General features: G+C 33.0%; 6 protein-coding genes, 1 long non-coding RNA gene and 2 pseudogenes across 7 annotated transcripts; 5 read left to right on the forward strand and 4 right to left on the reverse strand.

Moving 5' to 3' along the window:
- Window positions 1–9,796: 9,796 nt before the first annotated feature.
- LOC149511133 (uncharacterized) lies at window positions 9,797–11,893 on the forward strand. The gene is made up of 8 exons (XM_089755110.1): window positions 9,797–9,946; window positions 10,184–10,280; window positions 10,365–10,390; window positions 10,500–10,511; window positions 10,659–11,040; window positions 11,152–11,328; window positions 11,371–11,609; window positions 11,657–11,893. Exons 1-8 carry the CDS (start codon window positions 9,797–9,799, stop codon window positions 11,891–11,893), a joined length of 1,320 nt encoding a protein of 439 aa, XP_089611236.1.
- Window positions 11,894–12,518: 625 nt separating this feature from the next.
- LOC149511134 (uncharacterized) lies at window positions 12,519–13,092 on the forward strand. Its single transcript, XR_016334276.1, has 2 exons — window positions 12,519–12,654; window positions 12,783–13,092. It is a non-coding gene; the product is annotated as an uncharacterized LOC149511134 (long non-coding RNA).
- Window positions 13,093–33,424: 20,332 nt separating this feature from the next.
- On the forward strand, window positions 33,425–34,097 carry LOC111274499 (thionin-like protein 2). The gene is made up of 2 exons (XM_089755928.1): window positions 33,425–33,751; window positions 33,850–34,097. The coding sequence occupies exons 1-2, from the start codon at window positions 33,451–33,453 to the stop codon at window positions 33,909–33,911; spliced, it is 363 nt and encodes a 120-aa protein (XP_089612054.1). The 5' UTR covers window positions 33,425–33,450; the 3' UTR covers window positions 33,912–34,097.
- A 13,365-nt stretch (window positions 34,098–47,462) lies between these two features.
- Window positions 47,463–47,928, forward strand: LOC149511135 (uncharacterized). The gene is made up of 2 exons (XM_089755111.1): window positions 47,463–47,779; window positions 47,877–47,928. Exons 1-2 carry the CDS (start codon window positions 47,463–47,465, stop codon window positions 47,926–47,928), a joined length of 369 nt encoding a protein of 122 aa, XP_089611237.1.
- Window positions 47,929–52,633: 4,705 nt separating this feature from the next.
- Window positions 52,634–53,389, reverse strand: LOC111318566 (large ribosomal subunit protein uL2x pseudogene; annotated as a pseudogene).
- Window positions 53,390–55,838: 2,449 nt separating this feature from the next.
- On the forward strand, window positions 55,839–56,830 carry LOC149511136 (uncharacterized). The gene is made up of 2 exons (XM_089755789.1): window positions 55,839–56,378; window positions 56,508–56,830. Exons 1-2 carry the CDS (start codon window positions 56,096–56,098, stop codon window positions 56,570–56,572), a joined length of 348 nt encoding a protein of 115 aa, XP_089611915.1. The 5' UTR covers window positions 55,839–56,095; the 3' UTR covers window positions 56,573–56,830.
- An 11,017-nt stretch (window positions 56,831–67,847) lies between these two features.
- On the reverse strand, window positions 67,848–68,871 carry LOC149511137 (nuclear pore complex protein NUP50A pseudogene; annotated as a pseudogene).
- LOC149511138 (nuclear pore complex protein NUP50B-like) lies at window positions 67,848–69,520 on the reverse strand. Its single transcript, XM_089755703.1, has one exon. It carries the CDS (start codon window positions 69,518–69,520, stop codon window positions 68,924–68,926), a length of 597 nt encoding a protein of 198 aa, XP_089611829.1. The 3' UTR covers window positions 67,848–68,923.
- A 381-nt stretch (window positions 69,521–69,901) lies between these two features.
- Window positions 69,902–71,489, reverse strand: LOC111274503 (putative disease resistance protein At5g63020). Its single transcript, XM_089755112.1, has 5 exons — window positions 70,584–71,489; window positions 70,454–70,528; window positions 70,360–70,372; window positions 70,035–70,086; window positions 69,902–69,938 (listed from the first exon to the last, which is right to left on the reverse strand). The coding sequence occupies exons 1-5, from the start codon at window positions 71,487–71,489 to the stop codon at window positions 69,902–69,904; spliced, it is 1,083 nt and encodes a 360-aa protein (XP_089611238.1).
- Between the last annotated feature and the right edge of the window lie 600 nt (window positions 71,490–72,089).

A 72,089-nucleotide genomic window follows, 5' to 3' on the forward strand; every position in this document is an offset into this window, starting at 1 on the left:
GCAAATTCAAACCAAACAATTTCAATCCTTGGCATTGTGTTATGGATTTCTTTAATATTGCCAACTTAACTTGATTTTCATTTGTAAGCATAAATGAAGTCGAGCACAATGTAGTTACCATTTAAAATCTATATAAACCTCTCTCAAATTTCTTTCTATATATATATCAATCTTGTAAGTCTTGCTGCAAACAAAAGAAAAAGGAAAGGAAAGGAAAATGGAGAAAAGAGGAGTCTCACTGATCTTGATGGTCTGTTTGGTGATGAGCACTCTAGTAGAGCAATCCAGAGCTCAAGGTGGAATTGTGGTCCCCATTGGCGTTGCAGCAATCTGCTTTGGGGCCTGCTTTGTCCCATGCGTTCTTCTACCTGGAACAACAGCTGGCTCTTGCTCTATCGATTGCATTAAGAACTGTCTCTCCAAATCTACTGCGGGCGGTGTCAAAGACACCCAATACTTCTGCAACCTTGGTTGTTCTACCGCCTTGTGCTCAAGTTTCAGCACCAAAGAAAATCCTGGTAATTTCTTTTTCCTCTCTATTTTTGGAAACATACAGACACAAGATCAACAAACTCAAGGTTTTGTTTTGCTTTTTTTGTTTATATTAATTCCATAGCTGCAAAGAAAGTTGGAAGCTGTATGGAATCTTGCTCAGCAACATGCGCCAAGAAGAACTGATCAATTCCCACATAAGAGATCGTTCATGAATGAATAAAGAACATGGCCTGTTCAGTGATTTGGGATTTAATCCCAATTAATGTATTTAAAATAACGACTGTATGTATGTCAAAATCCTTAACTGCTGCTACTCATTCTCTCAATGTGGGAATGAATTAATGACGCTTCTTAAATATTTTGGTTAATATGAATGTAAAATATTTGGTTGGGTTATATATATATATATATATATGTATGTATGTATGTATGTATGTGTGTATGTATATATATATGCAATTGAATAAGTTCAGTAAAATATCTTAAAAAATTTGAGATTGTCATTTACCGTATTTATTTTGTATTTATTTTATATTATATGCCACCTGCATATACCATATTTATCATTTACTTTATTACACAATTACAACAAGTGATTTTAGATAAAATGTCTATTTTTATATATTACCATTCCATGTTACAAATTATTCCGTTCTATTAAGGATAAAACATATTCAATAAAATTATTTTTAAAAATTGATCAAAATTTATTTAATATTTGATTGATTAATCAAATTAAAAGAGATTTGATTTATTAACTCAATTAAAATCAAATTCACCTCTATAGATTATAGTGACTATTTGTGTAACAACAGACAAACTCCCACCCTACCCCCAACCCACGATAAAAGCTCACTTAAACCCACCCCAACCCATGATATGAGCCCACTTAAACCCATTACTTCCTCCTCCTTAAAATGTTTGTCATGTATTATTTTCATGAAATTTAAAAATAAGTTTTTTATTTTAATGTATTTAATATTAAATTTAGTATTACATTAAAAATTTTCTTTGTCTCATTTTCTGTGACAATTTTTTGTTCGACATTTCAAATTTTCAATAATGTTGTTTTGGCAATATATAATTTCACATATGATAATATTTTTTTAATATACTGTAGACATCGGTTTTGTCCGAGTCTACTGTTTTCATTTTAAGTATATTAATAATAATAATAATAATAATAATAATAATAAATATTTTTAAAAATATAATAATTAAAAAATTAAAAAATAATTAAAATAAAAAGAGAAATGAGACAAAAACCAGGGGCTGGTACGGCGCTGCCGTCGCCTCTGTCAGCATCCCGACCAGCCCCCTGTCAGCCTCCTGATCAGCCCCCTAACACCCCATAACCAGCTCTCTTTCAGCCCACCTACACCTACCCTACAGCCACCCAAATCCCACCTAATTGAAGCTCTTTAAAATCAACGGACGAACTTTTTCCCCTTCTTCTCTCTAGGCTTTCTAACCAAAAAAAAGAAAAAAACCCATTCGATCTACCCATGAAAACCCTCGAGCTCAGACGAACTCTTCCCCCTCTCAAAACACCCTCAACAGCCCTAGACAGACCCTCATTCCCACGCATAAAAAACCAAATTTCACACAACCCCCTAAAAAAAAAACACCCAAACCGAAAACGAAATAGATCTACACAAATCACAAAAAAAAAAACACAGTCCTCCCTGTAGGGAGGAACCCAGCGCTAAGCTACCTGCAAAAAAGAAGACAAATCAGTTTTTGTTCACAACAAAAAATAAAAAAGAAAGAAAAGATGAGAGATCCGAAACTTTGAAGACAGATTCACGACGGTCAAGCCACTTTCAGGCCAAGCGAAGGTCGGATCTGGAAAAAGGACGTCCAAAGAAATTTTTGGTGACTTTTCTAACCATTTTCTGGTCACCGACGTCCACCGTCGATGGTGACTCACACGGCGGCCGGCGCAGGCACGACGTCGAATTTTGACGAGACCAGAGACCCTCCCTTAGAGCCTTTTTTTTCTGTGAAACCAAATAGACTGAGGAAAAAAAATCTGACTTTTATAGAAAACATAGGACCAAAACGACGTCATTTTGAGCATAGGACCAAAATGATGCCGTTTTAAGAGTAAAGGATCCGCGCGTGGACCGAACCCGACCCGAGATCCTCGTAACCCGACCCACTTCAACCAGCCTTGAACAGATTCAGACGAACCGCCAGTGAATCGATCTGAACCGTTGGTCGCCCGAACCGTCGATCCAACCGTCCTTTATTTTGATTTTTTAAAAAATATATATATGTTAATGAATAAAACAAATTGTATGATTTTGTGGTTATGATTTATTCATGTTATTTTAATTAGTACATTAATTTGCACACACTTTGCATATTCATGCATGAGCTCTAGACCCGGGCTCTATCCCTTTTAGGAGGAAGTGAAGTAGCTACACTCTTATGAGGTGATAACCTTCGCATTTGTTAGCGAAACACTTTCACTTAGATTGAACCTTTTCCGTTAGTAGCCTGTAATGGGTGAGGATCGGAGAGCCTTACTAGTCTATAATGGATGATGATGTGAGGAATAGTCTGGAAACCTTTAGACATGTAAATCTCAACCCGGCATATAGTGAGCCGTAAGGTCCAATTTTAGGATAGAGCCATATTGTCCCTTTTACGAGAAAATTACCGAAATTAGGATACAATGTATATTTTGTTATGACGTATGTTCATTCATTTACTCATTTTTATTTATTTGTTTTATTTACATTATTGATTTGTTTTATTGTCTTCAATTTTGTTGCATGCATCATATAGGTACCATATTTTTAGAGGGTATTATTTTGGACCAATCTTCAGTAAGAAAAAACTTTCAGAAAACCTAAAGGATATTGTCTGTGTGTAAGAGCTACTTAGAGGTCAAGAGCCATTCAGAAGGTACTCAAAGGAAAGAAAGAGATTGCTTAGTAGATGGTCACATATCGGTGCTACCACAGTCAGTGCATATGGATCTCAGTCAGAATAATATATCAAAATTGAAAGCCATTTATAAACAGTAGAGAACGGAGAGAAAAAAATCTTTTTCTAAGAAATACGGGGATGTGACACTGCTTATGTTAGTGAAGGTTGATGAACAGTTGATGAGAGCCGTAACACAGTTTTGAGATCCATCTTATCGATGCTTTGTATTCAACCAAGAAGACTTAACCCCCACGATCGAAAAATATTCTTCTTTACTCTGGATAGAGTCTACCAATCAAGATAAGATTTATTGGAAAGAGCATAAGACTATCAGATATAGAAAGAAATTAGTCAATATCATGCAAGTGGAGGTTGAAGAGATAGACAAGCACAAGAAAGAAAAGAACGGGATTGGGACCATTCCATCAGCTTTTCTGCTCGAGTAAATAAAAAAGTATATTGATACTGATCGGGGGTTGGATGTGTTTGCTTTGGCCATCTATGGACTAATGATATTCCCTAAGGTTTTAGGACATATAGAAGCATCAGTGGTTGATTTTTTTGAGCAATTAGATAAAGGTATAAACACTTCACCAACTATTTTGGCAGAGACTATTAGATCACTTAATTTTTGTTGAAGAAAGGGTGAAGGACGATTTATGGGGTATGTTCAGTTGCTTTTTGTCTGGCTCAGAAGTCATTTTTTAGGGAAAGAAAAGACATCATTTCGGCCATTCTCGGTGCATTTCAGTCATATCAAGGAGTTTATTGCTAAAGAATGGAGAAAAGATTGGATAAAAAATCAATGGTTGGCATTCTTTCTGAAGCTCACTAGCGAAGATATAACATGAAGGGCACCATAGATGCTTTCGATGGCTATCTTGTATAGTTGTGAAGACGAGTCATGGGTGCCTTTGTTAGGAATATGGGGGGCAGTGAGTTATGCGTCCCTTATGGTTCAAAGACAATATGATTCACGGGAGTTCATCCCTATGACTCATAAGCTCAGTTCACTCGAGTTTGATTATGGAACACCCGGTTATGTGAAAAGGGTCCATGAAATCATTCAAGCATGAAAATAAGTCAACTGAATGAGCCCAGCTAGATTCACAAATAATGTTGCTGAAGGTCATCTTGCGTGAAGAATGAAAAGGTTTAACAAAATTAGGCCTTTACAGCTGATATTTTAGAGAAGTTACCAGCTCCTGTTTCAGTATCGGTATTATCGACTCTTGAGATCGCTCAGCGAGAGTTTGAGATTGAAAAGAAAAGGTTAGAGAAAGAAAAGATGACTATGATGGATCAAGTTAACCAACTAAGATATGATTTGATGATGAAAGATGATGCAGTATAGAAGTTGACTAAAGAATGAAAAGTATTGAAAGAGGATCTGTAAAATCTGCATCAAAAAAATAAAAAATTGAGGTTGGATAGTAGACCTTTGAAGAGATCCAAGAAAGATGTGAAGGAACTACGAGATATGGTGGAATATTGAAAGAATAGAGCTCGAGAGAATAAAAAAAATGATCTCCACACTCACCAAAGAACAGCATGAATGGAAAGAAAAACTTTCAAGAGCTTCTAAAAGGGTAGCAATGCACCAAAGAGAAAGTGAAAAGCTAAAAGCTGAACCAAGGAAGGAACGAAATAAGAACTTCGATTTGCAAAGTGAAAAAAAAACCTTAGAGCTTGAATTAATGAGTTTGGAGCTTCAATTGACAAGCAAGCAGAGTCACATAGACAAGATTTTGACTGAATGGCAAGATAGAGAAGATTATTGGGCTCGCACTTGCAATATGGAGGTAGACGCTCGAGAGATGTTGAGAGCAAAAAATTTAGGGAGGCAGCAATACATCGAACATCTGACTACTCAAATCTACAAGGCTGTTCGAAAAGCAAGCAACATGGTTGAAAAGATGGAAGCACTAGAATGAAAGATTGTACCAACCTAAGGCTATAGTCAAAGATTATTGCACTTTTTGTATGAAGCTAGGGAGCAATATGCTTAAATCAAATGTTTTTATGGCTTTAATGTAAGAATGATCGGATGAAGTGTAAAGACTCCCATGGTTAATGAAAGTTTCTTTTTGTTTCGATCGATCCAAGACAGTACCCTAATTTGTATTTCATTCATTTCATGCATGCATTTTCATACTAACAATAATATCAATAACATTATATCATGCGATCTAATTCATGGTTAATAAACTAAGGTTCAAGGATTGCAAAGCCAAAAAACTAAAATTCATCAATTTTGCATAGATATAATACTCATTCTCAGACTCGAGCCATGGAAGAAGAGAATATAGCTAGATTTGAAAGGGTCAAAAGGGCACAGGAAGAGATGCGAGAAAGGGTGATAGAAATGCAACAAAGCATTGAAGCATAAATGGCTGAATTAAGATAATTGTTGATTGGATCAATGAAAGGAAAATGAGTCACAGCGCATCAAAGATAGAAGATGAGGTTAATATAGAAGAGCCATTATACCCTCAGAGATTCACTCCACCTCAGGTTCAAGTTCAAGTTCCTTGGGGTATACACATCCAACCACCAAGTGCATAGCCATACCGCTATGTCAACCATTCTGCAAGTCAATAACCGACCCACTTGAATACCAATTCGAGACCCATCTCAGTCGATCCCATCATGGTACCAAATTTTGACGACCCTGTTGAATAAAAGAAGTCTCACAAAATGTCAGAACCTGTTATAAATTTAAAAATTCGAAATAAGTATGACCAACTCGAAGAGAGGCTCAAAGCAATTGAAGGTAATGACACTTGTGGGGTTATTGACGCCAATGAGCTCAGTCTAGTGCCTGACTTGGTTATCTTACCAAAATTAAAGGCCTCAGATTTCAAAAAATATGATGGGACAAAGTGTCATTCTGCTCATATCACCATGTTTTGTAGAAAGATGACAGATTATACCCATAATGACAAACTATTAATACATTGTTTCCAAGATAGTTTGACTGGTTCAGCAGTTAAATGGTACGTGCAGTTAGATCAGAGCAAGATTCATTTATGAAAAGATTTGGCCAAAATTTTTCTTGCTTAGTATAAGCATGTCTTGGATACAGCCCCTAATAGGCTGTCATTACAAAATACGAAGAAAAAGTCGATGAAAACCTTTAAAGAATACACACATCGATGGAGAGATGCAACGGCCCAGGTCTAACCGCCACTGACTGAAAAAAAAATAACTGTGCTATTCGTCAATACACTGAAGGCCCTGTATTATGACATATTGGTGGGAAATGCCATGAAAAACTTTTCTGACATGGTAATCTCAGGGGAGATGATAGAGAATGCTATCAAAAGTGATAAAATTAAAGGGTCTGAAAAGAAGACAGCTACTTTAAGGAAGAAAGAGCAGGAGACACATGCTGTCACTCACAGAAATCCCCCACACCATCCTTTTGTCTCGTATAATCCATACCCCCTTACTACCCTACCACAAACCAAATCTCTCAACAACCATACCATTACCGAGCACCCCAACAATCGCTACCCAGACTAAGTTTTAACCCTCAACCATCCAATTACACCCCTACACCTTCAGCTTGATCATTTACCTGACCAACCTACCCAAACAGTAATCAAAGAAACTCATAGAATAATAACAATCGGGAAAAACTACATTTTGACCCAATTTCTATGTCTTACATCGATTTGTACCCCCAGTTAATGAGAGGCCACCTTGTCGCTCCTACTTATGCGAAACCATTAAGACCACCTTACCCAAGTTGGTATGACCTTAACATCAAGTGCGATTATCATTACGGAGTTACAGGACACTCTATTAAAAATTGCATGGCATTTAACCACAAGGTGCAAGGTTTGATAAATGATAAGCTTTTGTCTTTTGATACTAAATTCAAGCCCAATGTCAATGGAAACCCTTTATCGGATCACACTGAAGGGAAAATCAATATGGTGGGTAAGAAAAAATATGTGAAGATCAAAAGATGCACGAATAAAGTAAGGACCCCTTTTGAATGGGTGTATGACTATTTATATGAGACGGACATGATTCAATCATTATTTTTAGATGATAGTGGTAGTCATAAAGACCCTGACCATTTTTGTAAATATCATGGGAGAACAATTGGGCATTTGATCCAAAGTTGTGAGGTTTTTAAGCAAACATTATAGAGCTTGATGGATGAGGCCATCATTGAATTCTATGATGAATATGATGGAAATAGTGTGAATACAGTGGGTGACGAGCGTCCTAGCAAGTTTTTTATCCCCAAACCCCTCACTGTTTACTATGATGAGAAACCAGAGCCCCTAACTGAGAAAACTATCTTCTCTCCCAGGACACCAATGACCATTCATGTCCTAGTCCATTCCCTTATCAGACCAACAAAGCAGTTCCATGGTGATATGATTATGATGTAGTGATACGAGGGCCTAATATTACCTCGAATAATCCAAGCACGGAGAATACCGCCAACATAGAGGGAATAGGAGGAATGACCCGAAGCTATCGAATTTATACCTCTAAAATGTCAGAAAGGGCCAAGAAAGAGAAAGACAAGATAGGAAAAGAAAATGCAAGGAAAAATCAAGATCCTCAACTGATGGTAAGCTCGAAAGTGCAAGTTAACAAATCGGTATAAAAAAAAAAAGCTTGCGAGTTTCTAAAGATCATCAAACATAGTGAGTACAGTGTGGTGGACTAGCTAAATAAACTGTCAGCTCATATTTTTTTACTGTCTCTACTACTGAATTCTGAGCCGTATAGGAATACTTTCCTGAAAGTGCTCAACCAAGCTTATGTCGAGTATAACATATCTGTTGAGAAGATAGACCACATGGTTAGGAATATTATAGCCTCAAATTTTATCACCTTCAATGATGATAAAATACCTCCGAAAGGACGTGATAGTGTTAAGGCTTTACATGTTACTGTCAAGTGTAAGTCCCACACTGTGACCAAAGTGTTGATTGATAATAGATCATCTATCAATGTTATACCTCTAACGACATTATCAAAGCTTCCAGTGGATCTCTCTCACATGCAGAATAGCCATATGATTGTAAGAGCGTTTGACGAGACATGAAGAGAGGTAATTGGCGATATAAAGATCCCATTACAGATTAGTCCTTGTACCTTCAATGTCATATTTCAAGTAATAGACATAACTCTAGCATATAGTTGTCTACTTGAAAGACCTTGGATTCACACGACCAGAGTAGTACCTTCATCATTACATCAAAAGGTAAAATTTATCATAGAAGAAAAATAAGTCTGTGTGGATGGTGAAGAGGACTTATTGGTAACAAAGACCTTAACAACTCCCTACGTTGAGACAGCAGAAGAAGTAATTGAATGTTCTTTCAGAGCTTTTGAAATAGCAAATGCTACTTATGTAAGAGAAGGGTCAAGGATGCCGATTCTTCAATTGTCAAAAGCTACAAATATGGTAATTAAGCAGACTGTTGGAAAGGGTTGACGAGCTGGGCAAGGCTTAGGAAAAGCTCTACAAGGGATAGCAAGAGCACTATACCCAATTGAAAACAAAAAAAGATGGGGGTTAGGCTATAAGCCTACGGCTGCTGATAAGAATAATGTAATGCTGAAAAAAAAAAGAAAAGAGAATGGCACGTCTCAAAGGACAAGATTTGATTGATGAGAAAATGATTTTCCTTTATTTGTATGAAACCTTTCGTTCAGTCGGGTATATCTATCCTGGGTCAACAAGAGTTGAACAAGGAAGACTGGTAATGGGATTAGATGAAGCTTTCTCACGACTTCAAATAGAAACAGATGAAGGAGTCATGCAAAATGAAGAGATCTTTTTTCCCTTTTAAAAGACTTAAAGAATGGTGTATCGTTTTTATTGTCTTTGAACCTTTAAACTCAAAAATTTCAATTGCTTCTACCCAAAAGCATGCGGAGGTTAAGTGTATGGGCTTATTTTCATTATCTTAATAAAATGATGAATGCAATGCATTTCACTTATACCGTGTTCTCTATTTTTCATTTTTCTTTTCTTTCATTACCATTCTCTTTGCCCTTGCCAAGATCAATATATATTACTTTATGATTATACTCATTTTCAGGTTTTCTAATAATGAACATTATGGATGACCAAGGCAATAACATCGGGTTTGATTTTAAAAATTTGACTCACATTAGCGAGTTTGATAATGGCATTGATTTAGAAGACTATGATTTACCTCATGATCTGTTAAAATGGATGAAGTAAGAGAAGAAAATTATAAAACCCCACCAGAAATCAATTGACCCATTAAATTTGAGAGATGGTGACGATAAGAAAGAAGTCAGGATCGATACTTCACTATCACCAATTGAGAAGTAAAAGTTAGTGAATCTGCTACAAGAGTACATGGATATATTTGCATGGTCTTACCAGGATATGTCAGGACTTGACACAGAGATAGTTGAGCATAGGCTACCTTTAAAACTAGAATGCCGACCAGTACAACAGAAGTTGAGACGCATGAAGCCAGAAATATTGCTAAAGATAAAAAAAAAAGTAAAAAAATAATTTGATGATGGTTTCTTAGAAGTAGCCAAGTACCCTGAATAGGTAGCCAATATAGTCTCAGTTCCTAAGAAAGATGAAAAAGTTAGAATGTACGTGGACTATCGAGATTTAAATAGGGCCAGCCCAAAGGATAACTTTCTATTGCCACATATTGATACCCTTATGGATAACATTGCTAAACACTCTACTTTTTCATTCATGGATGGGTTCTCTAGCTATAATCAGATCAAAATTGCTCTTGAAGATATGGAGAAAACTACATTTGTGACAATGTGGGGGAAGTTTTGCTATAAAGTTATACCTTTTGGGCTAAAGAATGCTGGTACCACATATCAAATAGTGATGGTCACTCTCTTTCATGATATGATGCATAAGGAGATAGAGGTATATGTTGATGATATGATAGCTAAGTTTCAGGAAGGGAAAGATCATGTTGTTAATCTAAAAAAGCTCTTCAAAAGATTATGAAGATATCAACTCAAGCTGAATCCAGCCAAATACATCTTTGGTGTTAAATCTAAAAAATTGTTGGGGTTTATAGTTAGTGAAAGAGGTATAGAAGTAGACACTGATAAAATTCGAGCCATTCAAAAATTATCAGCACCACACACGTAAAGGGAGGTGAGAGGCTTTTGGGGTGATTGAATTATATCTTTCGCTTCATATCCTAACTTACCTTGAAATGTGATGCAATCATCAGGTTCTTCACAAAAATAATCCTGGTGAATGGGATGAAAAATGCCAAAATGCATTTGAAAAGATTAAAGAGTATTTGATAAGCCCACCGATGTTGATTCCACTAGTTGCAGGAAGACCATTGATTTTATATCTAATGGTTCAAGAAAAATTGATGGGATGTGTATTAGAGCAAAGAGATGAAACTGGCAAGAAAGAGCATGCTATATACTATTTGAGTAAAAAGTTTACAGAGTACGAGGCCAAGTACCCTCAAATAGAAAAAATATATTATGCCTTGGCTTGGACTACTCGTAAACTCAGACAATACATGCTCTACCATACGACGTGGCTAATATTAAAATTGGATCCCCTCAAGTACATTTTTGAAAAACCATCTTTATCAGGCAGGCTAGCGAGATGATAGATCATACTCTCAGAATATGATATTGTGTATGTGATGCAGAAATCCATAAAAGGGAGTGCAATTACTGATTTTCTTACTGATTGAACTATAGAAGATTATGAACCTATGAAGTTTGACTTTTCAGATGAAGATTTGATGGCAATCTTGCAAGATGAAGATAAAGAGCCTGTAAGAGAAGTATGGAAAATATTTTTTGACGGGACATCCAATATAATGGGGCATGGCATTGGAGTAGTGCTAATATCCCCAGAAGAAAATTATTACCCACGTACCGTGAGGTTAGATTTCAATTGCACAAACAATGTCGCAGAATATGAGGCATGTGTCATAAGGTTACAGATGGCCATTGAAAAGAAAATTGAAACACTAGATGTATATGAGGATTCAGCTTTGGTAATTTATCAACTAAAAGGTAAATGTGAGACCAGGGACTCGAAACTAGTATTGTACCAAAAGCACATAGTTGGCTTGAGGAAACATTTTCAAGAGATTCAATTTCAGCATGTTCATCGAGAAGAAAACCAGATTGCTGATGCCTTGGCCACTCTGGTAACGATGTTTAAGTTAAATAATGGTGTGGGAATCCAGCCCATTAGAGTACAAATAAAAGTTTCATAGCTCACTGTTCAAATATGAAAGAAGAGGTAGATCGACAACCATGGTACTATGACATTGTACAGTATATCAAGTGTCAAAACTACCCAGAGCAGGCTTCAAAAAATGATAAGAGGATCATTCGAAGATTAACAGCAGGCTTTGTGCTTGATGGAAAAATCTTGTATAAAAAGGTTAAGATCAAATTTTACTATGGTGCGTCGATGTTGTGGAAGTGAGAATGATACTTGAAGAAGTACACGAAGGGATTTGTGAAACACATGCTAATAGGCATATAATGGCTAAACAGATCATAAGAGTTGGTTCCTACTGGTCTACAATGGAAAATGATTGCATCAGTTATGCTAGCAATGCCACAAATGCCAAATTTATATAGATAAAATTCATTCTCCTCCAATCCCGCTGCACGTCTTGGCACCATCGTGGCCTTTCTCCATGTAGAGAATGGATGTGATCGGACCCATAATCCCTAAAGCTTCAAATGGGCATCGATTTATCTTTGTGGTAATCGATTATTTTACAAAATTGGTGGAAGCAGCTTCGTATGCTAGTATTACGCGATCAATGGTGTGTAGATTTATAAAAAGAGAGATAATATGCCAGTATGGTCTCTCGAAAAAGATTATCTCAAATAATGCTAGCAATTTAAACAATAAAATGATGAAAAAATCATGTGCACAGTTTAAGATCAAGCATCATCATTCAGCACCATATCGCCCAAAAATGAATGATGCAGTGGAAGCTGCAAATAAGAACATCAAAAGAATATTGGAGAAAATGATCGACACATATAAGGATTGGCATGAAAAGTTACCTTTTGCTTTGCTTACCTATAAAACATCAATTCGCCTCATTCCTGCCCGCATTGCACTTTGTGTTGGTCTCTGCATGGTAGGCTGCGAACTTAATCCCTCAGAAGTTGTCTATAATTGTACAAGCGATTGTGCAACCTCCATGGTCAATGCTCACAATCCTACTGGTAAAAACACTAAAATCTATCTTTATACCCTACATTTTTAAATCTAAGAATTATAGCAATTCTTTTCTCCATTTAATTTCCTTCAAACAATATTTTTATGGGTTTTTTTTCTCTTTCTGATTTTGCAGATGCTGAGAAAGTCGAAAACTTTGTTGGTTCCTGCTATGACACTTGCAAGCAGAAGAACAACTAGGCGCTCTTTTCTTCTTTTTTTTTTTTTTTATTTTTTTATCACCGTTGAACAGTAAATAAGTGGAACTAAAAGTACCCAGAATGAAGTAAAATGTTATTGAGTCACCTAGACAGCTCAAGTGTTTGGGTTGAAAATAAAGTTTTAATTATATTGTTGGATTGGAGTTGTATAATTGTTTTTCCATTGCACCAAAAAAGAGAAACGTACTCTTTTATTTATGCAATCGTAATTTTAACTTTCAAGTATATGATTGTTTGATTTTCCTTTGCTTTTGGTTTCGTTTAATGAATAATAGAGAACATTAATTAATTAATTAATTAATTAATTAATATATATATTTCTTAGTACATTTTTCATCTTTTATGGCTCTCAACATTTCTCAATCAATCAAGGCTAAAGCATTGAACATATTTTTATATCAATTTAAAACAATCGATTTTAGTTCAATATAATGTCTACTATAAATTACTATTTAAACAAATTCATTACCATTTTATTTTATTTTATTTTTCTATTTTGTGGAGCCAATCTCTCTCCTCCTTTCCCGTGCCCTGGTTCTCTACTTTATTTTCGAAGATCATTGCACATATTTTATTTTTCCTTATTTTGTTTAAAACTATTTTCATTTTCTTCATCATCTAGGAAAACAGAAGAAACAAAAATCCGGAAGATTGGCCATAACAGTAATTCATGATTGCTTCCATAAAATTGCCCCAATTCACATTTTAAGAACTTTTTAAAAAGTGCATAAATTACCATGAAAAAAATTGTTAGAAAATAATCTTGGGCTTTGTAGTAATTAATCAATAACTCCAATCCCATGTTAATAAGAGGGAAAAGGCGGGACAAATGGTCTGTTTTAAGTGGATGGATTGCATTCATATCAACATGGAGAATATGAAGAACAAATGAAAATTTTTGATCATAAGCACATGTGAGATAGAGGAATAAAAAGGAATAATTATTTTTTCACGGAATTGGAATTTTAATTTTAGCACTCTATTAAAAAATTACGTGATTGTTGAAAAAAAAAAAAAAGCGAGAATTATGGAAAGAGTAAAAATGGGAAAAGAGTAAGATCATGAGAGAGAGGATTGCCAGGTAGGTATAATTGACTTTCATTAATGTGGGCGATTAGTTGACTATCTCGGGACCATTGATTCCGGACCATTGGATTAAAGAAATATCAATGGTCAAAATTTAGTGTAAAATTGTAATATTTTACTCTGGTTCCTTCCCAGATAGTGGTAATTAGTGTAGTAACTTGCCACATATGGCTTGTGGTTTCGTTAATAATATCAACAAATCTGTTGGTAATGTAGTTTCCAGTATATTTTTAATTTTTAATTTTTTTCAAAAATTTTGTAAAAAGTGATTACAAATTTTTTTTACAAAATTTTCGTGAGAAATCTTTTTTTTTTCAACGAATTTCATGTAGTGAAAACAAATCAACTGTATTATTGAAGGAATTTCATCTTAAAAATATTTTTAGATTATTAAAAATTTCTTTGAAAAATTGGTTGGCGAATTTTCTAATGGAAATTAGATTGGATCAAATTCCGGCGTGAATAACCGATGATTTTGGTGTATTACTGACGATGTTTTGTCGCTAGTATTTTTCTTATGGTTTCTGCTTTCATCAATATTGTCAGATAATTCCGTTGAAAAAATCACGTTAGTCATTATTTTCCTACAAAAGTTTGTTGTTTTCTTGTTCAAAACTGAATTGGAGATAACGATTTATGTAGCTAATAAGTCAATTTGTTAATAAACCGATGGTGATAATAATAAATTTGTTATTCTTTCATGTTGATGCCGATGCTTTGAAAATTGGTTGCAGATGTTGTTGTGCTCTGCTTTTCTCGTGCTTGAGATGGCGTGATAGGGAAATCTAGTCGTTTAGAGTTTGGGCATCATCGGATTTGCTTTGGTTGCAGTTGCTTGTGTATGCTGTGTTTTGTTCCTTAGGGTTTATTTATTTTAAACAAAATTATTTATTTGATATATTATGTTTCTTTGTATTTTTATTTATGAATTGATAAAATTTATAATTTTATAAGTTTTATTAGTACATGTCTTGTATACATATAAATATATATTTATATTACTAATATAATAGGATAAATTAATAAAAAATTAAATTTTAATATAATAGTAATTGTTCCCCTCAAAATTAAATGTAAAAATTTGCTAGTGGCTGTTGATGTCTTTTTGGATTGGGACTCTATGTTTCCATTTTCCTTTACTTTGTTTATATGGTTTGCACTGGGATTTCCCGTTCGTTGGGAACTTGACTCTCCTTTTTTCTTAATAAAACCTTTTTTTTTTGTTAAAAAAAAAAAAGAATTTACAGGGGACTGATAGGGCCAGCGCATGCCGAATATATAACTTTTTATGGCATTCAAAAAATACTCACCCTGACAAGTTCAATTTTCTTGAATGACTCTAGCATGGTACAGTGCTTCAGGCAATTAATCCAATATTTTTTTCTTGCATTAAAAATTTTGGATTAATTAGCATAAAAAAATTAACTATATTATAATTAAAAATCAATAAATCAAAAGTTGGTATATGGTTTGATCAAAAATTAAGATTTATGATTTAACTAATTGTTAAAATTTTTTCACAAGGTATAAAAAAACAAAAGAAATTAATAAAGCAATGAAATGCCATTTGGATCTTTTTTTCTTCTAAATTATTGATCTAATTTATGGTTTTATGGTTGAAAAGTTGGCCGAAAGTTGAATAAGATAACAAACGTGACATGTTTTAAAGGAAAAGGTTAAAGATACCAAAAATGATATATGATATATGTTTCGATACTTAAATCAATACGGTAATTGAAGAAAGATGGAATAAGAGAGGAAAAAGAAGAGAAAAAAAATAGATATATGATTAGAGGAAAAAAAGAGAGTAGAGTTGAAAATATGCCACAGCCCAATTTGACTCTACTTTTATACCTTATAAACATTTATCATTAAATAAATAAAATATTGAAGTTAAAACAATGAAACTTTTGGAAGATACTTAGTCGAACAGAAAAATAATTATTTCTCTAAAAAGTCTTGAAAAATAAGACCACAACATGTCATCACTCATTATATTGACATAGAAACATACTATTTTGTTCGAATTTAATGATACGAATTTCAATCCAGCTAACTCAAATTGTAATTAACATTCACCCCTATCATTTTTACTAGGATGTTAAAGTAAAATTTTATTGTTTAAAATAGTTGAACTATGAAATATTATGATTGTTTTAGTATAATATCATTTGTAAACAATGAAGAATATGAAATATATAATATTATTTTTATTTGTTAGATAAATAAAATAAGTAAAACTAAATTTATATCTTTTTTACTATTCACTTGTTAATATTTTACCTTTTATCTTAATTCTTAAAAATTTTTTATTATTACTTTTGTAAATTTTCATGAAATATCATTATATCTCATGCTCCATTGACATATTGTGAGCTTACCAAATTTCATTTGTAAGCATAACCGTAATGGAGCACATGCAATGCCAACCAGTTAAAATCTATAAAAACGTCTCTCGTACAATAGAAATTAGAGCCACCAAGATTTCCATCTACATACTTTCTTATTGCAAACAAAAGGAAAAGGAAAGCAAAGAAAAATGGAGGAAAGAGGAGCATAGTCGGTCTTTATGGTTTGTTTGGTATTTGGGATTCTAGTTGGGCAGTCCATAGCTCAACTAGGTCCTATAGCCTTGTCCTACGTGAATTGTTTCATTCCGTGCGCCATTCAATACGAAGGTAGATTTTGCGCTGTCAACTGCTTCAAGGACTGTATCCTTCCCTCCGATTCTACTGTGAGCACTATCCAAGACACCAAGCCTTCTGCAGGCTTGGTTGTGCTGCCGCATTGTGCTCAGATATCAGCACCAAAGAAAATCCCGGTAACTATTTATTTTCTCTCCCCCTTTTAAGTAGACACAAGAATAAACTCATTTTTTTAATCATTTGGTTTAAATTCCTTAGCGGAGGAGAAAGTTGGATGGTGTTTGGATGATTGCTCAAAGAAATACGCCGGAAACAACTGATCAATTACCAGATAAGAGATCGTTCGTGAATGAATAAAGCCCTATTGAATATATTTGAGTTAATCCCAAATAATGTATTTAAAATAATGACACTGTCAAAATTATGTTAACAGCTGCTGCTCCTTACCTCCTCTGTGAAGGAACGAATGAATAAGGCCCGTCAAATATTCGGGTTAATCTGAATGTAAAACTATTAGGGCTATAACTTCTGTTTATATAATAAATATGACTCTATGTCACCAAAGACTAATGATTTGTCTGCTTTCCACTGGTGATTTGTTATTTGGAGGGTCAGACTCATGTTCCCAAATTTAAATTTGCTTGTCATTAATCATGCATAAAGTTCTGTAAGAATTTCATAGCGTGCTATAAACAAAAGCTTGGTGACTAAATCATGTGAAAAAGATAGTAGCAAGTTGGAGAAAATGGGGCATTCAAAACGCATGGTTACCAGACACCGCTTCCAGGCTATGTCACGTAATGTGCATGGTTTTATGTTCTCCTATGTGTCGTAACGTTTTTGGAACCGTTAGACGTAAATTGAGTTTTTAAAATTGAGAAAAATAAAATGGAGTTGCCACTAATCTTTGTTAAGGTGTGATTGACCACCCAAAAGTTTATCTTCTTAATAAAACTATAAAAACAAGTTTAAAGTTTATCAAAATGATAAATTTCGATCTGCGAAAAAACATGTTGGGTTCGAGAGTCGATTACGTATGGGGAAGGATTAGCACCCCCACAACGCCCAAAAATTGGTACCATTTAATTACGCGTTATTTTCAGTGTTGGATAAAAATGGTTTCAATTTGAAATTTAACACTAATTCCTTTCATTTGGAAAAATAAAATTTTGCTAAAAATTTTTATTTAGAAATATTGAGAAAATCTTTAAGTTAAAGAATTATCTTAAAATTCTCCAACATCTAGGCAGAATTTAAAATAGTTCTTTTCGCTTAAGATTTTACACAATAATCCTTAAAAAGAAATAACAATCTTTATAGAAAATAATTGTTAGTGACTCTCCAACATCGAGGCAAAGTACCAAGAATTATTTCTTTCGGAATATTATTTTTATTTTATTTTATAATATCATAATTTTTTTAAAAAGTATTATTCTTTTTTATTATAAAATATTTTATCATCAAATAGTAAATGAAAATTAAAGACAGAATAATGCAAATAATTACCAATGGTAACACACTGACGGATGTATGCCAATGAATGTTATGTGGAATGAGATGTAATTTTAAAGTTGGGTTCTTAAGTATAATGAGACCACCCCAACTCTCCAACATCTAGGCAAAGTTTAGGTGCGACTGTTTATATTTAAGATCCTAATTTACTATTATACTTTTTATTTAATAGTCTTATTATTAATGCGAATTAAGAAATCGTGTGAAAAGACTTAACGAAGTAAAATTTCCTAAATACCCCATCATCTAGGATTTTTAGGAGGTTTTGAGTAAGGGCTTGAGTAGAGATTTTGAATATTTGATTTTAAGGTTTAGAGGGTTTTAAGGCTTGAATTTTAGGATATGGAAGGTTTAGGGTTTGATTTTAGAGTTTGGAGATTTTAGGATTTGGGTTTTAGGGTTTGGAGTTTTGATTTAAGGGTTTGGATTTTAGGGATTTTGGATTTTGGGTTTTGGATTTTAGGCGTTTTGAATTTTAGGGGTTCGGATTTAAGAGATTTTAGATTTTTAGGGGTTTGGATTTTAGTAGGTTTTGGATTTTAGGGGTTTTAGAAACCTAGGATTTTGAAAATTAAAAATTAGTGTTTAAGGTTTCGTTTTTAAGAAAATACGAACATCTCTAAAAATCCCCAACATCTAGGCGGATTTTCGAAGCAAGTTCGATTTTAATGATTTTTAAAAATTAATTTAAAATTTTCTTATATTTATTTTTTATAAAAATTTCTCAACATCTAGACGGAATTATTTCTTTTAAAAAATATTTTTTATTCCCTCTAACATCTAGGCAAGAAAAACAATAATAATTTTTTTTAGCATTTTTAATATGTATTTTTAATTATTACTTGTTTTCAATTTTATTATTATTAAAACAATTAAAAATCTATCATAACAAATTTAAGAACTTATCATGTATAAATATGTAAAAATACCTAAAATAACAAAAATAATAATATATATAAAAAATTTAAAAAATAAAAATAATTTTTTTTTTACCTGAACCGGATCGGTCAACGGTTCGGTCAACGATCCGATCAACGCTGGTCTGGATCGGTCTGATCGGTTCGGTTCAATAAGTGACTCGGGCGATCCAGAGGTTTGGACCGGTTCACTGGCGGTTCGTCCGAACCGACTGGAGGGTGGCTCAGGTGGGTTGGAGGGTCGGTTAGTGCGGATCTCGGATCAGGTTCAGTCCACGCGCGGATCCTTTTATGCTTGAAACAGCGTCATTTTGGCCCTATGCTCAAAACGACGTCGTTTTACTTTTATGCTTTCTTTATAAAAGCAACCCTTTTTTTTGTTTCAGTACATTTTTTTGTTTCTGAGAAAAAAAAAAGGAAAAAAGGGCTCTGGGCAGAGGTCTGGCGCCCTCGCCGTCTGGGCACCGGAGCACAGCTCCAGCCGTCGCCTAGTCCGTCGTCGTCGATGGTCGAAAACTTCAAAAGTGACCAGGAGGTTCTTTTCGACGCGATCTTTCCAAATTTGGTCTCTTCTTCGTCGAAAACGATCTCGATCAACGTAGATCGAAGTTCTAAGTTTTCTGTTCTTCTTTTCTTTCTTTTTTTTTTTATAAAAAATACTCAAACTAATAACCTTTTTTTTTTGTTGTAGGTACCTTCCTAGCACTGGGTTCTTCGTCGATTCGGCGAGGATTATGGTTTTTGTTTTTTTTTTTTTTGTGTTTTGGTAGTTTATTTTTACAACGTTACTCCCCTTCTATCTCTTTTCTTTTTTTTTTGGCTAGGAGCTCTATTTATAGAGCTCCAACCATGCATATTTGGGGGGAAAAGCATAGGGCTCAGCATGGGGTGTAAGCATGAGCCCCATGCCTCTCTTATTTCTTCTGTATTTTTTAGTAGTAGGGTAGGATGAACAGGGTATGGGATAAATAGGGTATGGGATGGGTGGTGGGCCTGGTGGTAGTGGTGCCGGGGATGGCACCACTGTCATCCTTGATTTTTTTTTATTTTTTACTGTTCTTCTTCTTTTTATTTTATATTTTTTTTGTATTTTTATTTTTATTTTTATTTTTTTGGGACAAAATTAATGTCAACAGCTGCCCCTCTTTGCATATTACTGAGAATTAGGAATAGAGCAAAGACAGACAACGATTTTTTTCGAAAACAGATCGTGGATTTTTTTTTTAAATAAAACGATTGGGATGACACTGCAAGTTAAAAAATAATGAATCGATCGAGATAATAGTGCGAATCGAATTTATGCCCAAAGGTCTTAGAAATCATGCCCATAGGTCTTAAGAATCGTGCCCGGAGGTCTTACAGAATCGACTGGGATAACATCACAAATCAAAAGATAAGAAATTGATCAGGATAACACCGCGAATCGAAATTATGCCCGGAGGTCTTACAGAATTGCCCAGAGGTCTTAGAAATCATGCTCGGAGGTCTTACAAAATTGACTAGGATAACACTGCAAGTCAAAAATAAAAAATCGATCAGGACAACATCACAAATCGAAATTATACCCAAAGGTCTTAGAAATCATGCTCGAAAGTCTTACAGAATCATGCCCAGAAGTTTTAGAATCGACTGGGATAACACTGCAAGTCAAAAGATAAAGAATCGATCGGGATAACACCGCGAATTGAATTTATGTCCGGAGGTTTTCGAAATCATGCATGGAGGTCTTACAGAATCATGCCCGGAGGTCTTACAGAATCGACTGGGATAACACCAAAAGTCAAAAGATAAAGAATCGATCGGGATAACACCACGAATCGAATTTATGTCCGGAGGTCTTATAGAATTGACTGAGATAACACCGCAAGTCAGAAAGAAAAAATCGATCGGGACAATACCGCGAATCGAAATTATGTCCTGAGGTATTAGAGATTATGTCCGGAGGTCTTACAAATCTCAAAATCTTTGAATGCTCCTTATAATCAGAGGCAATGAAACTTTAAAATTTAAAAATCTTTTAATCTTGAAAGTCATGCATAGAGGCTTTTAGAAATTATGCCCGAAGGTCTTACAAATCTCAAAATATTTGAATGCTCCTCATAATCAGAGGCAATGAAACTTTCAAAACTTGAAAATCTTTTTAAACATGACTTTTGCCTTATCAGAGATTTTTGATACTCTAAAAGTCTTTCTTTGAAAAAGGTTCCCTCTAAACAGAGGCTTTGAAATCTTGATTGAAATTGATTTCTCTTAAACAAAGGCTTTCAAATCTTGATTAAAAATGGTTCTTCTTAAACAGAGACTTTAAAACTTTAAAAACATGCCCTTTTTTTTTGGTTTTTAATTCTTACAAAGTTGATAAATGCAAACATGATACAAATGTCTATTCTCATCAAATGATGCTAATGGAAATGTCGATGCAAATGTCAATGCCAACGTAAGAATGCAAATGCTTGATACATTTGACTTTTTCACAATGTAAATGACAATGTCCTTTCCATGTAGATGCCCCTACAAATACCTTTTCTTAAAATACAAATGCTATGATGCAAATGCAAATTCTTCTTATGATGTGAATGCAAATGTCTTATACAAATGTCAATGCAAGTGATGCAAATACGAATGTCTTTCTTATGATACAGATGCAAGCGATGCAAATGCAAAGACTTTTCTTGCCCCCTCTTTTTTTTTTTTTTTGAAGAGTTTCTGTTTAAATTTTCATTGTTTCATTTTCACCCAAAAAATGATCTCAGTATTATGTACAAAATGCTTCAATAATCTTGAAAATTTTCAAAAGTGATAAAAAATTACCCCACATAAAGTATTTTCGTAATTAATGAAAAATTTAGAACTCAAGACTTTCGAATCTCTTGGAAGTCGGTGATCACTATTTGGAAAGCTTATGGATGAGAGGGTAATTGACAATTCAACTCCTTTTACTAGTGGGCATATCTCATGAAAAGGCTTGACAATGGTTGCAAGGATTTCATCTTGGGCTCGTAAAAAAAGATAATTTTTAAAACACCTTTTTTTATTGAAAACGTGATACTCCAATGTGAGTTAAAGCTAGCCATTACTTTTCAAACAAAATTTGAGAAGAAGATAAGGCTGGCCATTTTTTTTAAGGAAGGTCTTTAATGGGTATTGGTCCTTCAAGAGGCTTTGTATCGAGACCTTTTATTTCGAATAGAACCTTGGAACTATGAAATTCATTATGAGGCCTCAAAAATGACTTTAGCTCTAAACTACCCTTTTAGGGTTTTCACCTTAGAGCTATATTTTTTTTTTTATCAATGAAAAATTCAACAAGTATATACAAATTCAAGAATGTTGCTTTTCAATCCAAGTATCCACATTTGATCAAAATGGGCTTTTCAGGGTGTGTAATGTAGGCTGAGGTTAAAGGTTTTGAAAGAAAGGATAGATAGGCTCAAAATATGTTATTCAAGGTGATTAGGCCAAGGATCCTGATGAGCATTCTTTGACTTTCTTCTTTTGCCCCCTTTTTTTTTGAAACATTTGGCTTTAATTTTAGCAACTTTACTCACCCTTTTTTTTCCTTGAATTTTCATTTTCAAGGTACATATTTTCTCTTTTTTTATTTTTTTTATTTTTTGAATTCTGATTAAAGCCTAAGATTCTTATCTCCAAAGTTTCTTTACTCTTTCTTGAAAATACCCAACTTTATCTTTAGCTGTTCACTTTCCTGAATCTTGAGATTCCAATTGAAGCATTGTTCACTTTTTATCCTAGACTTTCATCTTCGAGGGACATGTTAGATGCTTTCAATTATATGATACTTTTGTATCTTAATTTTGCCCCCTTAATGTAGAAAATGATCCTTGGCTAGGGTTTATTTTGGAACAAAAAATTTAATAGGCTCAAATGGGTAGCAAATAGATAATTTTTTTATGTACAAGAAGGATAGAGAAAGATGGTCATTCATCATTTCAAACATGATCACTTGGCTAGAATAGCAAATCATTGAATATGTTCCTTTTTTATTTTTTTTCTCTTTTTTTTACTTTTTTTTATTTTATTTTTGATGCCCCATCTTTTTTTACTTAAAGTTCTAACGATGATTAGGTCGTATAGGATCGATCGCATAGTTCAAAAAGGCTCTTTGGGCTCTAAAATTTTTTTTGGCATTTGCTTGGTGAAAGGAAGAGAAAAGGTATAAAGGTATGAAATAAATTATCTTAGGCATAAAGGGATTCTTTTTTTCTTTTTCTCAATGTGCCTTAAGACATGGAACAAAGGTTATTTAAGAAAAAGGCTCAAGTTTTTTTGTATCTATGGTCATAGCAAAATTTTGACACACATTAGACTATCAATGGGAAAATTTGAAAGAATATTTGATTTTTGAAATTCAAAACAAACTTTCAAAATTAATCTCTTTTGTTCTTTTCCTAGGAAAAAATTATTGACCCTTTAAGGTCTGAACTCAAACTCACATTCCCTGAAAGGTTATGGTTGATGAGTCCAATCATTTAAGTGATTAAGAACATGAAAGTATTTGAAAAGGTGTAGAGATATTTGATTAGCTTTTTCCTAACAGTAATCACCATTTCCTTTAAGAATCATTCCATCTTTATTACAAAATAAAACTTCTTTTTCTCTTTTTTTTTTTTTTGAAAGTTACTTATGTGGGACTTTTATCCAAACAAATGTATAAAGAGAAAATTTCATGAAAAAGATCAAAGTATTCAATTCTTTCAAAATAACTTAAATAACTCCTAGAGACACAATCCGCATGTCCTACATACATAGTAAAAAAAAAATCATCCTATCCTGATTTTCAAAACTTGACACCTCCCTCTTCATCTCAACGTCTCACATTTGACAATTAAATAGAGTCAACAACTTCCATTGTTCTATTACCTCCGGAGTCAGAATACCATTCTTGATAAGATCTTTAACTTTTTCTTTCAACTGCTTGTATTTTTTAGTTGAGTGGCCAATTGCCCCCATATGGTAATCACACTTGTCATTGGGATTGTAACTCCTTACTGATGGATTTGGTGTTGCTTTCAGAGGCACATGAGTGAGATATTGACCTTTTATTAGCAAAGGAAAAAGGTGAAAAATAAGGATGGGTAATTTTTCTTGATTATTCCTTGGTTTCTTTCGATTCTTTGTTGGTCGGGTGGTGGATTCAAATGTAGGAACAAGATCATGAATGACCACTTAAGGATGAGAGTTTGCTAGAAAGCTTAAATGCTGACTTGGTTGGAAAAGATATGGGTTTTGAGAGATATGGCTTATGATAGGGTGATGAGGTTGATAAGCAAGATAAGGATTGTACGAGATAAAGCTATCAGGTAGATGCCTCTCTATTGTGACTGCTTGCACTTTTTTTTTATTCTGTTTTGATGTATTTTTCTCTTCAACATCTGTCGCATCTTTTAATTTAATCCTGCCACTCTTGATTGCATTTTCTATAATTTCATCAGAAATTATCATGTCTGAAAAGTTTTTAAAGATATTCCCAATCATTCTTTCATAATAGGGAGTGTCCAAAGAATTGATAAATAGAACAGTAATTTTTTTCTCTGACAAGGGTGGTTGTACTTGAGCTGCTATGTCTCTCCATCTATGTGCATATTCTTTGAATGTTTCAGTTTATCTTTTCTTCATGTTCTGCAAGGATAACCTATCTGGCACCATATCTTCAACATGCTTGTATTGTGCTAGAAATGCCCTAGCCAATTTATTCCAAGAACAAATCTTACTTCGGTCTAACTGAGCATACCATCTTGCTGCAGGTCCAGTGAGACTATCTTGAAAGTAATGGATCAATAATTTATCATCATGAGTGTAGCCTGTCATCTTTCGACAGTACGTGGTAATGTGTGTTAAAGGGCATTTCATTTTATCATACTTTTCGAAACCTGTGGCTTTGAATTTTGATGGAACAACAAGATCTGGTACTAGAATAAGTTCACTGGCACCAACATTCTTGTACATATCATGGCTTTCAATTACTTTCAATCTCCCTTCTAACAGATCATACTTATCTTTCATCACTATATCTTCTAATGGATCTGGCACCCTTTTTAATTTCTTTAATTCTTTATGATCATCCACATTAGGCACAGTAGTGAAGTCGTGAGGAGTATGCCCAGGATTGATATTTGTCTGAACTGATGGTAAGTTGGCAAAATGGCCAATATAAGGTTGATCAGTTGTTGGAGGTGCTTGTGACACATGGGGATCTTGAACATATGTGAACCCAAATGGATACAATGGTGTCTCAACAGTTGTTTCCTCCATTGTCCTGTATGTCTCAACAACTTCTTTTTCTTTTGTCAATTCCACTATCATCTGTTTTAATTCTGTCAGTTGTCTGTTCATGTTTTGTTGCATTCCCTTAACTGTTTCACTGATCTCTCATTGGGTTTTTTCTACTCTATCCATTCGACTGACGTCTTCATTTTTCATGATTCTGGTACTAACTCGAGTGCTATAAGTGTGCAGACTCAACTGACCTCGTTTTCTAAGATAGCTATCCTTGAACCTTTTATTAATCATCAAAAGTCAGAAATGCATGGCATGAATTCTATTGTATATAAAAAAATTGCTTCGAAGGTTTGACGAAAGTATATTTACAATTATCATTCCTTGTCCTTAGCTGGTATGAAAAGTAATGAATTCAAGCAAATGATGCATGACATACAAGTCAAATTTTGTTATTTTGGTGAGGGGAAACTTGAATTCCATCCTATATTCAAAATAGGTCATCTAGATATATCCTTTCTATCTAAAAAATTTGGTGAAAACATACTTGCAACCATCATTCTTTCTTATACTCTTTTAGGCACGCCAATAAAATAAACAGATGCATCAATTCATAAAAAATCTAGGTTAAAAGAAGTTTCTATTCATTTCCAAAAGCATCAAGTTTACACATCATGAACTATTTTAGGGTTGGGGCCAAAAAGTGCCAAACCTACTCCGACTTCCCTTTGTCTCTCCTGAAAAATAATTGACTATGATTACTAGGGAGGATAACTCTTTGCTTAAAAAGCTTTTTATTCATCATCCTGACTAACCCTACTATTGCCTGCAGCATTACCTACCATTTCGACATGGATCAAAGAAAGGTTCTCATGAATAACTGGCTTCATTTTGGCATCAAAACTTAGATATCCGACTTTCATCAATCCCTACACCCTATGTTTCAAAGCTGTGCAGTCTTTCAAAGAATGGCCCACAACACCAAAATGGTATTCACATTGAGCATTAGGGTTATACCATTTAGGGAAAGGTGGTTTGCGAGGTTCAACAGCGATAGGGGCAATAAGATAATTTTTTAAAAGTAATGGGTACAACTCTGTGTAGGACATGGGTATCAAATCAACAGGAATTTTTTCTTTGGTGTTACCAAAGTTTTTCTATCCTATGGTTGGTTTGCTTTGCTGAAAAAGTCTTGAAGTGAATTGAGAAACTTTGGGTTAAAGATTGGGTTCAAAAGGTAGTGACGTTATAGCACGCTGAACAGGCGATTGTGAAATATGAGATGGTGGACATGGGTTTAGGTGTGAAATTCTTGGTGGTTGCATGAAAATTGGGGGCCTAATCTTAGGTACTTGAAAATGAGGTTAAAAATGGTCATAAGAAGGATTTAGGTGCGAGTTTGGACTCGGGATAGTTTGTGGAGGTTGTTTGAAGCCAGCTGGCTTATTTTTGGAAATCAAACTTTTGAGCTCAGTCATTTGCATGGCCAGTTCACCCATTTCTCTTTTAAGTTTGCCCAAACCTTGGTCATTGTTCAAATCACCCAATGCTCTAGCATGCTCTGGCAGAGTGCTGGAACTAACGAGAGCCAATTGACCTTGACTTGACGGAAGTGACACGGTCTTTGAGGAGCAACTAACTCAACCATACCACTACTTTTAACCATTTCTATCAATTGAGCCATTTGTCGTTTCATCTTTCGAAGCTCAAGCCATAATTCCTCTTGATTCAACTCCAAAGCACTAATCCTTGCTTTCATTTGATCTCCCATTTTTGTGACTCTGATTCCCACCAAGACATACAACTTATTCCAGGACTTAGACAAAAAATTCTAGATTACTACCCTTATTGAATGAATATCACAAAAATAATGACACACGAAGTATGAATACATGAATATGATGGCTAAAGAATGTCATGAAATGTGTATATGCCTATGACAATGAATTTTTATATGTACAAATGACCCAAATGAAAATTTTTATCAACCATGACTGTGTATGTAAGGAATATTATATTACAGGGATAGTGGGATATGAATGCAATGTTTGTTCCATACGACCCCACCATTCATGAATTTATATGCATGAAATGCAATGACATGTTTACATGAATGATGAGTTGTATTCCTATGACTAATACAGCATACTTGTATGGAATGCATGAACCTATCAAGTGCATTTTATATTTTTACATGGAATATAATGCTTGTATTATGCCAACCTAGTGAAACTAACACTACCTTTTATGATGCATATGGAATGGGATACATGTATTATTTTTTATGATGTACGAAATGCAAAAGATGAAACAAAATAAAAAAAAATTAGAGGGAAAAACAAAATAACTAGGACATGAAAATTGATTTTTTTTATTGGGCCAATAAACAAAGAATTTAAGAAAAATCTTTAATTTTTTGAAAACCCCTTTTTTTTGTTGGCTTGTTGGATAATCTTTAAAAAAAATCACTTTATTCTAAAATATTTTATGAAATTGTAAAATTTGAACAATTACCAAATGAATGAACCACAAGTAAAGAGAAAATTTATATATATATATATATATATATTTTTAAGAAAATGTTTTTCTTTTATCATCCATTTTTGGTTATTTCTATAAAAAGATCAGCAAGATTCATATGGCTTACGATATGCTGGGTTAAGGTTTATGCGTCTAATGGCTCCCAGACTATTCCTCACATCATTGTCTGTATAGACTAGTAAGGTTCCCCAATCCTCACCCATTACAGGTTACTAACGAAAAGGGTTCAATCTGAGTGGAAGTGTTTCACTAGCAAATGCGAAGGTTATCATCTCACGAGAGCATAGCTACTTCACTTCCTCCTAAAAGGGAAAGAGCTCGGGTCTAGAGCTCATGTATGCGAATAAATATGCAAAATGTGTGCAAAGTAATGTAGTAATCAAAATAACATGAATAAATCATAAACACAAAATCAAAATAAAGTAATAGCTAACAAGCAATTTATTTTATTTATTAACTTGTATGTATATTTTGACAAATTAAAATAAAGAGAATTAAATTAAATATCAAATAAAACTAATTAAATCCAACAGCTATTAATAGCGCATAACTAAAATTTGGCCTGACTCTCAAAAGTCCCCAATGGAGTCGCCAAGCTGTCGTAACGGTTTTGGGACCGTTAGACATAAATTGAGTTTTTAAAATCAAGAAAAATAAAATGGAGTCACCACCAATCTTTGTTAGGGAGTGATTGGCCACCCAAAAGTTTATCTTCTTAGTAAAACTATAAAAACGAGTTTAAAGTTTATCAAAAAGATAAATTTCGGTCTGCGAAAAAACATGTTGGGTTTGGGAGTCGGTTACGTATGGGGAAGGATTAACACCCCCACAACGCCCAAAAATTAGTACCATTTAATTACGTTTCGGTGTTGGATAAAAATGGTTTCAATTTGAAATTTAACAGTAATTCCTTTCATTTGGAAAAATAAAATTTTGCTAAAAGTTTTTATTTAGAAATATTGAGAAAATCTTTAAGTTAAAGAATTATCTTAAAATTCTCCAACATCTAGGCAGAATTTAAAATAACTCTTTTCGCTTAAGATTTTACATAATAATCCTTAAAAAGAAATAATAATCTTTATAGAAAATAATTGTTAGTGACTCTCCAATATCGAGGTAGAGTACCAAGAATTATTTCTTTCGAAATATTATTTTTATTTTATTTTATAATATCATAATTTTTTTCAAAAGTATTATATTTTTTTATTATAAAATATTTTATCATCAAATAGTAAATGAAAATTAAAGACAGAATAATGCAAATAATTACCAATGGTAACACGCTGACTGATGTATGCCAATGAATGTTATGTGGAATGAGATGCAATTTTAAAGTTGGGTTCTTAAGTATAATGAGACCACCCCAACTTTCCAACATCTAGGGAAAGCTTAGGTGCGACTATTTATATTTAAGATCCCAATTTACTATTAGACTTTTTATTTAATAATCTTATTATTAATGCGAATTAAGAAATCATGTGAAAAGACTTAACGAACTAAAATTTCCTAAATACCCCATCATCTAGGATTTTTAGGAGGTTTTGTGTAAAGGCTTGAATAGAGGTTTTGAATATTTGGTTTTAAGGTTTAGAGGGTTTTAAGGCTTGAATTTTAGGATATGAAAAGTTTAGGGTTTTGATTTTAGAGTTTGGAGATTTTAGGATTTGGGTTTTGGGGTTTGGAGTTTTGATTTAAGGGTTTAGATTTTAGGGATTTTGAATTTTGGGGTTTGGATTTTAGGCTTTTAGAATTTTAGGGGTTCAGATTTAAGAGATTTTAGATTTTTAGGGGTTTGGATTTTAACATGTTTTGAATTTTAGGGGTTTTAGAAACCTAGGATTTTGAAATTAAAAATTAGTGTTTAAGGTTTCGTTTTTAAGAAAATACGAACATCTCTAAAAATCTTCAACATCTAGGCGAATTTTCGAAGCAAGTTCGATTTTAATGATTTTTAAAAAAAATTTAAAATTTTCTTATATTTATTTTTTATGAAAATTTATTAATAATAATTCACCAACATCTAGGCGGAATTATTTCTTTAGAAAAATATTTTTTATTCCCTCTAACATCTAGGCAAGGAAAATAATAATAATTTTTTTTAGCATTTTTAATATGTATTTTTAATTATTACTTGTTTTCAATTTTATTATTATTAAAACAATTAAAAATCTATCATAACAAATTTAAGAACTTATCATGCATAAATATGTAAAAATACCTAAAATAACAAAAATAATAATAATATATATAAAAAATTTAGAAAATTCAAAAAAAATAAAAATTTTTTTTACCTGAATCGGACCGATCAACGGTCTGGTCAACGCTGGTCTATACCGGTTTGACCAGTTCAGTTTAATAAGCGGCTCGAGCGATCCAGAGGTTCGGACCGATTCACTGGCGGTTCGTCCGAACCGACCGGAGGGTGGCTGAGGCGGGTTGGTGGGTCGATTTGCGCGGATCTCGGGTCAGGTTCGATCCACGCGCGGATCCTCTTATGCTTGAAACAGCGTCATTTTGGCCTTATGCTCAAAACGACGTCGTTTTACTTTTATGCTTTCTTTATAAAAACATCCTTTTTTTTTTGTTTCAGTTCATTTTTTTGTTTCTGAGAAAAAAAAAAGGAAATAAGGGCTCTGGGCAGAGGTCCGACACCCTCGTCGTCCAGGCTCCGGTGCACCTCGCCGGCCGTCGCCTGGTCCGCCGTCGTCGGTGGTCGAAAACTTCAAAAGTGACCAAGAGGTTCCTTTTGACGCGATCTTTCCATATCTGATCTCCTCTTCGTCGGAAACGACCTCAATCAACGTAGATCGGGGTTCTAAGTTTTCTGTTCTTCTTTTTTTTTTTTTTTATAAAAAATACTCAAACTAATAACCTTTCTTTTTTTGTTGCAGGTACCTTCCTGGCGCTAGGTTCTTCGTCGATTCGGCGATGACTGTGGTTTCTGTTTTATTTTTTTGTGTGTTTTGGCAGTTTATTTTTGTAGCATTACTTCTCTTCTATCTCTCTCTTTTTTTTTTTTTTTGACTAGAAGCTCTATTTATAAAGCTCCAACCGTGCATATTTGGGGGGAAAGGCATGGGGCTCGGCATGGGGTGTAAGCACGAGCCTCATGCCTCTTTATTTCTTCTATATTTTTTAGTAGTAGGGTAGGATGAAAAGGATATGGGATGGGTGATGAGCCTGGTGGCAATGGTGCCGGGGATGGCACCACTGCCATCCTCGATTTTTTTTTTATTTTTGCTGTTCTTCTTCTTTTTGTTTTGTATTTTTTTTCGCATTTTGTAATATTATTTTTATTTTTTTTGGGACAAAATTGATGTCAACACTATGGATCGGTAGTTCTATGGATTACTGGTTGCCCGTCAAGTGCCACGGTTCGCATTAATCCTTAATATATATATATATATTGCCAAATCCGTAAGATAGTTTAGAGTTTTCATTTTGGCATATGCCTTGGTTGCAGTTGCTTGTGTATGCTATGTTTTGATCCTCAAGCCTGGTTTAGATCACTTTGAAATCTAAACTCTCTGTTTCTTTTTTCTTGCATGTTTGTTTTTCTGGTTTATACGAAGATTTTTAATGATTTATATCATTTTTAACAAAAAATTAAAGGCAAATTTAAATATAAAATCTTTAAAAATTTGAATAGGATAGCGTATACCCAATATGTCCCACTTGAAATGACTGAGAGAGCATTAAGTAAAATTTTACAAAATCTTCGTGATACAAACAAGCACATTTAAGATAATTATTATTATTATTTTTTTATCAAAAAGTTATTAATCGTATTTCGTGTGACATATTTTGTTTGAAATTTCACACTTTTTTTTTATTTTATTTTGTATTATACTAGTACAATATTTCAATCAATGCCTAAAGATTACTGTCATCCCAAAGCATTCTTGGTAAGACATTTACAAAATCAAAGCACAATATTGTGGCAAGTGTGTTTAATTGAATTTCTGTGGGCAATTAATTTATGTTTTTAAGATTAATTAATCGGGATATTTTGGATAATTGGCAGTCAAAATTTTTATTGGTTGATACAAAACCGTCTGTTTTTGTGCTTTGGGCTACTGAACAGTTTAGTTCATATATATCTATTTTAGGGCAATTAATGAATCTTTGACATTGCTAACTTAGCTCCATTTTTATTTGTAAGTAATCCTAGTGGAGTACATTTCTACCACATACAGTTATATATGATAATTTAAATTACAATATGATAATATAATATGAACATAATATAAAAAATATATATATAAAAAATTATAAAATTTAAAATTTTAATAATAATTATGTATATGATTTAATAAAATTAAAAAAATATATTTTATATTTTTATATTGACAAGAATTACGGGTAATTAATACATTTTTATTTTGAATTTTAAAAATCAGAATCAATAGTATTTGCCCATTATATGTCCACTTGAAATTAGAAGTGGAAGAGGATTCAGTAAAAATTGACAAAACACCACCAGCATATATACGAGCATAATTAAGCCCATTAGTATATTAAAATATATATTCTAATCTTATTTTGTGGCATGTATCATTATCCACCAGAATTGGCATGTATTATTGTCCAAATAAAACACAATATATTAATTCATTTCTTAATAACACAATATAAAATTAAAAAAACACAAATTCATTTCTTAATGAAGACAAAACACTAATATATTAATTCAATGTAATAAAAAAAATACGTAAAATAAAGTGGAACAAAAGGGCAATGAGTTGCCTACATTTTTTTTTTCATTTATTAAATTAAAATAAACTCAATTGATGGCCAAAAAAGAAAACTCAATTATTCACAATTCACAAATTAACATCATTAACGGGGTTTATTTAAGTTAATATAATATATGTAATGCCACTTTGATCCATTGGTGGGCTTATTGGTGATTATAGTCTTGTTTAAGTGGTGAAAATGAAATCATTATTTTAGCTATCAATTAATGCAAAACCCATTAAACCATTTATAAATTTTTGTTCGAATTATAATTATTTCATACACTAGCAATGATTTCAAAAACTCTACAAAAGATATATATATATATATTTGCTGTCTTTATATATTCAATTTAATTACAAATAAGGAAGATGATGTTGAATTAAAAATCCGATTAGAGCATTAAAAAGAAATGGAATATTTTATTTATGTTTATGGAATTAAAAAATTTTATCATGGCTATATTGGATAATAATCATTAGCATATATTTAGAATGGGAGAACATAATTGGTCATATCCTAAAAGGAAGATTTTGGCGTTGTTTTACTTCAAAAAAAAAGAATTAATTTTTTTTCTAGTTGTTTTAGACTTGGATAAATTTTTTACTTATTTTGAACTTTGATAATTGGCTTTTGCCTATGTCATCCCAATGTTGAATTAGACCAATCAGTTTCTCTCGATAAAGCAAATTCAAACCAATCAATTTCAATCCTTGGCATTGTGTTATGGATTTCTTTAATATTGCCAACTTAACTTGATTTTCATTTGTAAGCATAAATGAAGTGGAGCACAATGTAGTTACCATTTAAAATCTATATAAACCTCTCTCAAATTTCTTTCTATATATATATATATATCAATCTTCTAAGTCTTGCTGCAAACAAAAGAAAAAGGAAAGGAAAGGAAAATGGAGAAAAGAGGAGTCTCACTGATCTTGATGGTCTGTTTGGTGATGAGCACTCTAGTAGAGCAATCCAGAGCTCAAGGTGGAATTGTGATCCCCATTGGCGTTGCAGCAATCTGCTTTGGGGCCTGCTTTGCTCCATGCGTTCTTCAAACTGGAACAACAGCTGGCTCTTGCGCTATCGATTGCATTAAGAACTGTCTCTTCAAATCTACTGCGGGCGGTGTCAAAGACACCCAATACTTCTGCAACCTTGGTTGTTCTACCACCTTGTGCTCAAGTTTCAGCACCAAAGAAAATCCTGGTAATTTCTTTTTCCTCTCTACTTTTGAAAACATACAGACACAAGATCAACAAACTCAAGGTTTTGTTTTGCTTTTTTTGTTTATATTAATTCCATAGCTGCAAAGAAAGTTGGAAGCTGTATGGAATCTTGCTCAGCAACATGCGCCAAGAAGAACTGATCAATTCCCATATAAGAGATCGTTCATGAGTGAATAAAGAACATGGCCTGTTCAGTGATTTGGGATTTAATCCCAATTAATGTATTTAAAATAATGACTGTATGTATGTCAAAATCCTTAAGTGCTGCTACTCATTCTCTCAATGTGGGAATGAATTAATGACGCTTCTTAAATATTTTGGTTAATATGAATGTAAAATATTTGGTTGGGCTATATATATATATATATGTCTGTTTGTATGTATATATGTATGCAATTGAATAAGTTCAGTAAAATATCTTAAAAAATTTGAGATTGTCATTTGCCGTATTTATTTTGTATTTATTTTATATTATATGCCACATGCATATACTATATTTATCATTTACTTTATTACACAATTATAACAAGTGATTTTAGATAAAATATCTATTTTTATATATTACCATTCCATATTACAAATTATTCCGTTCTATTAAGGATAAAACATATTCAGTAAAATTATTTTTAAAAATTGATCAAAATTTATTTAATATTTGATTGATTAATTAAATTAAAAGAGATTTGATTTATTAACTCAATTAAAATCAAATTCACCTCTATAGATTATAGTGACTATTTGTGTAACAACAGACAAACCCCCACCCCACCCCCAACCCACGATAAAAGCTCACTTAAACCCACCCCAACCCATGATATAAGCCCACTTAAACCCATTACTTCCTCCTCCTTCAAATGTTTGTCATGTATTATTTTCATGAAATTTAAAAATAAGTTTTTTATTTTAATGTATTTAATATTAAATTTAAATTTTTTTTATAAAATTAAAATTTTATGATTTTTAATGCTAAAAAGTTAAAATATAATTTTAAAATATAAAAAAAATAAAAGTTTTAAATATTCTAAGAAAATAGTTTATAATTTTGAGATATCCAAAAAAAAAAAAAAATGAATAACAAAAATGAGACAAAAGAGTATTACATTAAAAATTTTCTTTGTCTCATTTTTTGTGACAATTTTTTGTTCGACATTTCAAATTTTCAATAATGTTGTTTTGGCAATATATAATTTCACATATGATAATATCTTTTTAATATATTGTAGACATCGATTTTGTCCAGGTCTAATGTTTTCATTTTAAGTATATTAATAATAATAATAATAATAAAATATTTTTAAAAATATAATAATTAAAAAATTAAAAAAAAATGAGACAGAAACCAGGGGCTGGTACGACGCCATTACCGCTCCTGTCAGCCTCCCGACCAGCCCCCTGTCAGCCTCCTGACCAGCCCCCTGATGCCCCTTGACCAGCTCTCTTTCAGCCCACTTACAGTCACCCTACAGCCACCCAAATCCCACCTAATTGAAGCTATTTAAAATCAACAGACAAACTCTTCCCCCTTCTTCTCTCTGGGCTCTCTAATAAAAAAAAAAAAGAAGAAAACCCATTCGATCTACCCATGAAAACCCTCGAGCTCAGACGAACTCTTCCCCCCCCTCAAAACACCCTCAACAGCCCCAGACAGGCCCACATTCCCATGCATAAGAAATCAAATTTCACGCAACCCCAAAAAAAAACACCACAATCGAAAACGAAATAGATCTACACAAATCACAAAAAAAAAAAAAAATACAATCCTCCCCGTAGGGAAGAACCTAGAGCCAAGCTACCTGCAAGAAGGAAGATAAATCAGTTTTTGTTCATAACAAAAAATAAAAAAGAAAGAAAAGATGAGAGATCCGAAACTTTGAAAACAGATTCGCGACAGTCAAGCCACTTTCAGGCCAAGCGAAGGTCGGAACTGGAAAGAAGGCGTCCAGAGGAATTTTTGGTGACTTTTCTGACCATTTTCTGGTCACCGACGACCACCGTCGACGGTGACTCACAAAACTGCCAGTGCAGGCACGACGTCGGATTCTGACGAGACCAGAGACCCCCCCTCAGAGCCTTTTTTTTGTGAAACTAAACAGACTGAGGAAAGAAAAAAAAATCTGACTTTTATAGAAAACATAGGACCAAAACGACGTCGTTTTGAGCATAGGACCAAAACGACGTCGTTTCAAACGTAGAGGATCCGCGCGTGGACCTAACCCAACCCGAGATTCGTGCAACCTGACCCGCTTCAGCCAGCCTTGAACTGGTTCAGACAAACCGTCAGTGAATCGATCTGAACCGCAGGTTGCCCTAACCGTTGAACTAGTCAGATCGCCCGAACCGTCGATCCAACCTCCGAACCGATCAGACCGCCCGAACCAGCGTTGACCGAACCGTTGACCGATCCAGTTCAGGTAAAAAAAAAATTTTTTCTTTTAAGTTTTTTTTTATATATTATTATTTTTGTTATTTTATTTTTATGCACGATAAATGTTTAAATTTATTATGATAAATATTTAATTGTTATTAATAATAATAAAATAAAAATAATATAAAATAATAACTAAAAAATATATTTAAAATGTTTAAATAATAATAGTAATAATGGAATAAGCTTTTTATTTTTCCTGTCTAGATGTTGGAGGGAATAAAAAATATTTTTCCAAACAAATAATTTCGCCTAGATGTTGAAAAATTATTATGAATAAATTTTCATTAAAAAAAAACACATAAGAAAATTTTAATTATTTTTCAAAAATTATAAAAAAAAATTAAACTTGTTCTGAAAGTTCGCCTAGATGATGGAGATTTTTAGAGATGTTCGTGTTTTACTTAAACCCTAAACACTTTTTTTTAATTTTTAAAATCTTAAGTTTTAAAACCCCTAAAAATCCAAAATCCCTTAAGATTCAAAACCTCTTAAAATTCAAAGTCCTAAAAATCCTAAGGACACGTGTGAAAATTCTATTTGAAGCAATTTGTTCCTGAATGCCGTCTAGATGATGAGGTATTTAGGAAATTTTATTTCGTTAAGTCTTTTCACACAAGTTCTTAATTCACATTAATAATAAAATTAATAAATAAATGTATAATAAAATTGGGATCTTAAACATAAACAGTCACACCTAAGCTCTGCCTAGATGTTGGAGAGTCGGGGTGGTCGCATTATACTTAAGAATCTAACTCTTAAATTACATTTCATTGTAAATGACATTCATTAGCATACATACGTTAACATGTTATCATCGATAATTGATTGCATTATTCTCTCTTTAATTTGCTGTTTGATGAAAAAATATTTTATAGTAAAAAATAAAAAAAGGGATAATACTTTAAAAAAAAGAAAAAAAATATTTTTGTGATATTACAAAATAAACCAAAAATAACATTTCGAAAGAAATAATTCTTGGTAGTCTGCCTAGATGTTGGAGAGTCACTAACAATTATTTTTTTTATAAAGATTGTTATTTCATTTTAAGGATTATTGTGTTAAATCTTAAGCGAAAAGAGTTATTTTAAATTCTGTCTAGACGATGGAGAATTTTAAGATAATTCTTTAACTTAAAGATTTTCTCAAAAGTTTTAAATAAATATTTTAGCAAAATTTTATTTTTATCAAGTGAAGGGAATTAGTGTTAAATTTCAAATTAAAACCATTTTTATCCAAACCGAAAATAGCGCGTAATTAAATAGTACCAATTTATGGGCATTGTGGGGGTGCTAATCCTTCCCCACGCGTAACCGACTCTCGGACCCAATCTAATTTTTCGTAGATCGAAATTTATCTTTTTGATAAATTTTAAACCCGTTTTTATAGTTTTATTAAAAGGATAACCTTTTGGATGGCCAATCACACCCTAACAAAGATTGGTGGCGACTCCTTTTATTTCTTTCGATTTTAAAACTCGTTTTATGTCTAGCGGTCTCAAAATCGCTATGACAGTTTGGCGACTCCACTGGGGATAAAATTCAAGAGTCAAGCCAAAACTTTTAATTATGTGCTATTAAGAATCGTTGGATTTAATTGGTTTTATTTAACATTTCAGTTAATCTCTTTTATTTTGATTTTTTTTAAAAATATATATGTTAATGAATAAAACAAATTGTATGATTTTGTGGTTATGATTTATTCATGTTATTTTAATTAGTACATTAATTTGCACACTTTGCATATTCATGCATGAGCTCTAGACCCGGGCTCTATCCTTTTTAGGAAGAAGTGAAGTAGCTATGCTCTCGTGAGGTGATAACCTTCGCATTTGCTAGCGAAACACTTCCATTTAGATTGAACCCTTTCCGTTAGTAGCCTGTAATGGGTGAGGATTGGGGAGCCTTACTGGTCTATAATAGACGATGATGTGAGGAATAGTCTGGGAAACTTTAGACATGTAAATCTTAACCCGACATATAGTGAGCTGTAAGGTCCAACTTTAGGATAGAGCCATACTGTCCCTTTTACGAGAAAATTACCTAAATTAGGATACTATGTATATTCTGTTATGACGTATGTTCATTCATTTACTCATTTTTATTTATTTGTTTTATTTACATTATTGATTTATTTTATTGTCTTCAATTTTGTTGCATGCATCATATAGGTACTATATTTTTAGAGGGTATTGTTTTAGACCAATCTTCAGCAAGAAAAAACCTTTAGAAAACCTAAAGGATGTCGTCTGTGTGTAAGAGCTACTTAGAGGTCAAAAGCCATTCAGAAGGTACTCAAGGGAAAGAAGGAGATTGCTTAGTAGATGGTCACATATCGGTGCTACCACAATCAATGCATATGGATCTCAGTCAAAATAATATATCAAAATTGGAAACCATTTGAAAACAGTGGAGAACAGAGAGAAAAGAATCTTTTTTCAAGAAATATAAGGATGTAGCACTGCTTATGTCAGTGAAGGTTGATGAACAGTTGATAAGAGCCGCAACACAGTTCTGAGATCCATCTTATCGATGCTTTGTATTCAACCAAGAAGACTTGGCCCCCATGATCGAAGAATTTTTTTTTTTACTCCGGATAGAGTCTACCAATCAAGATAAGATTTATTGAAAAGAGCATAAGACTACCGGATATAGAAAAAAATTAGCCAATATCATGTAAGTGGAGGTTGAAGAGATAGACAAGCACAAGAAAGAAAAGAACGGGGTTGAGACCATTCCATCAGCTTTTCTGCTTTAGTACATAAAAAAGTATATTGATACTGATTGGGGGTTGGATGTAATTGCTTTGGCCATCTATGGACTAATGATATTTTTTAAGGTTTTAGGACATATAGAAGCATCAGTGGTTGATTTCTTGGAACAATTAGATAAAGGTATAAACCCTTCACCAACTATTTTGGCAGAGACTATTAGATCACTTAATTTTTATCGAAAAAAGGGTGAAAGACGATTTATGGGGTATGCTCAGTTGCTTTTTGTTTGGCTCAGAAGCCATTTTTTAGGGAAAAAAAAGACATCATTTTAGCCATTCTCGGTGCATTTCAGTCCTATCAAGGAGTTTATTGCTAAAGAATGGAGAAAAGATTGGACAAAAAATCAGTGGTTGGCATTCTTTCTGAAGCTCACTAGCGAAGATATAACATGGAGGGCACCATGGATGCTTTCGATGGCTATCTTGTATAGTTGTGGAGACGAGTCATGGGTACCTTTGTTAGAAATATAGGGGACAGTGAGTTACACGCCCCTTATGGTTCAAAGACAATATGATTCACAGTAGTTCATCCCTATGACTCATAAGCTCGGTTCACTCGAGTTTGATTATGGAACACCCGGTTATGTGAAAAAGATCCGTGAAATCATCCAAGCATAGAAACAGGTCAACCGAATGAGCCCAGCTAGATTTGCAAATAATGTTGCTGAAGGTTACCTTACGTGAAAAATGAAAAGGGTTAACGAAATTAAGCCTCTACCAGCTGATGTTTCAGAGAAGTTGCCAGCTCCTGTTTCAGTACCGGTATTGTCGACTCTTGAGATTGTTCAGTGAGAGTTTGAGATTAAAAAAAAAGGTTAGAGAAAGAAAATATGGTTATGCTGGATCAGGTTAACCAACTAAGATATGATTTGATGATGAGAGATGATGCAGTACAGAAATTGACTAAAGAATGAAAAGTATTTAAAAAGGATCTGTAAAATTTGCATAAAAAATAAGAAATTAAGGTTGGATAGTAGACCTTTGAAGGGATCCAAAAAGGATGTGAAAGAACTACGAGATATGATGGAATATTGAAAGAACAGAGCTCGAAATAACAAAGAAATGATCTTCACACTCACCAAAGAACAGCATGAATGGAAAGAAAAACTTTCAAGAGCTTCTAAAAGGGTAGCAAGGCATCAAAGAGAAAGTGAAAAGCTAAAAGCTGAACTAAGGAAGGAACGAAACAAGAACTCCAATTTGCAAAGTGAAAAAAAACCTTAGAGTATGAATTAATAAGTTTGGAGCTTCAATTGACAAGCAATCAGAGTCACATAGACAAGATTTTGACTCAGTGGCAAGATAGAGAAGATTATTGGGCTCGCACTTGCAATATGGAGGTAGACGCTTGAGAGATGTTGAGTGCGGAAAATTTAGGGAGGTAGCAATACATCAAACATCTGACTATTCAAATCTACAAGGCTGTTCAAAAAGCAAGCAACTTGATTGAAAAGGCGAAAGCACTGAAACGAGAGATTGTACCAACCCAATGCCACAGTCAAAGATTATTGTACTTTTTGTATGAAGCAAAGGATCAATATGCTCAAATCAAATGTTTTTATGGCTTTAATGTAAGAATGATTGGATGATGTGTAAAGACTCTCATGGTTAATGAAAGTTTCTTTTTTTTTTTGATCGATCCAAGACAGTACCCTAATTTGTATTTCATTCATTTCATGCATGCATTTTCATACTAACAATAATATCAACAACATTATATCATGCGATCTAATTCATGGTTAATAAACTAAGGTTCAAGGATAGCAAAGCCAAGGAACCAAAATTCATCAATTTCGTATAGATATAATACTCGTTCTCAGACTCGAGCCATGGAAAAAGAGAATACAGCTAGATTTGAAAGGATCAAAAGGGCACAGGAAGAGATACGAGAAAGGGTGATGGAAATACAACAAAGCATTGAAGCACAAATAGCTGAATCAAGACAATTGTTGATTGGATCAATGAAAGGAAAAGAAGTCACTGACGCATCAAAGACAGGAGATGAGGTTAATATGAAAGAGCCATTATACCCTTCGAGATTCACACCACATCAAGTTCAGGTTCAAGTTTCTCGGGGTATACACATACAACCACCAAGTGCATAGCCATACCCCTATGTCAACCATTCTACAAGTCAACAACCGACCCACTTGAATACCAATTCGAGACCCATCCCAGTCGATCTCATCATGGTACCAAATCTTGATGACCCTGTTGAACAAGAGAAGTCTCACGAAATGTCAGAACCTGTTATAAATTCAAAAATTTGAGATAAGTATGACCAACTCGAAGAAAGGCTCAAAGCAATTGAAGGTAATGACACTTATGGGGTTATTGACGCCAATGAGCTCAGCCTAGTGCTTGACTTGGTTATTTTACCAAAATTTAAGACATCAGATTTTAAAAATACGATGGGATAAAGTGTTCTTCTGCTCATATCACCATATTTTGTAGAAAAATGATGGGTCATACCCATAACGATAAACTATTGATACACTGTTTCCAAGATAGTTTGACTGGTTCAACAGCTAAATGGTACGTGCAATTAGATCGGAGTAAGATTCGTTCATGGAAAGACTTGGCCAAAGTTTTTCTTGCTCAGTATAAGCACGTCTTGGATACAGCCCCTGATAGGCTGTCATTACAAAATACGAAGAAAAAATCGATGAAAACCTTCAAAGAATACTCACATCGATAGAGAGATACAGCGACCCAGGTCCAACCGCCACTGACTGAAAAAGAAATAACTATGTTATTCGTCAATACACTGAAGGCCCCACATTATGACAGATCGATGGGAAATATCATGAAAAACTTCTCTGACATGGTAATCTCAGGGGAGATGATAGAGAATGCTATCAAAAGTGGTAAAATTGAAGGGTCTGAAAAGAAGATAGCTATTTTAATGAAGAAAGAGCAGGAGACACATGCTGTCACTCACAGAAATCCCTCACACCATCTTTTTATCCCGTATAATCCATACCCCCTTTACTACCCTGCCACAAACCAAATCTCTTAACAACCATACCATTATCGAGCACCCAAACAACCGTTACCCAGACCAAGTTTTTACCCTCAACCATCCAATTACACCACTGCACCTTCAACTCGACCATTTATTTGACCAACTTACCCAAACAGTAATAAAAAAAACTTACAAAATAATAACAATTGAGAAAGACCTTATTTTGACCCAATTCTTATGTCTTACATCGATTTGTACCTTTAATTAATGAGAGGCCACCTTGTCGCTTTTACTTATGCAAAACCATTAAGACCACCTTATCCAAGTTGGTATGACCCTAACGCCAAGTGTGATTATCATTACGGAGTTGTAAGACACTCTACTAAAAATTACATGATATTTAAACGCAAGGTGCAAGGTTTGATAAATGATGAGCTTTTGTCTTTTGATACTAAATTCAAGCCCAATGTCAATGGAAACCCTTTATCGAATCACACTGAAGGGAAAATCTATATGGTGGTAAGGAAAAATATGTGAAGATCAAAAGATGCACGAATGAAGTGAGGACCCCTTTTGAACGGGTATATAACTGTTTATATGAGACGGGCATGATTTAACCATTATTTTTAGATGATAATGGCAGTCATAAAGACCCTAACCATTTTTGTAAATATTATGGGAGAACAATTGGGCATTCGATCCAAAGTTGTGAGGTTTTTAAGCAAACATTGCAGAGCTTGATGGATGAGGTCATCATTGAATTCTATGATGAATATGATGGAAATAGTGTGAATACAGTGGGTGACGAGCGTCCTAGCAAGTCTTTTATCCCCAAACCCCTTACTGTTTACTATGATGAGAAATCAGAGCCCTTAATTGAGAAAACTATCTTCTCTCGTAGGACACCAATGACCATTCATGTCCCTAGTCCATTCTCTTATCAGACCAACAAAGCAGTCCCATGGCGATATGATTATGATGTAGTGATACAAGGGCCTAATATGACCTCGAATAATCCAAGCGTGGAGAATATCGCCAATATAGCGAGAATAGGAGGAGTGACCCGAAGCGATCGAATTTATACCCCTGAAATGTCAGAAAGGGCCAAAAAAAAGAAAGGCAAGATAAGAGAAGAAGACGCAAGGGAAAACCAAGATCCTCAATCGATGGTAAGCTCAAAAGTGCAAGTTAACAAACCCATATAAAAAAAAGAAGCTTGTAAGTTTTTAAAGATCATCAAACACAGTGAGTACAGTGTGATGGACCAGCTAAATAAACTGTCAACTCATATTTTCTTACTGTCACTATTACTGAATTCTGAGCCGCATAGGAATGCTTTGCTGAAAATGCTCAACCAAGCTTATATCGAGTATAACATTTCTGTTGAGAAGATAGACCACATGGTTAGAAATATTATAGCCCCAAATTTTATCACCTTCAATGATGATAAAATACCTCTGAAAGGACGTGGTAGTGTTAAGGCTTTACATGTTACTGTCAAGTGTAAGTCTCACATGTGGCTAAAGTGCTGATTGACAATGGATCATCTATCAATGTTATGCCTCTGACGACATTGTCAAAGCTTCCAGTAGATCTCTCTCACATACGAAATAGCCATATATTGTAAGAACGTTTGACGAGGCACAAAGAGGGGTAATTGGCGATATAAAGATCCCATTACAGATTGGTCTTTGTACCTTTAATGTCATATTTCAAGTAATAGACATAACTCCAGCATATAGTTGTCTACTTGGAAGACCTTGGATTCACACGATCGAAGTGGTACCTTATCAATACATCAGAAGGTAAAATTTATCATAAAAGGAAAACAAGTCTGTGTGGATAGTGCAAAAGACTTATTAGAAACAAATACCTTAACAACTCCCTACGTTGAGACAGCAAAAGAAGCAATTGAATGTTGTTTTAGAGCTTTTGAAATAGCAAACGCTACTTATGTAAGAGAAGGGTTAATGATGTCGATCCTTCAATTGTCAAAAGCTACGAATATGGTAATTAAGCAGACTCTTGGTAAGGGTTGGTGTGCCGAGCAAGGCTTAAAAAAAGCTCTACAAAGGATCGCAAGAGCACCATGCCCGATTAAAAATAAAGAAAGATAGAGGTTAGGCTATAAGCCTACGACTGTTGATAAAAAGAATGTAATGCTGGAGAAAAAAAAAGAGAATGGCATGCTTAAAGGACAAGATTTGATTAATAGGAAAATGATGTTCCCTTATTTGTATGAAACCTTCCATTCAATCGGGCATATCTATCCTAGGTCGATAGGAGTTGAACAAGAAGGACTGGTAATGGGATTAGAAGAAGCTTTCTCATGACTTTAAATAGAAACAGATGAAAGAGTCATGCAAAATGAAGAGATCTTTTTTTCTTTTTAGGAGACTCAAAAAATGGTGTACCATTTTTGTTGTCCTTGAACCTTTAAACTCAAAAATTCCAATTGCGTCTACCCAAAAGCATACGGAGGTTAAGTGTATGGGCTTATTTTCATTGCCTTAATAAAATGATGAATGCAATGCATTTCACTTATACCGTGTTCTCTATTTTTTATTTTTCTTTTTTTTCATTACCATTCTCTTTGCCCTTGCCAAGATCAATATATATTTCTTTATGATTATACCCATTTTCATTTTTTCTAATAATGAACATTATGGATGACCAAGGTAATAACACCAGGTTTGATTTTGAAAATTTGACTCACATTAATGAGCTTGATAACGGTATTGATTTAGAAGACTATGATTTACCTCATAATCTGTTGAAATGGATGGAGCAAGAAAAGAATATTATAAAACCCCACCAGGAATTAATTGACCCATTAAATTTGAGAGATGGTGACGATAACAAAGAAGTCAAGATCGGTATTTCATTATCATCGATTGAGAAGCAAAAGTTGGTGAATCTGCTACAAGAGTACATGGATGTATTTGTATGGTCTTACCAGGATATGCCAGGACTTAGCACAGAGGTAGTTGAGCATAGGCTGCCTTTAAAACCAGAATGTTGACCAGTACAACAAAAGTTGAGACGCATAAAGCCAGAAATGTTGTTAAAGATAAAAAAAGAAGTAAAAAAATAATTTCACGTTGGTTTCTTAGAAGTAGCCAAGTACCCTAAATGGGTAGCCAATATAGTCTCAATTCCCAAGAAAGATGGAAAAGTTAGAATGTGTGTGGACAATTGAGATTTAAATAGGGCCAGCCCAAAAGATAACTTTTCATTGCCACATATTGATACCCTTATGGATAACACTGCTAAACACTTCACTTTTTCATTCATGAATGGGTTCTCTGGCTATAATCAGATCAAAATGGCTCGTGAAGATATGGAGAAAACTACATTTGTGATAATGTGGGAGACGTTTTGTTATAAAGTTATGTCTTTTGGGTTAAAGAATCCTGGTGCCACATATCAAAGAGCGATGGTCACTCTCTTTCATGATATAATGCATAAGGAGATAGAGGTATATGTTGATGATATGATAGCTAAGTCTCAAGAAGGGAAAAATCATGTTGTTAATCTTAGAAAGCTCTTCAAAAGATTACGAAGATATCAGCTCAAGCTGAATCCAACCAAATGCACCTTTGGTGTTAAATCTAGAAAATTGTTAGGGTTTATAGTCAGTGAAAGAGGTATAGAAGTAGACCCTAATAAAATTTGAACCATTCAAGAATTATCAGCACCACGCACGCAAAGAGAGGTGAGAGGCTTTTTGGGGTGATTGAATTATATCTCTCGCTTCATATCCCAACTTACCTTGAAATGTGATCCAATCTTCAGGTTGCTTCTTAAAAATAATCCTGGTGAATGGGATGAAGAATGTCAAAATGCATTTGAAAAGATTAAAGAGTATTTGATAAGCCCACTGGTGTTGATTCCACCAGTTACAGGAAGATCATTGATTTTATATCTAACGGTTCAAAAAAATTGATGGGATTTGTATTGGGGCAAAGAGATGAAACTGGCAAGAAAGAGCATGCTATATACTATTTGAGTAAAAAGTTTACAGAGTACAAGGCCAAGTACCCCCAAATAAAAAAATTATGTTGTGCCCTGGTTTGGACTATTCGCAGACTCAGACAATACATGCTCTATCATACGACGTGGCTAATATCAAAATTGGATCCCCTCAAGTACATTTTTGAAAAACCATCCTTATCAGGCAGGCTAGCGAGATGGCAGGTCATGCTCTTAGAATATGATATTGTGTATGTGATGTAGAAATCCATAAAAGGGAGTGCAATTATTGATTTTCTTGCTGATTGAACTACAGAAGATTATGAACCTATGAAGTTTAACTTTTCAGATGAAGATTTGATGGCAATCTTGCAGGACAAAGATAAAGAGCCTGTAAGAGAAGTATGGAAAATGTTTTTTGACGAGCATCCAATATATGGGGCATGGCATTAGAGCAATGCTAATATCCCTAAAAGAAAATTATTACCCATGTACCGCGAGGTTAGATTTCAATTGCACAAACAATGTCACAGAATATGAGGCATGTGTCATGGGGTTACAGATGGCCATTGAAAAGAAAATTGAAACACTAGATGTATATGGGGATTCAACCTTAGTAATTTATCAACTAAAAGATGAATGAAAGACCAGGGACTCGAAACTAGTGTTGTACCAAAAGCACATAGCTAGCTTGAGGAAACATTTTCAAGAGATTCAATTTCAGCATGTTCATCGAGAAGAAAACCAGATTGTTGATGCCTTGGCCACTCTGGCAGCGATGTTTAAGTTAAATAATGGTGTGGGAATCCAGCCCATTAGAGTACAAATGAAAGTTTCACCAGCTCACTATTCAAATGTGAAAGGAAAGGTAGATCGACAACCATGGTACTATGACATTGTATAGTATATCAAGTGTCAAAACTACCCAGAGCAGGCTTCAGAAAATGATAAGAGGATCATTTAAAGATTAGCAGCAGGTTTTATGCTTGATGGAGAAATCCTGTATAAAAAGAGTCAAGATCAAATTTTACTAAGGTGCGTCGATGTTGTGAAAGCGAGAATGATACTTGAAGAAGTACACAAAGGGATTTGTGGAACACATGCTAATGGAATGGCTAAACAGATCATGAGAGCTGGTTACTACTGGTCTATAATAAAAAATGATTGCATCAGTTATGCTAGGAAGTGCCATAAATGCCAAATTTATGCAGATAAATTCGTTCTCCTCCAGTCCTGCTGCACATCTTGGCACCACCGTGGCCTTTCTCCATGTGGAGAATGGATGTGATTGGACCCATAACCTCTAAAGCTTCAAATGGGCATCGATTTATCTTTGTGGTAATCGATTATTTTACAAAATGAGTGGAAACAGCTTCATATACTAGTATTACACGATCAGTGGTGTGTAGATTTATAAAAAGAGAGATAATATACCGATATGGTCTCTCGAAAAGGATTATCTCAGATAATGCTAGCAATTTAAACAATAAAATGATGAAAAAATTATGTGCATAGTTCAAGATCAAGCATCATTATTCAGCACCATATCGTCCAAAAATGAATGGTGCAGTAGAAGCTGCAAATAAGAACATCAAAAGAATATTGGGAAAAATGATCGACACATATAAAGATTGGCATGAAAAGTTACATTTTGTTTTGCTTGCCTATAGAACATCAATTCGAACCTCTACAGGGGCCACCCCGTTTTCACTAGTGTATGGGATGGAAGCTGTACTACCAATTGAAGTGGAAATTCCTTCTCTGAGGGTGTTGATGAAGATAAAATTGGATGAGGCAGAATGGGTTCAAGATCGTTTCAAACAACTGAATCTTAGTGAAGAGAAAAGGCTCTCAGCACTCAGTTATGGACAAATGTATCAAAGAAGAATCATGTGAGCATATGACAAAAAGATACGACCCCGACGCTTTCGTGAGGGTGAATTAGTTTTGAAAAGGATTTTACCATGTCAGCATGACAATAGAGGAAAATGGACACCCAATTGGGAAAGTCCATATGTGGTAAAAAAGGTTTTTTCTGGTAGAGCTCTGATCCTTACAGAAATGGACGGAGATGAATTACCAAATCCTGTAAATTCAGACACTGTCAAAAAATATTTTGCCTAAAAAAAAGAGAAAAAAAATAAAAATACAAAAAAAAATGAAAAAAAAAGAGAAAGGAAGTGATTCAGATTGAAAACTCGAAAAGGGCGATTTGAGTCAAATTGGGTCATTTAAGAAAACCTGTAAAGGCGGTTTGAATGAAGGTGAAGCTCGGAGAAAGTTTTTCAGAAAATGAAAGAATGACACCGAATGGATGAATTGTCACCAGAATTAAAAGAGATGACTTTTAGGAGGCAAGTTCTCATTAGTCACAGATGTGGGGCAAAGATTGGTCATATGAAATCACATGTGACAAGATCGCAAATGTAATGAGTTTTTGGGAAAAGACCTGGTCTAAGTAAGCCGAGGTCGTCTAAATGTTCATTATTTAGAGAATTAATATTTGATTTTTGAAATACTTTTGAGTTAACTGTTCTTTATGTCTCGAAAGGCTTATCTTTCTAAACCCGAAATACCCTATTACTGGTCGTATTGCACACCCAACTTTGAACCTGAAATCATTACGTTTGTCATTTAAAATTAAGATATTAACTAATAAAGCTCATAATAGACCAATGCATCGCTCGAAAAGAGAATGCAATATGAGGATGACAAAAATAGTAATATAGGGGCAGAAAGAATGAAACGAAATCGATTGATTACTGAAGACAAAGAAGAAAAAAGGGATAAAGAATAAAAAATGAAAGGTTTTAGAGCGACTAAAAGCCAGATTGGTCCGTTATGAGACAGAGATTTCTAATAAAAAATTTAAAGACTTAAAAGGACGAGATTACTGGAAGTGGCTTTTAAAGTTTGAAAGAATTGAATCAAAAGTTGAATTAACTTGGATGAAATGCATGATATAATTCGTTGACGACATCTTTGTCTTTTCTTTCATCATAATCATTGCATGCATTACATGCCTCTCGATAAGTTGCATAGAAGGTTTCTTTATAAGACATCAGGAAGAATCAACATTTTTTTTCTCGAAACAAAGATGATGGCCTTGAAGATGGTATGTTAGCACAATCTTTAAAATCAAAATTGTTGGTCTATGGAGTACCTAGTCTCTTATTTCTCAACACATAGCTCAGTCTTGTATAATTGCCCGACTTGCAGTTCAATCCCAGTCGTCTTTAATCTTTGACTCGTGATTTAATCCTGGTCATTTCATTCTCTGACTTGCAGTTCAGTCCCAGTCATCTTTATTCTTTGGCTCGTGGTTTAATCCTGATCATTTCATTAATTTTTTGACTTAGGGTTTAGTCCCAGTCATCTTTAATCTTTGGCTCGTGGTTTAATCCCGATCATTTCATTAATTATTCGACTTGCGGTTCAGTCCCAGTCATCTTTAATCTTTGGCTCACGATTTAATCTCGATCATTTCATTAATTCTCTGACTTGTGGTTCAGTTTCAGTCGTCTTTAATCTTTGACTTGTGGTTTAATTCCGGTCATTTCATTCTCTGACTTGCAGTTCAGTTCCAGTCATTTTTAATCTTTGACTTATGGTTTAATCCCGATCATTTCATTAATTTCTTGACTTGTGATTTAGTCCCAGTCATCTTTAATCTTTGACTGATGGTTTAATCTCGATCATTTCATTAATTTTCTCGACTTACGATTTAGTCATAATCATCTTTAATCTTTGACTCACGATTTAATCCCGATCATTTCATTAATTCTCTCGACTTGCGGTTCAGTCCCAGTCATTTTTAATTTTTGACTCGCGGTTTAATCCCAATCATTTCATTAATTCCCTCGACTTGCAGTTTAGTCCCAGTCATCTTTAATCCTTAACTCACGGTGTCGTCCCGATCATTTTCTTTTATTCGATTTTAGGTGTTGCCTTAATCGATTCTTTATTTTTCAACTCATAATGTCGCTTTCTTTATCACTTGACCTGACCTGTAAAAAAAAAAAATTCATGGTTTGCTTTCGGACAAAATCATTGTCTTCATCTTTGTCCTATTCCTAATTTTCAGTAATGTGCAAAGAGGGGTAGCTGTAGACATCGATTTTATCCGGGTCTACTGTTTCCATTTTAAGTATATTAATACTAATAATACTAATAATAATAATAATAATAATAATAATAATAATAATAATAAATATTTTAAAAAATATAAAAATTAAAAAATAATTAAAAAAAGAAATGAGACAAAAACCAGGGGCTAGTACGGCACCGCTGCCGCCCCTGTCAGCCTCCCGACCAGCCCCCTGACCAACTCTCTTTCAGCCCACCTACAGTCACCCAAATCCCACCTAATTGAAGCTCTTTAAAATCAACAGACGAACTCTTCCCCCTTCTTCTCTTTGGTCTCTCTAATAAAAAAAAAAACCCATTCGATCTATCCACAAAAACCCTCGAGCTCAGACGAACTCTTCCCCCCTTAAAACACCCTCAATAGCCTCAGACAGATCCCTATTCCCACGCATAAGAAACCAAATTTTAAGCAACCTCAAAAAAAAAAAAACACCCAAACCGAAAATGAAACAGATCTACACAAATCACAAAAAAAAAAACACATTCCTCCCCATAGGGAGGAACCCAGCACCTAGCTACCTGCAAGAAGGAAGACAAATCAATTTTTGTTCACAACAAAAAAAAAAGAAAGAAAAGATGAGAGATCCGAAACTTTGAAGACAAATTCACGACGATCAAGCCACTTTCAGGCCAAGCGAAGGTCGGATCTGGAAAGAGGGTGTCCAGAGGAATTTTCGATGACTTTCTGACCATTTTTCGATCATCGACGACCATCGCCGGTGGTGACTCACACGACCACCGGCGCAGGCACGGTGCCGGATTCCAGCGAGACCAGAGACCTCTCCTCAGGGCTTTTTTTTTCTGTGAAACCAAACAGACTGAGGAAAGAAAAAAAATTTGACTTTTATAAAAAACATAGGACCAAAATGACACCGTTTCAAGCTCAGAGGATCCACGCATGGACGAACCCAACTTGAGATCTGCGCAACCCGACCCGATGACCCGCTTCAGCCAGCCTTGAACCGATTCAGACGAACCGCTAGTGAACCGGTCTGAACCGCTGGTCGCCCGAATCGTCGATCCGGTCAGATCGTCCAAACCATCGATCCAACCTCCGAACCGGTCAGACTGCCCAGACCAGCGTTGACCGGATCGTTGACCAGTCCGGTTCAGGTAAAAAAAATTTTTTTTCTAAATTTTTTTTATATATTATTATTTTTGTTATTTTATATTTATGCATGATAAATGTTTAAATTTATTAGGATAAATATCTAATTGTTATTAATAATAATAAAATGAAAACAATATAAAATAATAACTAAAAAATATATTAAAAATGTTTAGATAATAATAGTAATAATGGAATAAGCGTTTTATTTTCCCTGCCTAGATGTTGGAAGGAATAAAAAATATTTTTTCAAACAAATAATTTCACCTAGATGTTGGAGAATTATTATGAATAAATTTTCATTAAAAAAAAACACATAAGAAATTTTTAATTAGTTTTCAAAAATTATAAAAAAAAAATTAAACTTTCTCCAAAGTCTGCCTAGATGATGGAGATTTTTAGAGATGTTCGTGTTTTACTTAAACCTTAAACACTTTTTTTTAATTTTCAAAATCTTAAGTTTTAAAACCCTTAAAAATCCAAAATCCCTTAAGATTCAAAACCTCTTAAAATCCAAAGTCCTAAAAATCCTAAAGACATGTGTGAAAATTCTATTTGAAGCAATTTGTTCTCGAATGCCGCCTAGATGATGGGATATTTAGGAAATTTTACTTCGTTAAGTCTTTTCACATAAGTTCTTAATTCACATTAATAATAAGATTAATAAATAAAAGTATAATAAAATTTGGATCTTAAATATAAACAATCGCACATAAACTCTGCTTAGATGTTGGAAAGTCGGGGTGGTCTCATTATACTTAAGAATCCAACTCTTAAATTGCATTTCATTGTAAATGACATTCATTAGCATATATACGTTGGCATGTTATCATCGATAATTGATTGCATTATTCTCTCTTTAATTTGCTGTTCGATGATAAAATATTTTATAGTAAAAAACAAAAAAAATGGATAATACTTTAAAAAAAAGAAATCTTTTTGTGATATTATAAAATAAAACAAAAATAACATTCCGAATGAAATAATTCTTGGTATTCTGCCTAGATGTTGGAAAGTCACTAACAATTATTTTCTATAAAGATTATTATTTCATTTTAAGGATTATTATGTTAAATCTTAGGCAAAAAGAATTATTTTAAATTCTGCCTAGGCGATGGAGAATTTTAAGATAACTTTTTAACTTAAAAGATTTTCTCCATAGTTCTAAATAAATATTTTAGCAAAATTTTATTTTTTTTCAAGTGAAGGGAATTAGTGTTAAATTTCAAATTAAAACTATTTTTATCCAACATCGAAAATAGCGCGTAATTAAATGGTACCAATTTATGGGCGTTGTGGGGGTGCTAATCCTTCCCCACGCGTAACCAACTCCCAGACCCAACATGATTTTTCATAGACTGAAATTTATCTTTTTGATAAATTTTAAACCCGTTTTTATAGTTTTATTAAAAGGATAACCTTTTGGGTGGCCAATCACACCCTAACAAAGATTGGTGGCGACTCTTTTTATTTCTCTTGATTTTAAAACTCATTTTAGGTCTAACGGTCCCAAAATCGTTATGACAGTTTGACGACTCCGCTGAGAATGCTCAACTGGGTTCATAGCCACACCACGCACCTTAGGCCAGTAGTTCCTCTTCACCTTAAACTTGTGGCAAGCATTGCCAGCCTTAAGAAGAGGTTTCTCGGTCCTACCACCTCCTGCAACCTGGCCAACCATGGCACGACAGCCGCTTGGAACAATCTTCTTGGCACCAGATAGAAGCTTGATCCTGGTTGTGTCGTTATCAGGGTTGTGACTGATAACAATAGCATAATCACCAGAAAACCTAGCGAAAACCTCACGATCACCAACGTGATGTTCGACGTTGCAAACGACAGCTCCTTCAGGGATAGATCTAAGAGGCAACACATTTCCGACCATAAGAGTAGCCTTCTTACCACAGTACACGAACTGTCCAGTGTACATACCCTTGGCAGCAACGAACAGTTCCTTCTGCTTCTTGTAACGGAAAGGGTGACGGAAGACCACGCAGGCTAAGGGCGCGCCACGGCCCGGGTCGTGGATGACTTCGGTGAGCACACCTTTTAGGTAACCATTTCGTTCGCCGAAGTCGAGACTGCGAAAATGGGCGGGAACCTTACGGTGGTAGGTGTGGGCCTTGAAGACGGAACCCGCACCCTTACGTTGAGCTCGGATGACACGACCCATTCGGTGAAAGTTTGTGCGGCTATGAGGAGACCTCTCTCTCGCAGGCGACCGATGGCAGCGAGAAGTGAAATGGGGGTTGAAGGAAAATTTTTTATCATTTTAAAAAATTTTTATAAATAATCTAATATATTAATAAAATTAAAAAAAAAATTTTCACGTAAAGATTTTTAAAACATCACTATACTTAATACCTTAAATCTCCATAATCTATTTAATACCTTAAATCTTCATAATCGGACAAAAAATTTATTTTTCATCATTTTTATTATTTTTTAAATTAATTTTTATTTTATTTAATAATTGTTTAGTTAAATTTTATTTTTGTTTAATAAAAAATATTTTTATTATATTAAAAAAATTTTATAAATATTTCAATACGTTAATAATATTTTAAAAAATAATATTTTCACTTAAAAAATTTTAAAATATTATTACTCAAAATACTTTAAAATCTCATCCTCAAATAAAAATTTTCTTTTTTACATTTTTTTCATTATTTTTATTTATTTTTGGTTACTTTTTTTATTTTTCAAATTTAAAAATATCAAAAGTTTAGAAACCAATTTCTTTTTTTTAATTATTGTTAGTATTATTTTCTTTAGGTGCTATTTATTATATTATTTTATGAGATTTATTTTAATTTTTTAATTAAATTATCAAGAATTTATTGTTTATCTTCGCTTATTTTTTGTTTTCACTTTTATTATTATTATTATTAAAATATAAATAAAATAAATATTTATTCTAATAAATTTAAAATTTTAAAAATACGTAAATAATAATAGTAATAAAATTTAAAATAATAAAAATAATATTAAAAATTTTAAAAAAATTTAACTTAATCGTACAAGAGTCTGATCAACAGTGCGGTACAGTTCAAGGTCGGTCAGCCGGTCTAGAACCCCTTTTTTGCAATTCAAGCCAGTTCGATGACAGTTCAGTCAGATTGGTCAATGCTGGTCAGCTGCAGCATCTTCGAGTTAGGTCGCGCTAATCTTCAAGTCTGGTCTCGGGTTCGCGATGATCGTCCCACTCCCAAAATGGCATCGTTTCGATTCTAACCTTTTTTTTTTAACTATAAAAACCCAACCTTTTTTTTCAAACCATTTCAGCCTTCCTTTTAAAAAAAAAACTTCAAGCTCAACCAAAAAACGCTAGGCTATCCCCAGGAAAATGGCTAGTAGTTGCCGTGGTCCGTTGCTGTAACTAGTCACTGGTCACCATGTCGGTTGCCAGAAAACTTCCAAAGCCACCCACAAACTCCTTTCAACCTCTCGATTCTCGTTCTAACCTTCTTTTTCCTTGAAATCACCTAGAAACTCCTAAATCAGCCTGTAAACTTTCGACCACATCCTTTTTTTCTTTGGTTTTTTTTTTTTTTGATTTGTTTCTTTTTCTGGGGTTGGTTCCCCACTCCACAGAATGTGGATTTTGGGTTTTTTTTTTTTGGCAGGTTAGGGAAATGGTTTTTTTAGTAAAGGTTTCTTTTTTTGGTTTTTTTTTAACGGAGGTTATCCCTTTTTTTTCCTTTTTCGTGGTGCTTAAGCTCTAAATTTAGAGCTGGGAAGAATGACGAAATCCAGGATTTCTATGATTTTTGGGGTGTTCAAGGTGTCACTGGTAGCTTTCACGCTGCCAGGGTGGCGACGACTGATGTGACTTCTGTTTATTTTTTGTCCTTTTTTTCATTTTAGCTTAGACCATGTTTCTTGGAGACTTTGCCCTACCTGCCATTGTTGAAAAGGCCGTGAAAAGGGCGGGTGAGCCTAGTGATGCTCCTAGTGTGAAGGGCTACAGTCAGAGGGAGTTCATGGGTGCCACTGCTAGTGCGGTGCACGGCACCAACAGCCACGGGCTCTCCTTTTTTTAATTAATTATTATTATTATTATTATTATTATTATTATTATTATTATTATTATTAAAAGTTTGGGCCTTTATCTGAATTTTGGGTTAAAGGTAAATTTTGGATTTTAAGCCTAGTTGACATGGATTTTGGGCTCAATATCTACTGAAATGAAACCGAGACCCATTTCTGAATTTGAATAAAATCAAATGTTTACGACATATATATATGTATGTATTTGTTAGAAAGGAAAGCAACCTGGCTGCATGCCTAATATAATTTTACTGCCTAATATTATGTTCTGAATATAGTATCGTATGTAATACATGTCTGGCTGTTTCTCAAATATAGAATGTTCCTAAACTCTTAAAAGAAATATTTATAATTTATTTATTTATTTAAACTATTTGGATTTACAAGTGAATGATTGTCTTCTTATGATTTGACAGTAACTTCTTTATATTTTATTCTTGGGATTAGATTCTCATTCATTAGTTTTTTTTTACAATACGGTGTAGAATTAATTATACATTTGACATCTTAATTTTCAGAAAATGTATAAATTAGTATTTCAAGAAAAAAATATATACAATTTGTAACATAAATTTTTGAATCATGTAATGTTAACCCAAACTCAAACATAAACCCATCAATACTGCTTTTAATCCAATTAAAACTAAATTTTATTTGTTTTGCCTAAGTGGTAAAAATCCTATCCAAAATCAGTTAATTCCTGGATGTGCCATGTGGATGTACTCCTATTACCTCACTATTTCATCATTTAATCCTGCAAATGAAAATTATAATTACCTTCTAAATATGTACTCTGTTCAAGCCTTCAACAGACTTGCAGCAAACAAAAACATTAGCAAAATCAAGAGTGAAGGAGACTCTGAGACAGAGAGTATTGAGTGGAGTGATGGAGGGGATTGGTTCAAAGAGAATGATGGTGAACATGATGGTGTTGATGATGGTTGTTCTAACTTATGGGCGAGGTGAGTTAGCAGATGTTCATCTAGCTTCCGCGAAAGAAGTCTGTGCTAAAAAGTGTCTTTTCAAGTGCTTGATTCGCCTCATTCCTGCCCGCATTGCACTTTGTGTTGGTCTCTGCATGGTAGGCTGCGAACTTAATCCCTCAGAAGTAGTCTATAATTGTACAAGCGATTGTGCAACCTCCATGGTCAATGCTCACAATCCTACTGGTAAAAACACTAAAATCTATCTTTATACCCTACATTTTTAAATCTAAGAATTATATGCAATTCTTTTCTCCATTTAATTTCCTTCAAACAATATTTTTATGGGTTTTTTTTCTCTTTCTGATTTTGCAGATGCTGAGAAAGTCGAAAACTTTGTTGGTTCCTGCTATGACACTTGCAAGCAGAAGAACAACTAGGCGCTCTTTTCTTCTTTTTTTTTTTTTTATCACCGTTGAACAGTAAATAAGTGGAACTAAAAGTACCCAGAATGAAGTAAAATGTTATTGAGTCACCTAGACAGCTCAAGTGTTTGGGTTGAAAATAAAGTTTTAATTATATTGTTGGATTGGAGTTGTATAATTGTTTTTCCATTGCACCAAAAAAGAGAAACGTACTCTTTTATTTATGCAATCGTAATTTTAACTTTCAAGTATATGATTGTTTGATTTTCCTTTGCTTTTGGTTTCGTTTAATGAATAATAGAGAACATTAATTAATTCATTGCACATATTTTATTTTTCCTCCTTACCCGTGCCCTGGTTCTCTACTTTATTTTCGAAGATCATTGCACATATTTTATTTTTCCTTATTTTGTTTAAAACTATTTTCATTTTCTTCATCATCTAGGAAAACAGAAGAAACAAAAATCCGGAAGATTGGCCATAACAGTAATTCATGATTGCTTCCATAAAATTGCCCCAATTCACATTTTAAGAACTTTTTAAAAAGTGCATAAATTACCGTGAAAAAAATTGTTAGAAAATAATCTTGGGCTTTGTAGTAATTAATCAATAACTCCAATCCCATGTTAATAAGAGGGAAAAGGCGGGACAAATGGTCTGTTTTAAGTGGATGGATTGCATTCATATCAACATGGAGAATATGAAGAACAAATGAAAATTTTTTATCATAAGCACATGTGACAAGAATCAGGAGATAGAGGAATAACAAAGGAATAATTATTTTTTCACGGGATTGGAATTTTAATTTTAGCACTCTATTAAAAAATTACGTGATTGTTAAAAAAAAAAAAAAAGCGAGAATTATGGAAAGAGCAAAAATGGGAAGAGAGTAAGATCATTAGAGAGAGGATTGCCAGGTAGGTATAATTGACTTTCATTAATGTGGGCAATTAGTTGACTATCTCGGGACCATTGATACCGGACCATTGGATTAAAGAAATATCAATGGTCAAAAATTAGTGTAAAATTGTAATATTTTACTCTGGTTCCTTCCCAGATAGTGGTAATTAGTGTAGTAACTTGCCACATATGGCTTGTGGATTTGACCTATTAATTATTTTGTAGGTGGAATAAATTTCAATCAAAGAAATTAAAATCATAAAATTATATTTTGCAAAATAAAAATAGAATTTTCACAATGCTCGAAATTTGAATGAAAGATTTTGAAAAATTCAAATTTTCATTTAATTAAGGTAGAATTTGTGAAATTGTTTAATAGTTCAATGAAAGATCAACATTTATTGTTTTTTTAGCACAACTTTTATTTGTTTAATTAATTCTTACTTAAAAAACTCATTTTAAAATATATTTCCTGATTTTTTTTCTTATTTTTAGTAATAGCTATATTTTTTTTATAAATCTAATGATATCATATTTCATATTTCTCTTGAATTTTTTTCCTATATCTAATATCATTATCCTTATTTTATAATTATTTTTATTTTATCAAACTTGAATTTTCAAAATATCTTTATGGAAAACTATTTAACCTGCAATTAGAAATGCAATTCTTTTGAATTGGTATATTTTAAAATGACTTAATTTCAAAATTCTCCATTCAATCATAATAAAAATGATCGTATTAAGTATTTAAAATATGTGATTTAAGCATAAGTTGAAAAATCTTAGGAAAAAGAATAAGAAAAGTAGTAACTATAATTAGAGTAGGAAGAAGAGTCGTTCCAAGGAAAATGTTATATTTCTTATTCTATTGAAATCTCTTAAAATGATATCGGTATTCATAATCGACATGAAAACTTTCCTATGAAATGAACTTTACAAACTTGTAAAGTTGGTTATTTGATCTCTAATTCGAAGGTGAATCCGAATTGATAATTAATAAATTGATGGAGATATATTTGGAAGATAGGGAAGCTCAGAAAAGTAATTGAGTTTTCTTGCATGGGGAGTGGGCGGGAGACTCTTTTCCAACGAAATTTTTCCTCAAAAATAATAAGTGTTTTCTAGATAAAATTCTCCGTATGATAAAGTGAGGATTAATACTTTTTCGTTGAAAATGATAAAATTATTACCATCAAAACTTTTCGTTAATAATATCAACAAATCTATTGGTAATGTAGTTTTCAGTATATTTTTAATTTTTAATTTTTTTCAAAAATTTTGTAAAAAGTGATTACAAAATTTTTTTACAAAATTTTCGTGAGAAATCTTTTTTTTTTCAACGAATTTCATGTATTGAAAACAAATCAACTGTATTATTGAAGGAATTTCATCTTAAAAATATTTTTTGATTATTAAAAATTTCTTTGAAAAATTGGTTGGCGAATTTTCTAATGGAAATTAGATTGGATCAAATCCGGCGTAAATAACCGATGATTTTGGTGTATTACTGACGATGTTTTGTCGCAAGTATTTTTCTTATGGTTTCTGCTTTCATCAATATTGTCAGATAATTCCGTTGAAAAAATCACGTTAGTCATTATTTTCCTACAAAAGTTTGTTGTTTTCTTGTTCAAAACTCAATTGGAGATAACGATTTATGTAGCTAATGAGTCAATTTGTTAATAAACCGATGGTGATAATAATAAATTTGTTATTCTTTCATGTTGATGCCGATGCTTTGAAAATTGGCTGCAGATGTTGTCGTGCTCTGCTTTTCTCGTGCTTGAGATGGCGTGATAGGGAAATCTAGTCGTTTAGAGTTTGGGCATCTTCGGATTTGCTTTGGTTGGAGTTGCTTGTGTATGCTGTGTTTTGGTCCTTAGGGTTTATTTATTTGATATATTATGTTTCTTTGTATTTTTATTTATGAATTGATAAAATTTATAATTTTATAAGTTTTATTAGTACATGTCTTGTATACATATAAATATATATTTATATTAATAATATAATAGGATAAATTAATAAAAAATTAATTGTTCCCCTCAAAATTAAATGTAAAAATTTGCTAGTGGCTGTTGATGTCTTTTTGGATTGGGACTCTATGTTTCCATTTTCTTTTACTTTGTTTATATGGTTTGCACTGGGATTTCCCGTTTGTTGGGAACTTGACTCTCTTTTTTTCTTAATAAAACCTTTTTTTTTGTTTAAAAAAAAAAAGAATTTACAAGGGACTGATAGGGCCAGCGCATGCCAAATATATACCTTTTTATGGCATTCAAAAAATACTCACCCTGACAAGTTCAATTTTCTTGAATGACTCTAGCATGGTACAGTGCTTCAGGCAATTAATCCAATATTTTTTCTTGCATTAAAAATTTTGGATTAATTAGATAAAACCACATTAAAAAATTAACTATATTATAATTAAAGATCAATAAATCAAAAGTTGGTATATGGTTTGATCAAAAATTAAGATTTTATGATTTAACTGATTGTTAAAATTTTTTCACAAGGAATTAAAAAACAAAAGAAATTAATAAAGCAATAAAATGCCATTTGGATCTTTTTCTTGTAATATTATGATTGTTTTAGTATAATATCATTTGTAAACAATGAAGAATATGAAATATATAATAATCTTTTTATTTGTTAGATAAATAAAATAAGTAAAACTAAATTTATATCTTTTTTACTATTCACTTGTTAATATTTTACCCTTTTTCTTAATTTGTAAAAAATTTTTATTATTACTTTTGTAAATTTTCATGAAATATCATTACTTCTCATGCTCCATTGATATATTGTGAGCTTACCAAATTTCATTTGTAAGCATAACCGTAATGGAGCACATGCAATGCCAACCAGTTAAAATCTATATAAACGTCTCTCGTACAATAGAAATTAGAGCCACCAAGATTTCCATCTATATACTTTCTTATTGCAAACAAAAGGACAAGGAAAGCAAAGAAAAATGGAGGAAAGAGGAGCATCGTCGGTCTTTATGGTTTGTTTGGTATTTGGGATTCTAGTTGGGCAGTCCATAGCTCAACTAGGTCTATAGCCTTGTCCTACGTGAATTGTTTCATTCCGTGCGCCATTCAATACGAAGGTAGATTTTGCGCTGTCAACTGCTTCAAGGACTGTATCCTTCCCTCCGATTCTACTGTGAACACTATCCAAGACACCCAAGCCTTCTGCAGGCTTGGTTGTGCTACCGCATTGTGCTCAGATATCAGCACCAAAGAAAATCCTGGTAACTATTTATTTTCTCTCCCCCTTTTAAGTAGACACAAGAATAAACTCAATTTTTTTAATCATTTGGTTTAAATTCCTTAGCGGAGGAGAAAGTTGGATGGTGTTTGGATGATTGCTCAAAGAAATGCGCCGGAAACAACTGATCAATTAACAGATAAGAGACCGTTCGTGTATGAATAAAGCCCTATTGAATATATTTGAGTTAATCCCAATTAATGTATTTAAACTAATGACACTATGTCAAAATTATGTTAACAGCTGCTGCTCCTTACCTCCTCTGTGAAGGAATGAATGAATAAAGCCTGTCAAATATTCGGGTTAATCTGAATGTAAAAATATCGGGGCTATAACTTCTGTTTATATAATAAATATGACTCTATGTCACCAAAGACTAATGATTTGTCTGCTTTCCACTGATGATTTGTTATTTGGAGGGTCAGACTCATGTTCCCAAATTTAAATTTGCTTGTCATTAATCATGCATAAAGTTCTGTAAGAATTTCATAGCGTCCTATAAACAAAAGCTTGGTGACTAAATCATGGGAAAAAGATAGTAGCAAGTTGGAGAAAATGGGGCATTCAAAACGCATGGTTACCAGGCACCGCTTCCAGGCTACGTCACGTAATGTGCATGGTTTTATGTTCTCCTGTGGATCGGTAGTTCTACGGGTTACAGGTAGCCCGTCAGGTGTCATGGTTCGCATCAATCCTTAATATATATATATATATATATATATATATATTGCCAAATCCGTAAGATAGTTTAGAATTGGCATTTTGGCATATGCCTTGGTTGCAGTTGCTTGTGTATGCTATGTTTTGATCCTCAAGCCTGGTTTAGATCACTTTGAAATCTAAACTCTCTGTTTCTTTTTTCTTGCACGTTTGTTTTTCTGGTTTGTACGGAGATTTTTGTTTGTTTTTTTTATTTTTGCTAAAGATTTTTCATTTGTTGAGCTCTTGGTTTTTCTTTTTTATTAATAAAAGCTTTTCTTTCACCTTTCAAATAAAAGTCTGTAGTAGGACAATTAAAAAAAATTATATATGATATATTATTATTGTATAAATTATGATGTCATTTTATTAATGAAAAACATAAATTTTTATAAGTACAAAAAATAAATAAACAAAAATTAAATTTCAAAAAAATTGATTAATAAGGAACACCATACGATTTATTAATAATGAATAAATTTTATATATTAATAATATATTAGAAAAACAACACATGCTGCATATGTATTGTCAACTTATTATGGCATTCAAAAAGTTGAAATTTTCTCGGATGACACTGCCATGGCTAAAGTGCTTTAGCCTATTTATGCAATGTTCTTTCGGATTAATATTGTTTTTTGCACCAAAAATTTGGGGAAAGGAAATTTAATGGGGTCTTTATGAGTAGTTAGGGGCATAGCCAGGGCCAAGATATGAATAAACAAATTGTTGGAAGTTTTAACAAACAACATTCCACAAGAGAACGATGATCTCCGGCAAAAAAAAAAAAAATAAATAACAATAATAAAGAGAGAGTGCCGGTGAAGAAAGAAACACTAATATATAAAATTGAGAGATGAACCAAACAAAATGTAATACTATTTTTTCAAGAATATGCTTGAAACTAGCCATAATATTAATTTCGGTTTTTTTGCCATCATATTAATTTTAAATATTTATACAACTATATATTCAACATATAATTATTAATTTAAAAGTAAGTAAAAAATAAGTATTCACATGTAACGTATATAATGATAAAAATACATGCAATAAAAGATTAATGATTTATATCATTTTTAACAAAAAATTAAAGGCATATTTAAATATAAAATCTTTAAAAATTTGAATAAGATAACGTATACCCAATATGTCTCACTTGGAGTGACTGAGAGAGCATTAAGTAAAATTTGACAAAATCCCTATGATACAAACAAGCACATTTAAGATAATAATAATAATAATAATAATAATAATAATTATTATTATTATTATTATTATTATTATTATTATTATTATTATTAAAAAATTATTAATCGTATTTCGTGTGACATATTTTGTTTGAAATTTCACACTTTTTTTTTATTTTATTTTGTATTATACTAGTACAATATTTCAATCAATGCCTAAAGATTACTGTCATCCCAAAGCATTCTTGGTAAGACATTTACAAAATCAAAGCACAATATTGTGGCAAGTGTGTTTAATTGAATTTCTGTGGGCAATTAATTTATGTTTTTAAGATTAATTAATCGGGATATTTTGGATAATTGGCAGTCAAAATTTTTATTGGTTGATACAAAACCGTCTGTTTTTGTGCTTTGGGCTACTGAACAGTTTAGTTCATATATATCTATTTTAGGGCAATTAATGAATCTTTGACATTGCTAACTTAGCTCCATTTTTATTTGTAAGTAATCCTAGTGGAGTACATTTCTACCACATACAGTTATATATGATAATTTAAATTACAATATGATAATATAATATGAACATAATATAAAAAATATATATATAAAAAATTATAAAATTTAAAATTTTAATAATAATTATGTATATGATTTAATAAAATTAAAAAAATATATTTTATATTTTTATATTGACAAGAATTACGGGTAATTAATACATTTTTATTTTGAATTTTAAAAATCAGAATCAATAGTATTTGCCCATTATATGTCCACTTGAAATTAGAAGTGGAAGAGGATTCAGTAAAAATTGACAAAACACCACCAGCATATATACGAGCATAATTAAGCCCATTAGTATATTAAAATATATATTCTAATCTTATTTTGTGGCATGTATCATTATCCACCAGAATTGGCATGTATTATTGTCCAAATAAAACACAATATATTAATTCATTTCTTAATAACACAATATAAAATTAAAAAAACACAAATTCATTTCTTAATGAAGACAAAACACTAATATATTAATTCAATGTAATAAAAAAAATACGTAAAATAAAGTGGAACAAAAGGGCAATGAGTTGCCTACATTTTTTTTTTCATTTATTAAATTAAAATAAACTCAATTGATGGCCAAAAAAGAAAACTCAATTATTCACAATTCACAAATTAACATCATTAACGGGGTTTATTTAAGTTAATATAATATATGTAATGCCACTTTGATCCATTGGTGGGCTTATTGGTGATTATAGTCTTGTTTAAGTGGTGAAAATGAAATCATTATTTTAGCTATCAATTAATGCAAAACCCATTAAACCATTTATAAATTTTTGTTCGAATTATAATTATTTCATACACTAGCAATGATTTCAAAAACTCTACAAAAGATATATATATATATATATATTTGCTGTCTTTATATATTCAATTTAATTACAAATAAGGAAGATGATGTTGAATTAAAAATCCGATTAGAGCATTAAAAAGAAATGGAATATTTTATTTATGTTTATGGAATTAAAAAATTTTATCATGGCTATATTGGATAATAATCATTAGCATATATATATATGTGTGTATGTGTGTGTATATATGTATATGTGTGTATGTGTGTGTATGTATGTATGCAATTGAATAAGTTCAGTAAAATATCTTAAAAAATTTGAGATTGTCATTTACCGTATTTATTTTGTATTTATTTTATATAATATGCCACCTACATATACCATATTTATCATTTACTTTATTACACAATTACAACAAGTGATTTTAGATAAAATGTCTATTTTTATATATTACCATTCCATGTTACAAATTACTCCGTTCTATTAAGGATAAAACATATTCAGTAAAATTATTTTTAAAAATTGATCAAAATTTATTTAATATTTGATTGATTAATTAAATTAAAAGAGATTTGATTTATTAACTCAATTAAAATCAAATTCACCTCTATAGATTATAGTGACTATTTGTGTAACAACAGACAAACCCCCACCCAACCCCCAACCCATGATATAAGCCCACTTAAACCCATTACTTCCTCCTCCTTAAAATGTTTGTCATGTATTATTTTCATGAAATTTAAAAATAAGTTTTTTATTTTAATGTATTTAATATTAAATTTAAAATTTTTTTTATAAAATTAAAATTTTATGATTTTTAATGCTAAAAAGTAAAAATATAATTTTAAAATATAAAAAAATAAAAGTTTTAAATATTCTAAAAAATAGTATATAATTTTGAGATATCCAAAAAAAAAAAAATGAATAACAAAAATGAGACAGAAGGAGTATTACATTAAAAATTTTCTTTGTCTCATTTTCTGTGACAATTTTTTGTTCGACATTTCAAATTTTCAATAATGTTGTTTTGGCAATATATAATTTCACATATGATAATATCTTTTTAATATACTCATACTATTGTCTTTTTATATATATATAAAAACCCTTATAATACTTCAAATAAATATAAAAATAAATTGTTATTATAAAAATATAGTTTAAGGTTTTTTATATAAAAAGATTTTCTTTTTTTTTTTGGCCAGTATATATTTTATTAATATTCCACCAGGAATACAAAAGATAAAAAGACAAGCAACAATGGTAGCAGCAACAATGCCTCATCAAAACATCAGGATTGCTTTACCTATTAATATGGGATGCCACTTTGATCCATTAGTGAAATTATGAGTGATTATAGTCAAGTTGTACTAAAGTGGTAGAACCATTATTTTGGCAACTAAAACAAACCCATTATCCATTTATATATCTTTATTTGAATTATTAATTTATACGTAGGTTGTAAACTTCAAAAATTTCACAAACATAAATTGATTAAAACCCTAAAAATAATTAGTTAAAGAGTTCGTTTTTAACATACTTTCAGTAAATTCTTTTAATATCACAAAATGAAATTGAAAGATTAATAGTTGCATAAGCAAAGTTTGAAGAGTTTTATAAAACTATCTTTTGTGTTTCTTATTTGGAGAAATTAGAGAAATAATGGAAGGAATGAAGTCGTGAAGCATATCTAGAAAGAAGATTTTGAATGTTTTACTTCTTAAAAAGAATTAATTATTCTACTTATTTTAATCTTTGATATTTGGCTTTTGCCTATTCCATTGAATTAGACCAATCAGATACTGTTTTTCTGGATTAAGGTAATCCAGACCAATCTGTTTCAATCCTTGGCATTGTGATAGATTTCTTTAATATTGCCAACTTAACTGGATTTCAATTTGTAAGCATAAATAAGTGGAGCATGATTTCTAGTTTTCCACCACATACACTTATCATTTTTATTTTTTTTGTTAATACTTGAAATTATCAAAAATTGAATTTTGATCGTTAAAATTAAGAATTTAGCACTTTAACAATGATGACCACATAATGGCTTAGGTTACCACTTAAAGTCTATATATAAGCCTCTCTCGTACAAAAGAAAGAGGCACCAAGATTTCTATCTATATATCTTGTTATTGTAAAAGGAAAGGAAACAAAAATGGAGAAAAGAGGAGTTTCATCGGTCTTGATGGTTTGTTTGGTGTTGGGAATTCTAGTAGGACAGTTCAAAGCTCAAATAATTGGCCCTGCAGTCTGCTATGGGGATTGCTATGTTCCTTGCATTCTTCGATATGAAACCACAGCTGGCTCTTGCGCTATCGAATGCTTCAAGAACTGCATCCTTCCCAATCAACTGTGGGCACTATCCAAGACACCCAATCCTTCTGCAAGCTTGGTTGTGCTACCGCCTTGTGCTCAAATCTCAGCACCAAAGAAAACCCTGATAATCTTTTTTTTTTTCTCTCCATTATAAATAAATACCATTAACAGTAAACTCAAGGTTTTGTTTTACTTTTTTTGTGGTTTAAATTCCATAACTGAAAAGAAAGTTGGAAGTTGTTTGGATGCTTGCTCAGCGACATGCGCCAAGAACTGATCAATTCCCATATAAGAGATGGTGAATGAATAAAGCCCTGTTGGGTTAATCCCAATGTTTTATTTAAACTAATGATACTACGTCAGAATCTTAACAGCTGCTACTCCTTTCCTCTTCTGTGAGGGAATGAATGAATCAATGAAGCTTATTAAATATTTGGCTAATCTGAATGTAAAACATTTTGCTATATTTTCATCAGTTCAAAGTAACGACTCTTCTGCAACTCAAGCAATAACGAACAACAATTAATTATTTGTTTGCCCATATATGTGATATGGACGTATATGTTTCCACAAATGGGATTGTTCGTTGGATGGATGGTTGGGAAAGTTTCAAATTTCTTACGTAAATTAATCATCAAGTTTTGAACAAAGCTCATATAAACTATGCCATTAGCATGTCAGACAAAGTGAGACATGCACTTTTTTTTAGTTGAGTTAAATTTTATTTATTCAAAGAAACAGGAGTTAGCCTAGTACGAAAGGATGTACTTTTTATAGAATAAATAAACAAAATAGTCAACTACTCCCTTCCTTTCAAAACTGTTGGCTAGTTTGAATAAGCTGCAAAAGATAAAGAATGTAAAAAGGGCACGTCATTAACAGCATCATGATAATATTGCATACAATACATATCCTAAAATATTAAAACAAAGATTTAAATATATATAAAGTCTTTAAATTATAATTAATTAAAATTAACAAGTCATTAAAATTTTATTTTTTATTACAATCAATTGAATTTTAAAACATTTATTTACAGTCACTTAAATTACAAAATATCACTGTTAATCTCCTCATAGAAATTGACATTAGAAAATGAAAAAAAAAAAATTGCTTTACTTTGATGTGTTTCTTTTCTTTCTTTATAAATACCACACGATAAAATCCAATTGGTATGTCACATAATTTTTATGAGAAAATCTAAAATAAGAATTTAATTAATTGTAAATAAATGTTTAAAAATTTAATTGATTATAATTAAAAATATTTTGAATAATTTTTAATTATACTTTTAAAAAGTTTTCATATCTAGTATTGTTTTATAAGGGAGTTTTTAAAAACATTACGATAGCTATTTTATTTTAGAGTACATTCGACAGACTATATAACCTTTGTCAAAATGAGAGACACCGCAACTCTGTTTTTGGTACAACAACAATAGAGCGATGATCGATAAATCTATCAGATACAACAACACAACACTGTCTCCGGAATTTGGAATCAGAGGGGGAATTAATTAATATAAAGGAAAAGTTTAAGGACTCGTAAAAATATGAAATAGGCTACACTGCAATTCCACGGATTCAGCCCACATCACAGTCAAACATTGTGCATGTCTTGATACCTTGGTAGCTGATACAGTTGTTTAATTCCAGGATTGACACCAAAAAAAAAAAAAGTCGGAACATTCTCCCGCAGGCTACACAATTTATAACAACCAAAAAGGATTGGATTGGTCTCTGTTGACTCTGCTACATATAAGGGCTTAGGAATAAGCGTATGCAATCAAGATCCTGCTTCCACAAAGAAAAAGGACTAACTGCAAATGGCAAGTTCAGGACAGACCAGATTAGGGGAGACACCTTTAAACCTTCTGTGGCTTTAGGAGAATTTTCTGGTGTCTTCAGAACAGCAGTTGTGTTACCTCTGTATGCCATTACAACCGCACGAAACTCTTCGACTATGGAAGCATCCTTGAACTTCAATGCAAATGTAGACAGCCCCTCTTTTTCTTCACCTGTACTATTCACGCAGGCAAATGTAATACCTCTCTTATCCATGTTTGTCAGCTTCATATCTGGGTAAAGACTTGCATTTAAAATCAATCTGTAATTTCCTCTAGCTCTCATTAGCACCCTGGCTCTTTTTGCCCCCATTGTAGAGACATTCACCTTAAGTTCTCCCTTCCCACGCTCTTTCCACCCTCCATCTATGAATTCGAACAGCACAGAATCAGATGTGAAAACCACTTTCTCATTCTCTTCTCCCGTCTCAACTGGAACCTCCTGCATGGCTGGAAAACCACTTCCCTCGCTGTTAGAAACAATTGAAGTCCCTGATGTGTTGAAGAGGGAAGAGTTTCCATTTGTTGAAAGACCAAAACCAAAAGAAGGCTGATCATTTTTCTGTCCAAAAAGTGGAAAAGCACCAGTAGCACCATCCTTCGTAGTAGATCCAAAGGAGAATGCAGAAGTAGAAAATCCAGTGCCAGCAAGTCCTGTGAAGGCATTCTGGCTACTTGAAAGCTGTTGGAATGAACTCAATGATCCACCTTCTGCAGCTGAATCTGAATTTTCACTACTCTTATCTTTGTTACCTGCATTTGCAGTCTTGTCATCTTTCTTATCTTAATCCTCGGTCTTAGCACCTCCTGCTGGTTTTTCATCATTTGCCTCCTTTTGAGTTCCTTCATTTACAACATCACTGCTCATATCCTCAGCAGTTTCCTTATTAGCAACACCGTCAGAAACTGGCTCATCCTTCCTACTTTCGTCATTCTTTGCAAGCTCTGGCTCCGTTTCATCTGTTTTTTTCTCTGACTGCTGATTATTTCCATCTTCATTCTTTTCAGATTTTTTAACGTCATTTTTCCCATCTTCTGAAACTTCTTTCTCACTGGCAATAGGTGCTTCAGTTGTAATCTCAGTGGTCGTTGCGCTGGATTCAGGGGTTGCACTAGCTGTAGCTGGAGTAATGGTTGGTTCTGTACGGGGAACCAAGCGAATTCCAGAAAAAGGATTGGATGAGGCAGTTGAAGTGGTTTGATTTCTACGAACTTTGACTATTCTTCTGTTTGCCAAAACTTCTTCACTAGCCTTCTTAAAAGTTCCAGTTTCTTGTTCACAAGAATCTTCCTCATCATCAAGACCAGGGTTATCCCGAGAAATTTCTCTTCCAGCAGCCCTCTTCTTTGAAGGTGGAAGGGCATTTTCTGCATCCCCCATTGCAGCAAGAAACCAAGAAACTGAAACTTGAGGACTTTCTTGTGCAAACTAGGATATCTGCAGATCATTGGAAATGATATATCCAATGAAATTATCAGAAACAAATTAACATGAATCTTGCCACTAGAGTTTCACCAAACCATAAAACTGAACAGTGGGAAATATGTAGGAACAGTTGCAAGAACACAGCCCATAAATAATAAAATAGATTCACAACAGGCAGACACTCATCACCAAATTTATGTGATAGCAACAGATATTTACCAGAAAAAAAAACACACAACCTACACCAGATTTCCATAAAAATCTCATTAAAACATATGAACACAGCATAGTGCATGGTGCCCAAGAGGAAAATAGCACATTACAACAAACATAAGTTCACAGAAGCTTAAATTTTTCTTGCAACTGGTGATATCTGAAGACCACAATAAATGTTATTACTAATGGAACAATCACCAATCAAATGGAAAGAACGTACTCAGCTAACTACTAACTTTTTTCTTCAAATTACAATGAGCAAATAAGAGAGCTATGGGAAATACACATGAGAACAGCTACATAAACTTAGCAGATATAGAGTAAAAAAACCAGATGAGTCTGCAACAATCCACTAAATGTTCGGAATATAAAAAGTTATTATAAGGAAATGAGACATATATCCAAAGTTCCCTTGTAGATCACATTTAAACCCACAGAAGCATCATTGCGCACAGACAATGAACAAAATAATTATTATAATGAACAAACTGCATAATCGGTAAACCCATGGATACTTATGATTTAAGTTTGAACTATTTTAATGGTTTACTAATAAGGCTGATTAATGAAATCAAAACCAATATGTCCTTCCTGTAGGGAAAACATTCAAGCATAGGTTCAGGTATAGCTACTATCTTTCTACAACTTTATCCAAAGCAGCAGGCAACTTGCCTTGATAGAACAAATTTGTTGTCTCAAACCATATGCAATCAATTTCACATCTCTAACAGCAAACAACTGTACAAGCTGACTTCAACATATAGCAGTCCCTAGTTAATGTTGCCACCACACGGCTGTATACCACATTCAATGGAGAAAACATTGAACCGGAAAGGAAAAAGAAAAGGGCACTAAAATAAGAGGACGAAAGGGGAAATGCAACTGCCCTCCTCAAAAGATCAAAATGCTCCCACACATCATCTAACAATAGCACAAATCTTTTCGTTTTCAACACCCTGAAGATGGAATTGCTTTTCTCTTCTTGGCTCATCCTACTCCATCTCTCATCAGGGAAGCCTAGTTTTCGGCCAATTGTATCCTGCACCTTTTCCATGTTTAGATCCCTTGACACCACGGCCCAAATCACCACATCAAAATCTTGACCAACTCTGCCAATTAGTTCATTGTTGATTTTGCGCAAGAGGGTGGTTTTGCCCACACCCCCCATACCATATATTCCAATGATTCCTACTCGTTGATCACAAAGGTAGCTCCAAACCTCCCTGAAATTTAAATCCATGCCCACAGTGTCCTCGAGGGGCATTTCATCCACCAAGGGCGGGGGCAACATGTCAGCCACATCAACAAAACTTAGTTCTGTTCTCAACTCAGAAATAGCTTTCAATTTTTTTGATACTTGCTTCCCGAGGTTGTAACTAGACTTCAATCTTTTGGGAGAAAAGTTGCAGAAACATCTTTGCTGAGCCTCCCTTTCTCCTTCCCTCACAACCATGTCAATTTCAGCTTCTAGTTCTTCTACTCGCCGTAACCATCCTTCGACTTGCACCCTAGGCCGCATTTGTTGCCGCTCAGCATTTTCTACTCTTGTCTTCACATCGTTCCTTTGCTCTCTAAGCTTTTCTGTATCTCTTTTCAAAGATCTTATAAGCCTTTCGGGATGACAGATCGAGATACGGTACTCTCTGTTTCCTTCGCTGCAATCCCGCAAACAAGAGATTACCTCTAAGACTAGGCTTGCAATTTCCATTGCAGATAATTAAGAGGCGGTTTCAGAAAGAAAAATGAATCGAAAGATCTAGCCTGCAGCGAAGATTGAGCTTGGTCTAAATCTCACACACACATGAATGTATACATAGAGAGGAGGGATACGAAGTGGAAATGAGAAATGATTTTAAAGGTGAAGGATAAATGATATATATATATACATACATATATATATATTTATGGAGTTAGAGGATGAAAATATATATATATATATATATATAATACAACTAATAATTTTTATATAAGAATAAAAATTTTGATGTAAAATAAAAAAATAAAAAAAAAAACTAAAGATCAATGTGTAACTATAATAAAATTTTAAGAAGATTTTGTAATAAAATTATTTACCATATTTACATCAGGATATGAATTGAGTACCATAATTAGTATAAGTTTATAAAGATAATAAGTCATGATCCCAACTTTATTTAAAACTCTTTTTTGGTAAGTATATACTGTTATCTCTTACATATAAAGAATGCATTATGACTAAAATTTAATAATTTTGATCTTAAAAAAACTCTTAGAACTATATAAAAGCATGAACCGTACGTGAAAACAATTTTCTACTTATGGTTGATTG

This window comes from Durio zibethinus, chromosome 26 (genome assembly GCF_047325235.1).
Source record: "Durio zibethinus cultivar Kanyao isolate XHJ-2024 chromosome 26, ASM4732523v1, whole genome shotgun sequence".
Lineage (NCBI taxonomy): Eukaryota > Viridiplantae > Streptophyta > Magnoliopsida > Malvales > Malvaceae > Durio > Durio zibethinus.

Excerpts from the sequence above, each read along its gene's own strand:
- LOC149511133 (XM_089755110.1), top strand. The coding sequence starts at position 9,797 with ATGGATATATTTGCATGGTCTTACCAGGATATGTCAGGACTTGACACA. Across the intron at positions 11,041-11,151 it reads TGAAAAACCATCTTTATCAG|AAGATTATGAACCTATGAAG; the intron begins GCAGGCTAGCGA and ends ATTGAACTATAG. Across the intron at positions 11,329-11,370 it reads AGAAGAAAATTATTACCCAC|AATATGAGGCATGTGTCATA; the intron begins GTACCGTGAGGT and ends ACAATGTCGCAG.
- LOC111274499 (XM_089755928.1), top strand. The coding sequence starts at position 33,451 with ATGGAGAAAAGAGGAGTCTCACTGATCTTGATGGTCTGTTTGGTGATG. Across the intron at positions 33,752-33,849 it reads CAGCACCAAAGAAAATCCTG|CTGCAAAGAAAGTTGGAAGC; the intron begins GTAATTTCTTTT and ends TTAATTCCATAG.
- LOC149511135 (XM_089755111.1), top strand. The coding sequence starts at position 47,463 with ATGAATGGTGCAGTAGAAGCTGCAAATAAGAACATCAAAAGAATATTG. Across the intron at positions 47,780-47,876 it reads GCACTCAGTTATGGACAAAT|CATGACAATAGAGGAAAATG; the intron begins GTATCAAAGAAG and ends TTACCATGTCAG.
- LOC149511136 (XM_089755789.1), top strand. The coding sequence starts at position 56,096 with ATGGAGGGGATTGGTTCAAAGAGAATGATGGTGAACATGATGGTGTTG. Across the intron at positions 56,379-56,507 it reads CAATGCTCACAATCCTACTG|ATGCTGAGAAAGTCGAAAAC; the intron begins GTAAAAACACTA and ends CTGATTTTGCAG.
- LOC149511138 (XM_089755703.1), bottom strand. The coding sequence starts at position 69,520 with ATGGGGGATGCAGAAAATGCCCTTCCACCTTCAAAGAAGAGGGCTGCT.
- LOC111274503 (XM_089755112.1), bottom strand. The coding sequence starts at position 71,489 with ATGGAAATTGCAAGCCTAGTCTTAGAGGTAATCTCTTGTTTGCGGGAT. Across the intron at positions 70,529-70,583 it reads TGTTTTCTCCATTGAATGTG|CTTGTACAGTTGTTTGCTGT; the intron begins GTATACAGCCGT and ends TGTTGAAGTCAG. Across the intron at positions 69,939-70,034 it reads AGCTCTCTTATTTGCTCATT|ATATCACCAGTTGCAAGAAA; the intron begins GTAATTTGAAGA and ends TGTGGTCTTCAG.